At 45.6% G+C, this 59,173-nt stretch overlaps 4 protein-coding genes across 8 annotated transcripts; 1 reads left to right on the top strand and 3 right to left on the bottom strand.

The window, feature by feature from the left end:
• The first annotated feature begins 20,037 nt into the window (after window positions 1-20,037).
• On the top strand, window positions 20,038-26,316 carry LOC123163949 (outer mitochondrial transmembrane helix translocase). Of its 4 annotated transcripts, none has more exons than XM_044581355.1 (6): window positions 20,038-20,467; window positions 20,585-20,885; window positions 21,002-21,160; window positions 23,443-23,738; window positions 23,941-24,078; window positions 25,233-26,316. In XM_044581355.1, exons 1-6 carry the CDS (start codon window positions 20,270-20,272, stop codon window positions 25,245-25,247), a joined length of 1,107 nt encoding a protein of 368 aa, XP_044437290.1. In that variant the 5' UTR covers window positions 20,038-20,269; the 3' UTR covers window positions 25,248-26,316. The 4 variants fall into 4 exon arrangements, with proteins under 4 accessions (XP_044437290.1, XP_044437291.1, XP_044437289.1 ...); XM_044581356.1 differs by lacking the exon at window positions 25,233-26,316 and adding an exon at window positions 24,447-24,545; XM_044581354.1 differs by lacking the exon at window positions 25,233-26,316 and adding an exon at window positions 24,199-24,529.
• Window positions 24,904-25,934, bottom strand: LOC123163950 (uncharacterized). 2 transcript variants are annotated; one of them, XR_006482106.1, is made up of 2 exons: window positions 25,352-25,635; window positions 24,904-25,226 (listed from the first exon to the last, which is right to left on the bottom strand). XR_006482106.1 is itself a non-coding variant. In XM_044581358.1 (2 exons), the coding sequence occupies exons 1-2, from the start codon at window positions 25,932-25,934 to the stop codon at window positions 25,208-25,210; spliced, it is 594 nt and encodes a 197-aa protein (XP_044437293.1). In that variant the 3' UTR covers window positions 24,904-25,207. The 2 variants fall into 2 exon arrangements, 1 of the variants encoding a protein (XP_044437293.1); XM_044581358.1 differs by having other exon boundaries at window positions 25,360-25,934.
• A 4,917-nt stretch (window positions 26,317-31,233) lies between the features above and the next one.
• Window positions 31,234-33,376, bottom strand: LOC123167839 (ras-related protein RABA3). The gene has a single exon (XM_044585698.1). The coding sequence runs from the start codon at window positions 32,147-32,149 to the stop codon at window positions 31,475-31,477; it is 675 nt and encodes a 224-aa protein (XP_044441633.1). The 5' UTR covers window positions 32,150-33,376; the 3' UTR covers window positions 31,234-31,474.
• A 69-nt stretch (window positions 33,377-33,445) lies between these two features.
• On the bottom strand, window positions 33,446-34,267 carry LOC123167840 (uncharacterized). The gene has a single exon (XM_044585699.1). The coding sequence runs from the start codon at window positions 34,165-34,167 to the stop codon at window positions 33,643-33,645; it is 525 nt and encodes a 174-aa protein (XP_044441634.1). The 5' UTR covers window positions 34,168-34,267; the 3' UTR covers window positions 33,446-33,642.
• Window positions 34,268-59,173: the final 24,906 nt, after the last annotated feature.

Consider the following 59,173-nt stretch of genomic DNA (forward strand, 5'->3'; position numbering starts at 1 on the left):
CATCCCTAGAAAATATCTACCCGCCTCGAGGGTTTTTCTGTTTCATAACACACGGTTGTTATCTCCGGACCGTGTGCGATGTTTCTTGTTCTCAATCCCGCCTGCATCCCTAGAAAATATCTGCCCGCCTCGAGGTTTTTTCTGTTTCATAACACACGGTTGTTATCTCCGGACCGTGTGCGATGCACTATCATCAAAATTTTCAATAGCCCGGCATTTCACTCCCGCGTTTGACTCCCGCGTAGTAAAATTTTCAGTACCCGCGTCACTTCCTCAAACACCCCGCGCCCCCCTTCCACACACACACACACACACACACACACCAAAACCTCCTCGGGCGTGCGCGCGCGCCCACACACACCCTCCCTCGCTCGAAACCCTAGCAAGGTCCCCGCCGCCGTTGCCGCCGCCGCAAGGCCTCCGTTGTCAACATCTGCCGGTTTGCCCATGCAGCTTACCCACCGATCTCCATACCCAGGCCGCCCTGAGTTTCTTAGATGACGCCTGCCAAACGCCCCCTTTCCCATAGATCCCCATCCCCATCCCCCACTCCAGAGCGTCGCAGCCTAAGCCCGGCTACGCTTCCCGTGGAACTCGAGGAGCGACTGGCCAAAAAGAGGTGTATAACGGTCTCTTCGCCCGACGTTGCCGAGGAAGCTGACGACCATTACTGGCGGCAGGCACTCAAGCAGCGGGCTAGAGTATGCGGGCATGTCTCGGCCGCCGGCTATGACATCGAGGTCATCGACAGCGATGTTGGGGAACGTAGTAATTTCAAAAAAATTCTACGCACACGCAAGATCATGGTGATGCATAGCAACGAGAGGGGAGAGTGTTGTCCACGTACCCTCGTAGACTGAAAGCGGAAGCGTTAACACAACGCGGTTGATGTAGTCGTACGTCTTCACGATCCGACCGATCAAGTACCGAACGCACGGCACCTCCGAGTTTAGCACACGTTCAGCTCGATGACGTCCCTCGAACTCCGATCCAGCCGAGTGTTGAGGGAGAGTTTCGTCAGCACGACGGCGTGGTGACGATGATGATGTTCTACCGACGCAGGGCTTCGCCTAAGCTCCGCTACGATATTATCGAGGTGTAATATGGTGGAGGGGGGCACCGCACACGGCTAAAAGATAGTTGATCAATTGTGTGTCTAGAGGTGCCCCCCTGCCCCCCTATATAAAGGTGCAAGGAGGAGGCCGCCGGCCTAGGAGGTAGAGGCGCGCCAGGAGGAGTCCTACTCCTACTGGGAGTAGGACTCGCCCCCCCCTTCCATGTTGGACTAGGAGTGGAAGGGGGAAGAGGTGGAGGGGAGGAAGGAAGGGGGGGCGCCGCCCCCCTCTCCTTGTCCTATTCGGACTGGGGGGGAAGGGGGGCGCGGCCCTGCCCTAGCCTCCTCTCCTCTCTTCCACCTAGGCCCAATAAGGCCCATTAAGTTACCGGGGGGTTCCGGTAACCTCCCGGTACTCCGGAAAAATCCCGATTTCACCCGGAACACTTCCGATGTCCAAACATAGGCTTCCAATCTATCAATCTTTATGTCTCGACCATTTCGAGACTCCTCGCCATGTCCGTGATCACATCCGGGACTCCGAACAACCTTCGGTACATCAAAACATATAAACTCATAATATAACTGTCATCGTAACTTTAAGTGTGCGGACCCTACGGGTTCGAGAACTATGTAGACATGACCGAGACACCTCTCCGGTCAATAACCAATAGCGGAACCTGGATGCTCATATTGGTTCCCACATATTCTACGAAGATCTTTATCGGTCAGACCGCATAACAACATACGTTGTTCCCTTTGTCATCGGTATGTTACTTGCCCGAGATTCGATCGTCGGTATCTCGATACCTAGTTCAATCTCGTTACCAGCAAGTCTCTTTACTCGTTCCGTAATATATCATCCCGCAACTAACTCATTAGTTACAATGCTTGCAAGGCTTATAGTGATGTGCATTACCGAGTGGGCCCAGAGATACCTCTCCGACAATCGGAGTGACAAATCCTAATGTCGAAATACGCCAACCCAACAATTACCTTTGGAGACACCTGTAGAGCACCTTTATAATCACCCAGTTACGTTGTGACGTTTGGTAGCACACAAAGTGTTCCTCCGGTAAACGGGAGTTGCATAGTCTCATAGTCATAGGAACATGCATAAGTCATGAAGAAAGCAATAGCAACATACTAAAAGATCGAGTGCTAAGCTAACGGAATGGGTCAAGTCAATCACGTCATTCTCCTAATGAAGTGATCTCGTTAATCAAATGACAACTCATGTCTATGGCTAGGAAACATAACCATCTTTGATTAACGAGCTAGTCAAGTAGAGGCATACTAGTGACACTCTGTTTGTCTATGTATTCACACATGTATTATGTTTCCGGTTAATACAATTCTAGCATGAATAATAAACATTTATCATGATATAAGGAAATAAATAATACTTTATTATTGCCTCTAGGGCATATTTCCTTCAGTCTCCCACTTGCACTAGAGTCAATAATCTAGATTACACAGTAATGATTCTTACACCCATGGAGTCTTGGTGCTGATCATGTTTTGCTCGTGGAAGAGGCTTAGTCAACGGATCTGCAACATTCATATCCGTATGTATCTTACAAATTTCTATGTCTCCCACCTGGACTAAATCCCGGATGGAATTGAAGCGTCTTTTGATGTGCTTGGTTCTCTTGTGAAATCTGGATTCCTTTGCTAAGGCAATTGCACCAGTATTGTCACAAAAGATTTTCATTGGTCCCGATGCACTAGGTATGACACCTAGATCGGATATGAACTCCTTCATCCAGACTCCTTCATTTGCTGCTTCCGAAGCAGCTATGTACTCCGCTTCACACGTAGATCCCGCCACGACACTTTGCTTAGAACTGCACCAACTGACAGCTCCACCGTTCAATGTAAATACGTATCCAGTTTGCGATTTAGAATCGTCCGGATCAGTGTCAAAGCTTGCATCAACATAACCATTTACGATGAGCTCTTTGTCACCTCCATAAACGAGAAACATATCCTTAGTCCTTTTCAGGTATTTCAGGATGTTCTTGACCGCTGTCCAGTGATCAACTCCTGGATTACTTTGGTACCTCCCTGCTAAACTTATAGCAAGGCACACATCAGGTCTGGTACACAGCATTGCATACATGATAGAGCCTATGGCTGAAGCATAGGGAACATCTTTCATCTTCTCTCTATCTTCTGCAGTGGTCGGGCATTGAGTCTTACTCAATCTCACACCTTGTAGTACAGGCAAGAACCCTTTCTTTGCTTGATCCATTTTGAACTTCTTCAAAACTTTGTCAAGGTATGTGCTTTGTGAAAGTCCAATTAAGCATCTTGATCTATCTTTATAGATCTTGATGCCTAATATATATGCAGCTTCACCGAGGTCTTTCATTGAAAAACTCTTATTCAAGTATCCCTTTATGCTATCCAGAAATTCTATATCATTTCCAATTAGCAATATGTCATCCACATATAATATCAGAAATGCTACTGAGCTCCCACTCACTTTCTTGTAAATACAGGCTTCTCCAAAAGTCTGTATAAAACCAAATGCTTTGATCACACTATCAAAGCGTTTATTCCAACTCCGAGAGGCTTGCACCAGTCCATAAATGGATCGCTGGAGCTTGCACACTTTGTTAGCTCCCTTTGGATCGACAAAACCTTCCGGTTGCATCATATACAACTCTTCTTCCAGAAATCCATTCAGGAATGCAGTTTTGACATCCATTTGCCAAATTTCATAATCATTAAATGCGGCAATTGCTAACATGATTCGGACAGACTTAAGCATCGCTACGGGTGAGAAGGTCTCATCATAGTCAATCCCTTGAACTTGTCGAAAACCTTTTGCAACAAGTCGAGCTTTATAGATAGTAACATTACCTTCAGCGTCAGTCTTCTTCTTAAAGATCCATTTATTTTCAATGGCTTGCCGATCATCGGGCAAGTCAACCAAAGTCCATACTTTGTTCTCATACATGGATCCCATCTCGGATTTCATGGCCTCAAGCCATTTTGCGGAATCTGGGCTCACCATCGCTTCTTCATAGTTCGTAGGTTCGTCATGGTCTAGTAACATAACCTCCAGAACAGGATTACCGTACCACTCTGGTGCGGATCTTAATCTGGTTGACCTACGAGGTTCAGTAATAACTTGATCTGAAGTTTCATGATCATTATCATTAACTTCCCCACTAATTGGCGTAGGTGTCGCAGAAACTGGTTTCTGTGATGATCTACTTTCCAATAAGGGAGCAGGTACAGTTACCTCATCAAGTTCTACTTTCCTCCCACTCACTTCTTTCGAGAGAAACTCCTTCTCTAGAAAGGATCCATTCTTAGCAACGAATGTCTTGCCTTCGGATCTGTGATAGAAGGTGTACCCAACAGTCTCCTTTGGGTATCCTATGAAGACACATTTCTCCGATTTAGGTTCGAGCTTATCAGGTTGAAGTTTCTTCACATAAGCATCGCAACCCCAAACTTTAAGATACGACAACTTTGGTTTCTTGCCAAACCATAGTTCATAAGGTGTCGTTTCAACGGATTTTGATGGTGCCCTATTTAGAGTGAATGCAGCCGTTTCTAAAGCATAACCCCAAAACGACAGCGGTAAATCAGTAAGAGACATCATAGATCGCACCATATCTAGTAAAGTACGATTACGACGTTCGGACACACCATTACGATGTGGTGTTCCGGGTGGCGTGAGTTGCGAAACTATTCCGCATTGTTTCAAATGAAGACCAAACTCGTAACTCAAATATTCTCCTCCACGATCAGATCGTAGAAATTTTATTTTCTTGTTACGATGATTTTCAACTTCACTCTGAAATTCTTTGAACTTTTCAAATGTTTCAGACTTATGTTTCATTAAGTAGATATACCCATATCTGCTCAAATCATCTGTGAAGGTGAGAAAATAACGATATCCGCCGCGAACCTCAATATTCATCGGACCACATACATCTGTATGTATGATTTCCAATAAATCTGTTGCTCTCTCCATAGTTCCGGAGAACGGTGTTTTAGTCATCTTGCCCATGAGGCACGGTTCGCAAGTACCAAGTGATTCATAATCAAGTGATTCCAAAAGTCCATCAGTATGGAGTTTCTTCATGCGCTTTACACCGATATGACCTAAACGGCAGTGCCACAAATAAGTTGCACTGTCATTATCAACTCTGCATCTTTTGGCTTCAACATTATGAATATGTGTGTCACTACTATCGAGATTCAACAAAAATAGACCACTCTTCAAGGGTGCATGACCATAAAAGATATTATTCATATAAATAGAACAACCATTATTCTATGATTTAAATGAATAACCGTCTGCGTCAAACAAGATCCAGATATAATGTTCATGCTTAACGCTGGCACCAAATAACAATTATTTAGGTCTAATACTAATCCCGAAGGTAGATGTAGAGGTAGCGTGCCGACCGCGATCACATCGACTTTGGAACCATTTCCCACGCGCATCGTCACCTCGTCCTTAGCCAATCTTCGCTTAATCCGTAGCCCCTGTTTCGAGTTGCAAATATTAGCAACAGAACCAGTATCAAATACCCAGGTGCTACTGCGAGCATTTAGTAAGGTACACATCAATAACATGTATATCACATATACCTTTGTTAACCTTGCCGTCCTTCTTATCCGCCAAATACTTGGGGCAGTTCCGCTTCCAATGACCAGTCTGCTTGCAGTAGAAGCACTTAGTTTCAGGCTTAGGTCCAGACTTGGGTTTCTTCTCCTGAACAGCAACTTGCTTGCTGTTCTTCTTGAAGTTCCCCTTCTTCTTCCCTTTGCCCTTTTTCTTGAAACTAGTGGTCTTACTGACCATCAACACTTGATGCTCCTTTTTGATTTCTACCTCCGCTGCCTTTAGCATTGCGAAGAGCTCGGGAATTGTCTTATTCATCCCTTGCATGTTATAGTTCATCACGAAGCTCTTGTAGCTTGGTGGCAGTGATTGAAGAATTCTGTCAATGACGCTATCATCCGAAAGATTAACTCCCAGTTGAATCAAGTGATTATTATACCCAGACATTTTGAGTATATGCTCACTGACATAACTATTCTCTTCCATCTTGCAGCTATAGAACTTATTGGAGACTCCATATCTCTCAATCCGGGCATTTGCTTGAAATATTAACTTCAACTCCTGGAACATCTCATATGCTCCATGACGTTCAAAACGTCGTTGAAGACCCGGTTCTAAGCCGTAAAGCATGGCACACTGAACTATCGAGTAGTCATCAGCTTTGCTCTGCCAGACGTTCATAACTTCTGGTGTTTGCTCTTGCAGGAGGCCTGGCACCTAGCGGTGCTTCCAGGACGTAATTCTTCTGTGCAGCAATGAGGATAATCCTCAAGTTACGGACCCAGTCCGTGTAATTGCTACCATCATCTTTCAACTTTGCTTTCTCAAGGAACGCATTAAAATTCAACGGAACAACAGCACGGGCCATTTATCTACAATTAACATAGACAAGCAAGATACTATCAGGTACTAAGTTCATGATAAATTCAAGTTCAATTAATCATATTACTTAAGAACTCCCACTTAGATAGACATCCCTCTAATCATCTAAGTGATTACGTGATCCAAATCAACTAAACCATGTCCGATCATCACGTGAGATGGAGTAGTTTCAATGGTGAACATCACTATGTTGATCATATCTACTATATGATTCACGCTCGACCTTTCGGTCTCCGTGTTCCGAGGCCATATCTGCATATGCTAGGCTCGTCAAGTTTAACCTGAGTATTCCGCGTGTGCAACTGTTTTGCACCCGTTGTATTTGAATGTAGAGCCTATCACACCCGATCATCATGTGGTGTCTCAGCACGAAGAACTTTCGCAACGGTGCATACTCAGGGAGAACACTTTTATCTTGAAATTTTAGTGAGAGATCATCTTATAATGCTACCGTCAATCAAAGCAAGATAAGATGCATAAAAGATAAACATCACATGCAATCAATATCAGTGATATGATATGGCCATCATCATCTTGTGCTTGTGATCTTCATCTCCGAAGCACCGTCATGATCACCATCGTCACCGGCTCGACACCTTGATCTCCATCGTAGCATCGTTGTCGTCTCGCCAACTATTGCTTTTACGACTATCGCTACCGATTAGTGATAAAGTAAAACAATTACATGGCGATTGCATTGCATACAATAAAGCGGCAACCATATGCCTCCTGCCAGTTGCCGATAAATTGGTTACAAAACATGATCATCTCATACAATAAAATATAGCATCATGTCTTGACCATATCACATCACAACATGCCCTGCAAAAACAAGTTAGACGTCCTCTACTTTGTTGTTGCAAGTTTTACGTGGCTGCTACGGGCTTAGCAAGAACCGTACTTACCTACGCATCAAAACCACAACGATAGTTTGTCAAGTTAGTGTTGTTTTAACCTTCGCAAGGACCGGGCGTAGCCACACTCGGTTCAACTAAAGTGAGAGAGACAGACACCCGCCAGTCACCTTTAAGCAACGAGTGCTCGCAACGGTGAAACCAGTCTCGCGTAACCGTATGCGTAATGTCGGTCCGGGCTGCTTCATCTCACAATACCGCTGAACCAAAGTATGACATGCTGGTAAGCAGTATGACTTATATCGCCCACAACTCACTTGTGTTCTACTCGTGCATAACATCATACGCATAAAACCAGGCTCGGATGCCACTGTTGGGGAACGTAGTAATTTCAAAAAAATTCTACGCACACGCAAGATCATGGTGATGCATAGCAACGAGAGGGGAGAGTGTTGTCCATGTACCCTCGTAGACCGAAAGCGGAAGCGTTAACACAACGCGGTTGATGAAGTCGTACGTCTTCACGATCCGACCGATCAAGTACCGAACGCACGGCACCTCCGAGTTCAGCACACGTTCAGCTCGATGACGTCCCTCGAACTCCGATCCAGCCGAGTGTTAAGGGAGAGTTTCGTTAGCACGACGGCGTGGTGACGATGATGATATTCTACCGACGCAGGGCTTCGCCTAAGCTCCGCTACGATATTATCGAGGTGTAATATGGTGGAGGGGGGCACCGCACACGGCTAAAAGATCGTTGATCAATTGTGTGTCTAGAGGTGCCCCCCTGCCCCCGTATATAAAGGTGCAAGGGGAAGGCCACCAGCCTAGGAGGTAGAGGCGCGCCAGGAGGAGTCCTACTCCTACCGGGAGTAGGACTCCCCCCTTTCCATGTTGGACTAGGAGTGGAAGGGGGAAGAGGTGGAGGGGAGGAAGGAAGGGGGGGCGCGCCCCCCTCTCCTTGTCCTATTCGGACTGGGGGGAAGGGGGGCGCGACCCTGCCCTAGCCTCCTCTCCTCTCTTCCACCTAGGCCCAATAAGGCCCATTAAGTTACCGGGGGGTTCCGGTAACCTCCCGGTACTCCGGAAAAATCCCGATTTCACCCGGAACACTTCCGATGTCCAAACATAGGCTTCCAATCTATCAATCTTTATGTCTCGACCATTTCGAGACTCCTCGTCATGTCCGTGATCACATCCGGGACTTCGAACAACCTTCGGTACATCAAAACATATAAACTCATAATATAACTGTCATCGTAACTTTAAGCGTGCGGACCCTACGGGTTCGAGAACTATGTAGACATGACCGAGACACCTCTCTGGTCAATAACCAATAGCGGAACCTGGATGCTCATATTGGTTCCCACATATTCTACGAAGATCTTTATCGGTCAGACCGCATAACAACATACGTTGTTCCCTTTGTCATCGGTATGTTACTTGCCCGAGATTCGATCGTCGGTATCTCGATACCTAGTTCAATCTCGTTACCGGCAAGTCTCTTTACTCATTCCGTCATACATCATCCCGCAACTAACTCATTAGTTACAATGCTTGCAAGGCTTATAGTGATGTGCATTACCGAGTGGGCCCAGAGATACCTCTCCGACAATCGGAGTGACAAATCCTAATCTCGAAATACGCCAACCCAACAAGTACCTTTGGAGACACCTGTAGAGCACCTTTATAATCACCCAGTTACGTTGTGACGTTTGGTAGCACACAAAGTGTTCCTCCGGTAAACGGGAGTTGCATAGTCTCATAGTCATAGGAACATGTATAAGTCATGAAGAAAGCAATAACAACGTACTAAACGATCGAGTGCTAAGCTAACGGAATGGGTCAAGTCAATCACGTCATTCTCCTAATGAAGTGATCCCGTTAATCAAATGACAACTCATGTCTATGGGTAGGAAACATAACCATCTTTGATTAACGAGCTAGTCAAGTAGAGGCATACTAGTGACACTCTGTTTGTCTATGTATTCACACATGTATTATGTTTCCGGTTAATACAATTCTAGCATGAATAATAAACATTTATCATGATATAAGGAAATAAATAATACTTTATTATTGCCTCTAGGGCATATTTCCTTCAAGCGACGGCCTGAGGCGGGCGGTGTCACAGGTTAAGTGGTCCACCCCCAACCCCTCGGGTTCAACCATCGTCGGTCTCATCCATGACCCCGCTGATCTCCTCTGTCTCGCTGTCAACAATTCGCCATTCTACATCGCCATCGAGCCCCTTTTGTTGTTCTTGAAGGACACGTTCTGCGATGCTGGCTTGGGATCCACAGCTTCCAAGTCAGACCTCATCAACGGCGACCACGAGGAGGGCACCCTCTCCGGCTCTTCCAAGGGGAAAGAGCCCATCTGCTCTTCCAAGGGGAAAGCACCCGTCTGCGACATCAGGGAGGGCACCCTACAGCAATGCTCTTCCAAGGGGAAGGAGCCCATTTGCGACAACATGGAGCGCATCCAGGGTCTGTGCTCTTCCCACGGGAACGAGCCCATCTGTGACAAGTGAGGAAACCCATGATTTGTTTTGCCGTGCCTCTTCACAGGGGGAAACCCATGATTTGTTTTGTCGAGTCCCTTTTCTAGTGTAGTGAGAATATGTCCAGTTTTAATTGCTATATCTGGTTGTTTGCAGTATGCCTTGTTTATTTCAGTTGTTCACAATGTGATGCTCTATATGTGCAATTATTTACTGTGCAGTACATTTCATCAATCCAGTTTTAAACATACCGATAGGAATGCATATATTTGCTTGCTGTTAAGCCTGTTATAGATAGCATATGCCTCTTTTAAAGTTTTTTGATTGTTCGGTTGTTTGTAGTTAGCATATGTTCTGTTTCAAATGCTATCTTTGGTTGTTCATAGTATGCCTTGTTTATTCCAGTTATTCACAACGTGATGTTCTATATGTGCAAGTATGAACTGTGCAGTTCAATTTCATCAGTACCAGTTTCAACAATACCACTATGAATGACTACATTTGGTTGCTGCATCTTGTAGTTAACAAGCCTTTCCATTTTTATTTAACCATAACCAGTGTACTTAGACCGGCACAATACCAGTTTGAATGACTATGTTTGCTTGTTGTTAAATGTTAGGCCTGTTGCAGTTAGCACACCTTTCCACTTGTTTTTCATTACTAGCGTGCTTAAACCTGCACACTGAAGCTATCTTTTGGAGATTATTTTGTCTGCCATGTATAATTTTGGTTGATGTTTAGCCTGTTGTGCTTAAGATGCTTCTCGATGTACCTACACAGGACAATTTTGGGAACGACTGCAGTTTTCCATTAAGGTTAGTTTCATCCCATGGCTTATATCTGCTCACTGTTCAGGATAACTATAGCTGGTACCATATAGGTCGGCAGCTGATAAGGGACTAATCGGTGAATCGGACTTTTATCTGAATATATCTGCAACCCATTTTTCGTTAGGTTAACTAGGGTCATATGTAATATATCTGAGGCTACATAGCAACATGCACTGTACTTAATGTCTAAATATGCAATCCTAGGCTACATAGCAACAAGGAAGAGTGTTACATTAATATTCTAATGATGTCTAGATATATGTAGAAGAGCAGCAGCAGCAACAGCAACAACACAGCCATGTTTGGATACTCAACTTAGCTAGAGGTTAGAGTTAGTTTCTAGCTCATTACTAACCTTGAACTAACTCCATCCAAAGAGTTGTTTGGATGGCAGGGTTAGATTGACAATAAATGCACTAGGAGAACTAGCTCCAATTAGCACCTCTTGGGTTGGATGTTTTTTGGGGTGGGTTATAGATGCAACTAGCTCAAACTAGCCCTCATGTTTAGATATACTTTAGGGCTATTTGAGCCCGAACTAGCTCAAACTAACTGTAACCCATGGATACAGCAGCAGTTAATCAGCCGATAATTTGTAAGAATGAACTAAACTCCTTCCGGCCCATAATATAAGATGTTAATTCATCTAATATGTGAGTATATTGGATGCTATAAGATACTCCCTCCGTTCCTAAATATTTATCTTTTTAGAGATTTCAAATGGACTACCACATACGGATGTATATAGACATATTATAAAAGTGTTGTACTGCATCATTGTGCAATTGCTGTTTAGCTTCTAATATTAACTTGGTGCTTTTAGGTACATATGTCATTGGTAAAGATCCGCGTTTCGACCCTTTCTGCGTATGGGGCAATGAGATATCGATGAACTAGCATCAAGTGAGGAAGCTGATAAAGATTGTTAGTAAAATGGGTCCAGAGATGGCAATTAAACTATTTGTTTACACTTTATCCAAGACAACAGCGAACTGCAGGATGGTAAGTAAGAACTTTGCAGCCTTCTTTTTACTGCCCATAATGAGTTGTGTTAGATGACAATGTCTGAATCTTTTTCCTTTGCAGTGGTTGCCAAAGCAGTTTACTCAAGATTACCTCTCAAACTACATGATTGGTGGGCATGCAAAGGTTAAAGTATTTCTACCAGAACATGATGATTATCTAGATGTTTTCATGAAGACCGTGAAGGATGGGCGGTCGGCCATCACAAGGGGTTGGACTAGAGTCGTGCGTGCCTTTTGCATGGAGGAGGGAACAATATGGGCATTCCGCTTCACCTTGTTCAGCAACCAGAATATATTTCGTCTCTTTCTTTACCGTCTTTAATAGTACAATATACAATTGTGGTTCATCATTCTTTATTTGGTTCTTATGTAATTCTTGAACATATGTACCTATGAATCGAATAATGCATTGGTTGTTTGAACCTGATGGATATGAATAAAGCTGTAGCATACATTCAAATTCAAATTGAAATCCAAATCCGGTACAATTTGGAAAAGCAGCAATTAAATTACAGTGAAATTATGCTCTCCAGGTTGTTACGACACACACAGTTGGTAAAACACAAACGTTTGCGATATACACCATAATCCGAGACGGTTCACAGAGAGGAAACGTGTGCAAGCATGCACACAGTTGCCGTTTGCAAAGCGTGTGCGATGTTAGACAATATCACAAACGGTGCGGGCAAACTAAACGTTTGTGTTAGTTGCCTTATCGTACACGATTCGCAACCATTAACTGTTTCTGATGAAGTATGCATCGTAAACGTTGCACCACAGAATAGCATGTGCGATAGTTGTCGTGTACGACGATGTTACGATGGTCCGACGTTTCGTAATCATGTCCGACACTCGTATGACGATTAGCTAATCTTCTTAACGGTGAACCATTTGTGATGGGCCGCGCATCATACACGTTCTATAATAGTGAACCGTTTGTGATGGGCCGCGCATTGTAAACGTAGCACCATAGAATACCGACTGCGATGGCAATGCGAGCATAAACGAGTAGGAGTACTGTAGGGGCCCTATCCCCGACGGTTTCTGGGTCGTGTGGAAGGACCCCCCTATCGCCCACACTCACTTGGCGACGGTTCCAAATGTCGTCGCGGGAAGGGGTTAAAAACCGTTTGTTTAGGACCGACGCATACCAGTGATATGCACTTATGATTGGACCCTAGCAAGCATCCGCAACTACTAAAGATCATTAAGGTCGTGAAACCCAACCATAGCATTAAGTATCAAGTCCTCTTTATCGCATACGCAAGAACCCACTTACTCGGGTTTAAGCTTCTGTCACTCTCGCAACCCACCATAAGCGAATCATGAACATATTGCAACACCCTACAGCGGGGGCCCCTCCATTTGCGCGACACGAAGGGCACCGTAGGACAGCACCATAAAGAAAATATACAATCATACCAACCAAGATTACGATTAACCCACAGGACAAAACGGATCTACTCAAACATCATAGGATAACCATAGATCATTGGGAGAACCATGTTTAAGTAGAGATTACAGCGGGGAGAAGAGGCGTTACATCGCTGCATAGAGGGGGGGAGAGTTGGTGTTGACGGTAGCAAGATTGTTGATGTAGATCACCGTCATGATCCTTGCCCCGGCGGCACTCCGGCGCCACCGGGAGAGAGGGGAGAGAGCCCCCCTACTCCCTCTTCTTCCTTGGCCTCCTCCCTCGATGGGAGGAGAGTTCCCCCTCTGGTCCATGGCCTCCATGGCGGCGGAGGGGCGGGAGCCCCTCCAAAATTGGATCTCCCTCTCCATTCTCTTCTGTTTCGCGCTCCCCAGATCTGGCCGAAAACCATTTCTTATATTCCGGGAGATCCGTAACTCCGATTGCGCTGAAATTTTAACACGATTTTTTTTCCGGATATAAGCTTCCTTGCACCCGAAGTAGAGAACCAACCGACAAACGAGGTCAGCATAAGACACCTGGGCGCGCCTGGGGCCTGGGGTGCGCCCTGCTGTATCTTCGGGCCTGTGGGCCCCCGTTTACATTGATTCCACCTCCCAAAATTCACAAATATTCCAAAATAATTTTCCGTAATTTTTATTGTATTTGGACTTCGTTTGATATGGATTTTCTACGAAACAAAAAACATGAAACAAACAGGAACTGGCACTGGGCACTGGATCAATATGTTAGTCCAATTAAATCATATAAAATGTTGCCAAAAGTGTATAAAAGTTGCATAATATTGGCATGAAACAATAAAAAATTATAGATACGACGAAGACGTATCAGGCTCGTGAAGTTTAACCCAAGTATTCTGCATGTGTAAAACTGTCTTACACCCATTGTATGTGAACGTAGAGTCTATCACACCCGATCATCACGTGATGTCTCGAAACGACGAACTTTCGCAATGGTGCATACTCGGGGAGAACAATTATATCTTGAAATTTAGTGAAGGGATCATCTTATAATGCTACCGTCGTTCTAAGCAAAATAAGATGCATAAAAGATAAACATCACATGCAATCAAAATATGTGACATGATATGGCCATCATCATCTCGTGCTTTTGATCTCCATCTTCAGAGCATCGTCATGATCTCCATCGTCACCGGCTCGACGCCTTGATCTCCATCGTTGCGTCGTGGTCGTCTCGCCAACTATTGCTTCTACAACTATTGCTAACGCATAGCGATAAAGTAAAGCAATTACATGGCGATTGCATTTCATATAATAAACAGACAACCATAAGGCTCCTGTCGTTTGCCGATAACTTACAAAATATGATCATCTCATACAATAACGTATATCACATCATTGACCATATCACATCACAACATACCCTACAAAAACAAGTTAGACGTCCTCTACTGTGTTGTTGCAAGTTTTACGTGGCTGCTACGGGTTTCTAGCAAGAACCGTTCTTACCTACCCAAAAACCACAACAACGATTGATCAAGTTTGTTGTTTTAACCTTCTTCAAGGACCAGCCGTAGTCAAATTTGATTCAACTAAAGCAGGAGAAACAAACACCCGCCAGCCACCTTTATGCAAAACTAGTTGCATGTCAGTTGGTGGAACCGGTCTCATGTACGTGGACATGTAAAGTTGGTCCGGGCCGCTTCATCCCACAATACCGCCAAATCAAAATAAGACGGTTGTGGTAAGCAGTATGACTATCACCGCCCACAACTCTTTGTGTTCTACTCGTGCATATCATCTACGCATAGACCTGGCTCATGATGCCACTGTTGGGTAACGTTGCATGGAAAAACAAAAAAATATACGCACACGCAAGATCTATCCATGGAGATGCATAGCTACGAGAGGGGGAGAGCATCTTCATACCCTTGAAGATCGCAAAACGGAAGCATTTATCAACGTGGTTGATGTAGTCGTACACCTTCACGATTCGTCCCGATCAAGTACCGAACGTACGGCACCTCCGTGTTCAGCACACGTTTAGCTCGATGACGTCCTCACCTTCTTGATCCAGCAAGACGGGTGAAGTAGTAGATGAGTTCCGGCGGCACGACGGCGTGGTGACGGTGTTGGTGAAGAACAATCTCCGCAGGGCTTCGCCAAGCACAATGGAAACTATGACGGAGGATAAACTAGAGGGGACAGGGTTGCCGGCACACGGCTTGGTGATTCTTGATGTTTCTTGGGTGCTAGCCCTGCCCCTCCATTTATATGTTGAGCCATGGGGTCGAAACTTGGAGTAAAAGCCCCCTCAAAGTCGGGTTTGCCCGAAAGGCAAGAGTCCTTCTCGGACTCCAGGGCTAGACGCTAGGGTTCCCGGCATCTACCCCTAGACGCCAGGGTTCCTGGCGTCTGGCCACTGGCCTCCGCAAAACTTCCTTTTGTACTTTCCAAAACCCTCGTGGGCTTTACCCCTTGGCCCAAATAAAGTGTTCTCATGCCCAAACATTTCGGAAACATCCGAAACCCCTTCCGGTGAATTCCGAAACCTTTCCGGAGATCAAACACTATTATCATATATTAATCTTTACCTCCAGACTAATCCGGAGCTCCTCGTCATGTCCGTGATCTCATCCAGAACACCGAATAACATTCGATCACCAACATACATAACTCATATAATACTTTATCGTCAACAAACGTTAAGCGTGCGGACCCTACGGGTTCAAGAACTATGTAGACATGACAACCAATAGCGGAACCTGGATGCCCATATTGGCTCATGCATATTCTACGAAGATCTTTATCGGTCGAACCTTATGACAACATATGTAATTTCCTTTGTCCATCGGTATGTTACTTGCTCGAGATTCGATCGTCGGAATCTCTATACCTAGTTCAATCTCATTACCGGCAAGTCTCTTTACTCATTCCGTAATACATCATCTCGTAACTAACTTCTTAGTTATTTGTTTGCAAGCTTATGATGTGTATTACTGAGAGGGCCCAAAGATACCTCTCCGATACTCGGGGTGACAAATCCTAATCCCAGTCTATGCCAACTCCACAAACACCTTTGGAGATACCTGTAGAGCATCTTTATGATCACCCAGTTACGTTGTGATGTTTGATAGCACATAAGGTATTCCTCCGGTATCCGGGAGTTGTATAATCTCATAATGGAAGGAATATGTATTTGACATGAAGAAAGCAATAGCAATAAAACTGAACGATCATTATGCTAAGCTAACGGATGGGTCTTGTCCATCACATCATTCTCTTAATGATGTGATCGCGTTATCAAATGACAACTCATGTCCATGGTTAGGAAACCTTAACCATCTCTGATCAACGAGCTAGTCTAGTAGAGGCATACTAGGGACACAGTGTTTGTTTATGTATTCACACATGTATTTAAGTTTCCGATCAATACAATTCTAGCATGAATAATAAACCTTTATCATGAATAAGGAAATATAAAATAACAACTTTAGTATTGCCTTTAGGGCATATTTCCTTCAATTTTATCGTTTGTTTTCGTCCGTAGTCGGACTCTGTCTTCATTTGGATGATGTATGAATGATTGATCTATATTGCTGTATTTTTGGCGAGTGTAAGCCTCTACCTGGTATTCTCATATGTTCAGTAAATGATATGTGCGAAGATATAACCAATCTTGCGACGGACTTACTATGCGATTATGCCCCTAAGTCTTGCCCCGACACGTGCGGGATATAGTCGCATATTGGGTGTTACACCGCCGGAGGGGGAAATCATCACCAGATCCCATATTCATTATCCCGGCATCCACCATGATGAGGAGGGAGTAGTCCACCCTCGGGACTAAGGGTTTGTACTGGTAGCTATGTGTTTGATCTCTCTCTCTCTCTCTCTCTCTCTCTCTCTCGTGTTCTTGATTTGGCACGATCTTGATGTATCGCGAGCTTTGTTAATATAGTTGGATCATATGGTGTTTTCCCTCTTCATCTTGTTGTGATGAATTGAGTTTTACCTTTGAGACTTCATTATTATCAAGTTGAATATTTTTATGGATTTGAGAACACTTGATGTATGTCTTGGCACTCAACTCGCGGATTCCTGAAGTGACATTGGGGTAATCTATGCATAGGGGTTGACGGACGTATCGTCTTTGTTTCTCTGGTAGAAATCTTGGGGCACTCTTTAAAGTTCTTTGTGTTGGATTGAGTATTATGAATCTGAAGTTGTTTGATGCATATCGTATAATCAACTCACGGATACTCGTGGTGACATTAGAGTATCTAGGTGACATTAGAGTTGATTGATGTGTATCATATGGTGTTATTTTAGTACGAACTGCTTGGCTGTTTGTAACACTTATATGAATAACTCGATAGATCGATTGGAAAGGATAACTCTGAGGTGATTTCGTACCATACAAAAAATTCGTTTTATATTCTCCGCTAGATAAGAACTTTGGAGTGATTCTTCATCGCACTTTGAGGGATGGTTATATGATCCAATTATATTAGCATTGTTGGGAGATTGCACTAATGAAAGTATGGACCCTAGGCCTCATTTTCAAGCATTGCAATACCGTTTGTGCTCACTTTTGTTACTTGCTACCTTGCTGTTTTTTATTGTTACTATTACAAAAATCAATATCTACTATCATTTCTACATTTGAATCACCATCTCTTCGCCGAACTACTGCACCTATATAATTTACCATTGTATTTGGTGTGTTGGGGACACAAGAGACTTTTTGTTATTTGGTTGCAGGGTTGTTTGAGAGACCATCTTCATCCTACGCCTCCTACGGATTGATAAACCTTAGGTCATCCACTTAAGGGAAATTTGCTACTGTCCTACAAAGCTCTGCGCTTGGAGGCCCAACACGAGTCTACAAGAACAAGTTGTGTAGTAGACATCAGTGGTGGAGGAGGAGGACGATGGCGATGACTAGATGACATCAAGCACCTGGAGTGTAGGCGTCGACCACTTAGTAGTGTAGATAGCACAGGATAAAAATGTCATTGAACGTCATTTGTAGTCGCTAATTTAGTAATGTGGCGGATTTTGTCCTCTATTATAGTTTTATGTTGTGTAATGTGACGGACTTTGAAATTTATCATGTTGAACACATGCATTTGGTTGAGATTAATTTGCCCCTGCATAAGTGAAAAGATATGAAGGCGGCAATATGGTGACTCTGTGTTTGCTCACGGTCGTCGTGGTCTGCATATCTATATGAAACACACTTCATAACTCATACAATGATCGCCCATATGATGAATCTGCTAGAATTGCCCTAATTGTGGTGTTTATTTTGGTTAAATACACAAATGGGAGCTCGTAACATCCTAGTCGAATACAAAAGAAGAAGAAGAAGAAGAAGAAAAGAACCAAACAATGCAGGCTCCCTTTGGCCGACCCAACCAGCATATTCACGGAGAATCTGTGAGGCGTAGAGCGCAACAGTGACCAGAAGTATCCACATTCCCACCCGGGCCAAACCCTCCCCCAAGTTGAAGGAAGAGCCAGAGGACGCCGTCCCCGCCGGCCCAGTCGGACGCCTCGTCCGGGTCAACGCCACCGCGCCTGTCACGACCCAACCAGAGCCGAAGGCGGAACTCTAGGACACGATCCATGCGGTGATCGAGTTCACTGAGGGAGTCCTGGACTAAGGGGTCCTCGGGCGTCCGGCCTGCTATCCATGGGCCGGACTGTTGGGCTGTGAAGACATGAAGGCCGAAGACTATACCCTTGTCCGGATTGGACTTTCCTTGGCGTGGAAGGCAAGCTAGGCGATCAACTATGAAGGTTCCTTCTTATGTAACCGACTCCATGTAACCCTAGATCTCTCCGGTGTCTATATAAACCGGAGAGTGTAGTCCGGATAAGACAGATTCATTACCATATTCATAGGCTAGGCTTTTAGGGTTTAGCCATTACGATCTCGTGGTAGATCAACTCTTGTAATACTCATATTCGTCAAGATCAATCAAGCAGGAAGTAGGGTATTACCTCCATAGAGAGGGCCCGAACCTGGGTAAACATCGTGTCCCCCGTCTCCTGTTACCATCGATCCTAGACGCACAGTTCGGGACCCCCTACCCGAGATCCGCCGGTTTTGACACCGACATTCACCGCCATCCAGGCTTGCAAAAGGCACATATCATCCATGAATATGGCGCCGCACACACTAAGGAGGAAGAGGAGGAGGCGCTACAGTCGCTCGTGTGTCCAACCCCTATGCCTGGATGGAGGATATCTCCTCGACAAAGGAGGAGGACAACGATTAGGAGAAGGACGAGGGCGACGACTGACGATGTCGGGCACCTAGGAGTGTGGGCGTCGGCCACCTAGTACTGTAGATAGCATGGGTTGAAAATGTCGTTAAATGTCATTTATAGTCACTAATTATAGTGATGCGGCGGATTTTGTTCCCGGTGATAGTTTTGTAGTATGTAATGAAGCGGATTTTGGTTCCTTTTATAGTTTCTCGTAATTTATCATGTTGGAACACGTGTTTGGTTGAGCTTAATCTGCCCCTGCATTATCAAAGAAAATGACAGATTTTTTCTTCAAATAAACAAAAAGATATGGAGCCCGTGATACAACGACTTTGTATTTGCCCACAGCTACCGTAGTCTGCATATCAATATAAAACGTGCTTCATAACTCATATATCGATCATCCATATGACGAATCCGCTAGAGTTGCCCTAATTGTGGTGTTTGTTTTGGCTAAACACTCAAATGAGAGTTTTTTTTTTTGACAAACACTCAAATGAGAGCTAGTGACATCCTAGTCGAACACAAAAGATGAAGAAGAAAAGAACCAATGGATCCAGCCCCCTTTGGGCGACCCAACCAATCTATTCACGGAGAGCCTGAGCGGCGCAGAGCGCAACAGCAACCAGAAGTATCATCCCACCCACGCGGACCAAACCCTCCTCCAAGCTGAGGAAAGGCACGCCAAGCCCAAGCCGAACCGACCCGCCCCCCTAAAATCCCAATCCCTTCTCTCCATCCCCTTCCTCAACGAACGAACGAATCCAATCCCCCTCGCCCACGCATCTCGCCCCGCCCCCCCTTTCCCTTCCGCCGCAAGCAACGACGGGCAGAGAGGGCGGTGACCGCCGGCGGCGATGAGGTCGACGGACTCGTCGCGGTTCGTGCAGGAGCTGGTGCTGTACGCGGCGAGCGCGGCGCTCAGCTGCCTCGTCCTCTTCGCCGGACTCCGCCAGCTCGACCCCAACCGCGAGTCCTCCAAGAAGGCGCTCCAGCACAAGAAGGAGATCGCCAAGCGCCTCGGCAGGCCCCTCATCTCCACCACCCCCTACGAGGTAGTATCACCACCCTCCACCCTACCCTACTCATTCCAATCCAGCCCAATCCAGTCCAATCCAGGGTTCGCAGCCTCGCACGCCCGCGCCCGAATTTAATCCCCGGATTGCTCGCAGGATGTGATTGCCTGCGACGTCATCAACCCCGACGAGATCGACGTCGAGTTCGAGTCCGTCGGCGGCCTCGACGAGGTCAAGCAGGCGCTCTACGAGCTCGTCATCCTGCCCCTGCGCCGCCCCGAGCTCTTCGCCTACGGCAAGCTCCTCAGCCCGCAGAAGGGGGTGCTCCTCTACGGCCCGCCCGGGACCGGCAAGACCATGCTGGCCAAGGCCATCGCCAAGGAGTCGGGCGCCGTCTTCATCAACGTCAGGATATCCAATCTCATGAGCAAGTGGTTCGGCGACGCCCAGAAGCTCGGTAAGCCGCCTCCAAGATTGTACCCTGTTTGCTGGAATTGATCCTTCCTGCTTCTAATCTTTGCTCTGTGTATATATCTGCTGTGAAGATGCTCATTTTGTGTACCTCTGTGCCAGTGTCTGCCGTATTTAGTCTCGCCAACAAGCTCCAGCCGGCCATTATCTTCATCGACGAGGTTGATAGTTTCTTGGGACAGCGACGGAACACAGACCATGAAGCTTTGACTAATATGAAGACAGAGTTCATGTCTCTTTGGGACGGTTTCACCACCGATCGTGAGCACTCTCCCTTGTTGCTTTCATAACATACTATATATTTATAATACAGGTTCATATCTACGAACAACGTTGTAAAGTAGTACGTGGTATCTTGGCCTCTTAGAGTAGCAGTCTGCATGCAGATAACAATTAGACACGTACCACTATCCGAGGACTTTAACGTATTGATCTGTACTGAAAAGTAATGTCATCAAAATTGCACTATAAAAGTATGTATTAACAAACGACAATCATAACGCGCTGACGTGCGCAACCACGTGATCGGCCGTGCGCACGCACACTCAATTATGAGTTGATGACATATAGCTGATGCTTGTTGCATCCAGGGCGTCACACATTTGTCCTGTCGCGCCATAGAGCAGTCCATTAACAAAATGTACTCCTGATAATTTGCGCCTTACAGACATCTGTTATTTTGGATTATTAGGATTTATATACAATTTACTTCAATGTTCCCTTGGTCTCGATAGTCATTTGAGGATTTACATGATTTCATCTCTATCAAATATATTACCCCATTAGAACCGTGCTAGCGAAAGAAACATTTTTTTATAATACAGGCTTATATCTACGAACAACGTTATAAAGTAGTGGTATCGTGGCCTCTTAGAGTAGCAGTCTGCATGCAGATAACGATTAGACACATGCCACTATCCAAGGACTTTACATATTGGTCTGAACTGAAAAGTAATGTCATTAAAATTGCACTAGAAATGTATGTATTGACGAACGACAATTATAACGCGCTGACATTCGCAACCAAGTCCTATGGCGCGACACAGTCTGCCACGCGATCAGCCGTGCACGCACACGCTCTATGATGAGTTGATGTGTATAGCTGATGCGTGTTGCATCCAGGGCGCGTCACACGTTTTCCTGTCGTGCCATAGAGCAGTCCATTAACAAAAGGTACTCCTGATAATTTGCACCCTACAGACATCTGTTACTTTGGATTATTAGGATTTATATAAAATTTACTTCTATATTCCCTTGGACAATAGTCCGTCGAGGATTTACATGATTTCATCTCTATCAAACATTTTTTTGTATATATTCACACTATGTAAATAATTTTCATTGTCATATTTTTAAGATGTATGTAAAAATTTACATGTGTCTTGACTTCAGTCCAATACATGTCAATTTGATGATCTTATATGATTCCATCCCATAAAAGCACAACAAAATCTATTTTTGGTCATTCAAACCGTGCGATTTTTTAGTTTGTGTTACTATAATTTATATGCTAATTTTATTCTTTGTTATGTTGAGCCAAGCCTAGCTAATGTACTAGCAGTAAATACAACAAATTTGATGTCCAAGTTTATTGGAAATTGACTTCATAAAAGTGTCGTTCATGTAATTACGCTAAATAAATACTTGTTCACTGCCTAATTTCATCTTACTTAGTAATCTACTGGATTCGGTTGTTAGTGCCAACGATATTCTCATGATCATATATCCACGGATCTGCTCATATAATTTGTATGACTACTGGATTATTGTTTTATTTGAGTGAAAATGTTTTCAACCATGCCATTTTGTTCAGAGTTCTCTCCCTTGACCTTACTCCTTGGTTTAGAAATATCAAGTTAAAATTAGATAGTAATGGCAAGTTAAAATTACATAGGTATTTCTGTGAGAATTAAATGAGCAGACAAGGTGTCTGTTAGTAGTTTACTTCTTGTTCTACATCTTAGATATACTTGTCCTTGCTAGTCATATGAGGTGAGGTGCTTTTAACAAACTTGGGGCAACTAATGTCCAGCAATTAGACTAACGACCTAACGCAAAACTGACACTCAGAATCTACTTTTGTGTACATGTATTTCTTTCTGTGTTGTTTTTATGTGGTTAGTGTTATTTATGTGAACTTCACGTGTTGATGCATTGCATGCTTGTGTGTGATCTGTGATGCTAACTTTAAGCTGTAGTAGCACGGCAATATTGGTTAGCAAATATCCTTTTATCTCGAAATATCAAATGCGGCGAGGATGTTGCAATCTTAACAGAAGATAGAAGTAATAATAATAATAAGTAGTTGTGGCTATACATGTAAACTTTTGATCTCTAAGGTGTACATGATATAGTTTTTTTTCCTGGAGAATGAAAGGAATTTATTTTGATCAACAAATTTGTTCTGATGCCCAGTTGCTTATCCACATGAGATTTGCTTGTATATGATACATCTGTAAATAATGAATACGTTAACTTGTTACATAGAAACTTCCATAGGTAGTATGGAGCAATATCTCATGACAATTATTATGGCTGTGTAGAGAATGCTCGTGTGATGGTGCTTGCTGCTACAAACAGACCTTCTGAGCTAGATGAGGCCATCCTCAGGCGCTTCACGCAGATATTTGAAATTGGGGTTCCTTCTCGCAGTGAAAGAAGCAAGATACTTGAGGTTATATTGAAGGGAGAAAATATCGAGTCTAACATTGATTATGATTACATTGCCAGTTTGTGTGAGGGCTTTACTGGGTCAGACATCCTAGAACTGTGCAAGCAGGCTGCATTCTATCCTATCAGGGAGATATTGAACAGCGAGAAAGATGGGACAAGAGCAAATGTGAGTATTCAGTACTTTCTCTACAGTGAATTAACTTCCCTTTGTATTTCTACCCTATCAGGGAAGTTCCCTTTTGTTTGGGAAACCTGCATTTATGTTTGGATAGCGAAATAGGACCATAAAGTTATTAACTAGTATTAACGTAAGTTCCTCATTATGTATTGGTTGGTTCTGACCTTTTTGCTTGTAATTGCCGCCTCAGAGTCCAAGACCCTTGAGGCAATCGGACCTGGAGAAAGCTTTGTCAACATCTAGAAAGGGAAAGAAGGCCGCAAGCAGTGCGGCGTCAGGTCTCCAGTCGCCTGAGTGGATCCGGCCGTCGGATCCTGAAGATGACCAGGTACAGAGCGCAATCTTTGAGATATCTAAGCTGATGTCTCGAATAGTTCAGAACAGTCAGTCGGAACCGCAGGAGCCATCTTCACCTTAATCTAAAAACAGAAGGTTTTCCTTTTGCTAGATCTCTGAAAAATCCGCAGTGGAGTAAGCGCTGGCATTACCTACCTAGATTCAGCATATGTATTGGTTCGGTCGGTTAGCGTCGTGGGGCCGCTCTCTGGTTTTTGAAGTTTATTGCAGCTGGCAAAGCCCCGCACTGATGTTTTGAGTTCCATCGTTCTCTGTGTGGAAAATACAGAATTCTATAGTTCTGTGGAACACCTGGTCTGTTCATCTTGTAATTTTCGTTTTGGAACTTAACTATTGTAGGGTAGACAGACTATACATACTGAAGAAATGTGCCCTTCCATCATCATCATTCCATGGTTCAAAAATACCGTTCGTTCGTTTCATATCATCTGAATATTACTTGCACCCCTGTCTCTATTGAGATTCTTCGCTTTTTTGTTCGGGAGAAGCGCCGTGTTTTCGCCTCGGATGAAGCGAGCATCAATACCACAAACGATCAGTGACTCTTGTATTTTCAGCAAGAGCTGCTGAATCTGTCAGCCATGAGCTGCCTGCTTGGTGTCTTCATGGCGCTGGTTTCATGAACGACTAGAGACGCTTGTATTTTCAGCCAAGAATTAATCGCTGAATACTGTTAGGATTAATTAAGGGATTAATCCCTGCTTTATCTAACCGCAGGCAGTTGCTTTGGCAACTGTCGCGTCGGTTCGCTGGACAGGCGTCTCTCTCTACAGACACCTCTCTAGTGGCATATATATGTGTGATCACATCATAATAAAGTAAACGACTGTTCATTTACATCTCTGTGTCTATTCTCTTGTTCTCTAATCAAAACACGTTATCAGCACGCTCCCCGGCGGAGCGATTCCATCTGCGAGACGGCTCCTGGCGGAGCGATTCCGTCAGCGCCACGGCTCCTGGCTGCAGCATCGATCGCCTGCGAGTTCGGCGGCTACAGCCGTTGGTTCGGCGTGGTGGCGCGGCGGTCCTCAGCCCGGCGAAAGCGCTTCCAATCGGCAGCCTCGCGCCGTGCACGGCCACGACGACAAATCTCTCGGTCTCTAACTGTCACTTCGATTCCTACAGGAATACAGGGGATAAACGAGAGAATGAAGAACAGGGTTGCAGGGGCATGCGCCATGTATGTGCATCCATCGAACCTTAAAACTAGAGAGCATGAATCAAGAAAAGGTAAGATGTCTCACTTCATTACCATCTCGCTGGACTGGTGGTGCCGCTCGTTGCCATCTTGCCATCAAGGACATGAACAACGACATCATCAGATTGGTCTGACCTCGGCCCCGCGCTGGACTTGGACACCGGAACCACCGGTTTCGCCTGCCGCGACGGAAACGAGGCGGCTCGGCCTCCGCGCAAGGCAGCAAGCGGCCGCTTAACGCGCGACCGCGGCGATGCCCAGCGTGCACGCCCATGGCGCCACGCCTTCCAAGTGAGGTACGGGGCTCCCAGCGAGGAGCATGCAGCAGCCCTCGGCCCGACGGTGCTCCTCTCGGCGTGCCGTGGCCATCGGCCCTGGCGTTGTGCTTGGCTACACGCCCTCCCACTGCGCAAGTCGCAGACGGCAGCCTCGGTGCTCCGCGACGCGGCGTGGAAGACCGAGGCGATGCCGCGGCCCTCGGCTCGCAACCGCGCAGGCCGGCGATGGCCCTCCGACCCCTCAGGCGCGTGATACGCCGCTCCTCTCGCCGACGGAGCGCCACCACGGCGCACAAGCTCTCCCGGCGACACCTCCGCGCCCTCCAACGCGAGGCGCGACGCTCCCTCCATCCGGTCGGCCGTGTGGCATGGTCGCACGGCTAAGGCGGCGGCCTGACGAGGCCATGGAGATGACCGGAGCAGCCCTTGGGATTTCTCCCGATTGGCAACCGCTCAGAGGAAGAAGATAAGCCTTATCTCTTCGCCTCTTTGCACCAAGTTCTCTGCAGTTGCAGGAATTCGCAGAATAGGCCGAAACAGTGGTCCAGGCAAATTTTGCACAATTCCTTTCTATTTTTTGGAGTTTGTGAATTTGGCCTGCTAAAAGTACTATTTACTAGTACTTGCCTGTCTTAGACCCTGTTAATTACTGTATTTTCTGTTGAATTTTAAAATTCCAGAAATATGTGTATGTTGATACTTGATATGTTCAATGTGTTTACCACATATCAAACTCTCTAGAACATGTTTTCCGCGATTGAGATTAAGTTTTTCTCGCACAACAATATAGATTTGCGATTGAGAATTATTATTTTCTCGCAAAAACAATCTCATTGGGATTGAGATTAATTTTATCTCGCAAATTATTAATTCAGCTCGCTGAATTATCTTGCAACTTGATACAAGATTATCTCATTTTAATTTGAGGTTTATACAATTCAAGTTTTTCATTTGAACATCAAGTTTGCAACATCACCATTATTCACTACATTAGTAGTATTTTTCTGTTGAGTACCGAGATGTATTCCAGATCCTAAATTGATGTAATATATTTCCACGTTTGCCACGTGTCAAGATTAATTACGTCTATTTGCAATTGAGATTTTAAATCTCTTGCAAAGTATATTCAATATCTTTATAGTACTGTTTCCCTGTTGAGTATGCAGTATTCCGGAATATTTCTATGATATATCTGTTTCCATGTTAGACACATGTCGAGAATAATACATCTATTTGCAATTGAGATTTTCAATTTCTTGCAAATACATATGCAAAATTCAAGGTGTCATCCTTAGCAGTTTGAGATTCACACTAATGATTTCGAGCCACCTTCTTGAAATCTATTAATTTTGCAACATTAAGATGTATTTATATTATGCAATCTGTAATATAAATGAATTACCGGTTTTTCACCGGAGATGATATGTTCTGTGTGTTTACCACATTGCCATTCTTCATGAACATGTCACAACGGTTGAGATTGATTTCTCCCACACAACAAACTTGTAAATTTTTGACAATAACATCTCCCTCATTATATTAGGAAAACACAAGGTAATGAGTTGGATTTACTGCCCATGTGCAGACTATCTCTATTACTGTGAGATCTGTATGATCTTCAATGTGTTATGTTCCCACAATTGAGGTTGAGCATTTTCAAGTTATACACTTGAGTTAAATTTTTGCATTCTTATTGCAAAACCATGATGGTTTTTAATTTACTTCTTGTAAATTAATTATCTCTGGCTTGCCCCTATAAGTAATCGATGGCTAACAATTTGAGGCTCTTGCCCTCAATGGCCACAACTTACTTAAGCGGGTCATGGACATCAAGATTAGTCTTGCATCCCATGGGATAGCGCGTGCAATTCAAACCACGCCACCGGGACACAAAGGACCTCAAGGGTAATGTTTTGAAACTCACTTCAAACCCTCAACCTGACACCATCGAGCTGTCACGAGACCCTATGAGCATGAAGAGCATGATGGTTGAATATGCATCAACCGACATGTTTGGAGACTATATACATTTAGTCCCTTAGTCTCCTTAGTGATCTATTTATTTATGTCCATTTATGATGTTCTAATAAGAACATGATTATTGTTGTTATCATATTGTATATCACAATATATTGTATCAGCACTTTGGTACAAATTCATTTGTATGTATTCTATATATCTGACAGGGATTTTCTTGAGAATGTTCATGTCTATATATAGATTTCTACGGGGGTCAATCTGATGAAAGATGATTTGTGCCATGTGGACATATGCACCACAAACTCTATACTCAGGGAGTGAAATGTTTCCACTCATTGAGATAAAGGAGATATTTTAAAATCGCTAGACGCGATGAGGTATTTGTTGGCTCAACTCGAGTCATATTTACTGTCCCTGTGGGTACTCGAGTAACCTCAGGATGCTTTATTGCTTCCGGGTTTAGCTCGTAGCCTACTAAACTATGGAGGTATCCGTCAAAATAGTTTCTACAATGAAACTAATGATGACAACAAAGAGAAATAACTTCTCTTTACCATATGCAACGGATATGGCAAGCACATTCTCTGTGTATCATTTGGATTGTACTACACATATGCCACAACCCGTAGCACATGTTGCGTGCGATATAGTTTTCCAGAGTGTCTTGTACATGACAAACTTGGCATACTCGCTTTGGTCATCGAAACATTGGGTTGAAACTGAAACTATCATCAATTCCAATAGTTTATGATTATTATGATGCTAAATTCTAACAACTTTGGATTTTATGTGCACTACAAGTGACACAGGAAAGCTAATTTTAAGGCTCGCACACCTTAAAGTCTACGCTAAACCACTCAGACTCCTTGAATGCATCAAGTTGAGGTAAGTGGCTCTTCCCATCCATTGACTAGACTATTCAGGTATACCATGGTTCTAAAAGACATATCTACATGATGGTCTTAAGTGTGTGCTTTATTCACACGAAACCATTGGCTCATTATCCTGACATCGATTTCAAGCAAATCGAATGGATAACATTGCAGAATTCTCCTTGAGTGCCTTCTCTATGGCCCTTGGATTGAAGTTTGGCAATTTGTCCTAATGTCTAGACTCAAAATGGTTTGGTAGAATCCTATCCAAAGAGTTAAGCTCATTGCATTATCTTTACTTTGGAATTGCAACTTACCAACTTTACGTTGGAGTCATGCAGTTTTACACGCTCATGACATAACTGCATAATATTATTCCCCTCTATCTTTGATACGTGGAAATCTATCAAGTATTTCCCATCTGCGGTAATTCAGTTGCATACCGATATCACCACCCGACATACATCATTGGCCCCTCAACATATAGTTGGGATCTATGTGAGGAATAACTGTATTTCCGTTAATACCTCAAGCCCCTCACATGGGGAGTTATTCAAGGCCAGTATGTTGATTCAATGAGGAATATTTCCAGGCATTAGGGGGAGAATTCAAGTACCATGAAGAATGCCAGGAAATTAGTGGAATGTTCAACACATTTCTGCCTCAAATCCATGTACTCAAAGATCTGAACCATGCGTTCAGCAGATTTGCAATACATTGCAAATAACCTGCCAGATTCATTTACTGAACATAAGGGTGTCACTCAATATTACAATCCCGCAAAAATATGTCGGAAAGAGTGGAGGTACCAACTAAAACCACTCAACTCCCCGTTCAAAGAAACAGGGGGAGAAGTATGACAATAGTACATCAGGATTCAGCTTCTTGCAAGCAAGGATATCAAGACCAATCAGTAAATGCATGTCAACTTCACGTTGACAGACACCTGATGGGTAGTATACCCAGTGGATGGGAAACCTCCACCAGACCAGGTCATAGTGCACACAATGACCGGGACATCGGAATACCCGACTCAGTCGCATTGGGAAATCGCGAGCAGTCGTCATGGGTAACGATGTTTCCATCAAGTCTATATTGATATATAGATTCTGGAGAATCATATAACCGGAAGTCTACAATTGTCGACATATATTTCTCAACTAGATTGCAAAACCTTTCATGTGATTCAGATCCAAAGACCATGGCCATGGCAAAGTGTGAACACCACTCGGACTGAACTCAAGCAAAGGGTATAATCTAGAAAGAAATGATCTTGCTCAATAATGGGAAGGTATTCATAAGCAATACCTACCAGTTTTCTTCTGGAAACAGAATTGAGAACAACGAGGTGGTGAAACGAAGAGCAAGTATTGTAGCACAAGGGTTCACGCAGATACCCAACTATTTTCCAGAGGTGGAATCTCTTTCCGATAACTTATTTCATTCGCAGTACAAAATCTTCTATCTCTGCAGTTGATAGATGTAGTGATTACATATCCATGTGGATCACTAGATTCAGACATATATGATTGATTCCCGATGGAATCTCAATTCTGAATCGAAATACAAAATGCAACATACATTGTGTAAAATCAGTAAGTCACCATACGACTTATTGTTGTCAGTACATATGGTACAACTGACGTAGTGAGATCCTTATACACAAGGATTACTCTTACAACGATGATTATCCATGCTTGTGTGTCTGCAATGATGACACATGTAATCATCTAATTGACGGAGTTTAAAATGAAGGATTTGGGTAAACCAAAATACCGCTCGTTACTACAAATTGAGCACCTTCATTCATACATTATGGTATACTATGTTGTCTATATCCATAATATTGGAGAAATTCATTGTGGACAAATCTTATCCATCCATAACTCTCATGGTAGTTCATTCTCTAGACGTAGAGAAAGATCTATTTGGACCAAGAGATGATGGAAATGAGATATTGGGACTCAGTGTTCCATAATGCCATTGGATCTACCAAACACAATTGGTTGGTACTCAAGAATATCTTTCGATATCTCCAAGGCATCAAACATCTTGTCCTGGTTTTTCAGTTTCACAGAAATGTGAACACCAATATCATTGGATACATCGATCAGATTCCCACTATGTCAGATCGTAGACAAGTTTAGTGTTCCTACTAGGTGTGGTAGCCCCCTCATGCAGAGTCTTCGAAAGAGACCTCATGGCTAAATCCACCAACCATTATCTCAACGATAATGTTTCTTGTGTTGCCCGGATGCAAACAGGTTACATAATAAGCAATATCACTATATTGCATATCTTGCAAGTCAAATCATGCGACTGATTTGTTCACCATGTCTCTACCAACTTCTATGTTCCAGAAATGTGTTCATGGAATTGGTATATGATGACTTCGGAATATGCAAGAATCAGGAGGAGTATCTTCCTGAATTGTTCCTGTTAAAAGCATCATATTATACTTTTTTTCCTTCATGAGTTTACTTTATAGTTTCTCATAAAGGTTTTTAATGAAGTAATATCAACACAAGACCATATGTCATATTTTCTGTTTTCCCCACCGGGGTTTTTAAGAAAATATATACGATATATTTATTGTCCTCTAAACTCTATGAGTTTTCTCGTATTGAGTTAAAAGAGACAATAACCATTATATGTTGCATCACTTTCTCCTTATTTTTCCCACCGGGTTTGAAGGAACTTTGGCAACATATCAAACACTATACTCCTCACATTTTTCCCACAGGGTTTTTCGAGGAGCTTTTCAAGAAATAAAGCAGTAATTAGGGAGAGTGTTAGGATTAATTAAGGGATTAATCCCTGCTTTATCTAACCGCAGGCAGTTGCTTTGGCAACTGTCGCGTCGGTTCGCTGGACAGGCGTCTCTCTGTACAGACACCTCCCTAGTGGCATCCCCTCAAACTGTATATATATGTGATCACATTATCAATAAAGTAAACGACTGTTCATTTACCTCTCTGTGCCTATTCTCTTGTTCTCTAATCAAAACAAATACATCATATCATCTGGTATCGTATCGTATCACGAGGAGCATGAAGAGCACCTGCTTGGTGTTTTCATGGCGCTGGTCTCCATCATGGAGAGCTCTTGAGACAGAGAAATGCCCTTGAGCACCAGGACGTCGTCGTCGCCATCACCGTTGCCTCTCGCCGCCTCCAGCGGCTTCCTGGACACGGCGGCGTGGATCTCCTCGAGCAGGCCGAGGAAGGCGGCCTCGACGTTGTCGCCGCTCAGCGCGGACGCGTCGTAGAAGAAGAGCCCCTGCTCCTCGGCGAAGGCCTCGGCCTCTTCGGCCCCCACCTCGCGGCGCCCCGGCGCGGCGGCGGTGAGGTCGGCCTTGTTGCCGACGAGCGCGACGACGATGGACTTGTCGGCGTGGGCGCGGAGCTCGGCGACCCACCTGGCGGCGTGGCTGAAGCTGTCCCGGCGCGTGACGTCGTAGACGAGCATGGCGCCCAGCGCGCCCCGGTAGTAGGCGCTGGTGACGGCCCGGTAGCGCTCCTGGCCGGCGGTGTCCCATATCTGGGCCTTGACGCGGCGGCCGGCGATGTCGACGGTGCGCGTCTGGAACTCGATGCCGATGGTGGACTTGGAGTCGAGGCAGAAGTCGCCCCGCGTGAAGCGCCCCAGCAGCTGCGTCTTCCCCACCCCCGAGTCGCCGATCACCACCACCTTGAACACGTAGTCCTCCTCCATGGCTCCGGTCGGCAATCGGTCTGAGCGCAAGCTCCGGTGGCTGGCTGGCTGGCGTGAAGCTGCACCTGTATATGGCGGCCTGTATCAGACACTGGCTAGCTCATGCGTGTATGTCGTCTGACATCCGTGCCTCTGCGTGTATATAAATATGTGGGTGACATATGGGGGAGAGAGAGAGTGGTTGAAACTTGAAAGGAGGGGGTTGCTCACTTGCACCTGCATCGCTGCTCCCACTATAGTGATGATGGAGGTGCTTCTAGTATTTGATTATTTTTTGTCCATTTTTCCTGCTATATTTTATTACTTATCCTGCCAATTCTACACGATCAAAGGGTTGTTCTTGGTTCATTATAGCCGCTAGTGATATCCAACTGCTTACGTACAGGTAGCCGGGTACGTACTGCCTGGCTGACTGCCTGACTCCGGCGCCTTTCTCTTTCGGCACTCATTGTAGAGTACGCAGGACGCGTCCAGTACGTACAGTGCGTAGCTTTAATATTTCTCTTTCTTTCAGTAAGTAAGTATTTCCTCCGCAAAGTTGGTTAGGCAGAAAGTCGATCGTCATGCATGATCATTCATCCATTCATACATTTATATATTCCAAATCCACAAAAGGCCATCCGCGCGTGTCCACTCCATTCCTAACCTATGTGTTCATCATGCCTTACTTACACAGAAGAATCGACGGTGAAAACAAAAACAGTACCATCACATGTCAACATGTGGCCACAGAATATATAGAACCACGGCAGTTGAGGATTAGCGTCGCCGGATGTCACGGCCTCGTGTGTCACGCGGTGCCTAACCTAGTCACTCCTTCACGTTGATTGGTCGGCTGGAGCGACCCATCGATGGAGATGGATGGATTACGTCTTCCATTGCATGGTGTGATTATTCAACTGCATACCCTTCCTCAACTGCTATGCTTTACAACAAGGCAGTAAGCAACAGTGCGTAGCAGGCTGCCTGATCGATCATTGCGTCCAAGCCACAACTCCTTTTTAAAAGCTTTTCAGTTAATTGCTCTCTTCTACGCGACAGCTCAAGTAGGAGTAGTAGTAGTATATTGGTGGCATGTCAGGATTGGCACTATGCATGCATAATGTCTAGATGTGCACCTCTTGGACATTTTTTTTTAAAAGATGTACACCTCTCAATAATGAATTGTTTTATCCTAAAAAAATATGAATTGTTTTAGTTTCGAGCGGTTGAATGGCCATGAACTGGCCTTATCTACAAGATCCACTAGAAACATCTGGGTTCGATGGACTACAATATAATCATGGTGGCGAGCAGTTGGACAGAAGATTTGTGATGCGTACGCGCATGGATAGTGCTCACAGTTAATTATACAATCACAAAAATATAGAATCGTGCTGTAGCAAGCAGTTGGGCATCTGCAGTTGATACCGGCGCTACGTACGTGCATGCATCAGCCAGTAATCCTCAAGTACAAACCGAAAAGCTAGCATGGCACGTACGTGCATCAAGCGCTAGTGGGCCTGGGCGTGGGCGCGCTTGCTGGAGGTCGAGGACGGCGGCGGGGCGAGCAGGTGGTCGCAGAGGGCGGCGAACTCGGCCATGACGTCGGCGACCATGCCGGCCTTGCCCTTGCCGACGAGCAGCCGCACCAGGGCGCCCACCCGCGCGTCGGGCTCCTCCAGGCGCTGCCCGCGGGGAGGCTCCTTCAGGCGCCGGAGCAGGGCGCGCGCGTGGCGGGCGGCCCCGGGCAGCGTGCCCGCGCGGAGCGACGCGTCGGCCAGCGCGGCCGCGTACCCCGTGGCGGCGCGGCTGCTGGTGGTGCTGGTGCTGGCATGCGCCGGGTGCGCCGGAGCGCCGGAGGCCGACGAGGAGCAGCGGGGCGCCCTGGACGGCGCCGCGGTCACGGCTAGGCGCGTGGAGACGGAGGAGTGACGCGGGTGCCTGAGGTGGAGCGCGCGGTGGTGGTGGTGGGGCGGGAGTGAGGCGGCGGTGGCGGGGAGCGCCCCATGGTGGTGCAGGGACACGGCCGCGTCCATGGCGCCCGGTGTGGAACGGAGCGACTGAACGAGTGGCGGTGATGGTTTATGCTTACGCTGGCTGATCTGCACCGCGCGTGCGCGCCTTCTCGGATTAGGTTGGGTTTGGCGTTTGGTTGGGGTTGGGTGGGCGACGTGGACACGCGCGCGCACGGCGGACGGACAGGGAACCGGGCGCACCCGGCGACGTGGTCACGGCCACGCAGCAGCAAGTGGCCGGCGTGGGCCAGAGCGGGAAAAGACGCCGGTGAATTTTTTTATTTTTTGAGAAATCTCTCTAACTTTATTAAACTTCGGTAATCTTCATCGGTGCAATAACTGGGTCATAGGGTAAACTCAACCAAATCATGGGTCCTAAAATCTAAAGTACAAGCATGCCCAGTACTAGGCGCCGGCGGACCCGCGCTAGGTTCGGCCGGTCCGCCCCAACCGTTCGATCTGGTACAGTACAACCGTCCAAAAAACATTATTCGCCCCGATCTAGCCTTTCCTTGACCTGTCTTCTTTCTCCCAACGAATCCCAAAAAAAATCCCCACGCCGCTGCCCCCGCGGCTCCGCCTTCGTGTGCAGCTCGGCGAGGGGAACGACTGCCGGCCGCCGGCCGCTTGCACCTCTATTCCTTGTAGCCCCTCTGCTGCTCGCCGGAGAACCTTCTCGCTAGTTAATTTTCAGTTGCAAGCTCCACCTCAGACGGTTGCAACTCCCCCCGTCGACGCTCCATGGTTGCGGCACCCAATGTGCGCCGCCGCCACTCGTCGTCGATGCTCGCTACGACCGACGACCACCAGTAAACGACATTGAGTGGATGTAGCAAAATACATCGCCGGTAGTAGCAAAAAACACTAACGGTGGCAACAAAAAAGAAATTGGTCGCCGGCGTCACAGCTCCACCATCATGGATGTAGCAAATTACCTCACCGATAGTAGCAAAATCAGACGACGGTTGCAGCAAAAAGAAATTTGGTCGCCGGCATCGCAGCTCCGCCACCATGGATGTAGCAAATTACCTCGCCGATAGTAGCAAAATCAGACGGCGGTTGCAGCAAAAATGTCACCGTCGTCGCGGGGTCGCAGGTCCGCCATGATGAATGTAGCAAAATCGTTTGCTGGTTGCAGCTTTTTGCGCCGCTGCTTCCAGCTTTTTGCTTCGATGGTTCCAACATTGGCAGCGACGACGCGGTTGTAGCTCGCCGACCACCGGTTGTAGCACCGCCGACCGTCGATTGGCCGCTGTGCAGGTAGCTTTTTCATTGGCCACTTCCAGCAAAAACCTAGCCGGTTGCAGCACCGGAGCCTGCCATCTCCATCACCAGCAACGCTGGTTGTAGCTTTTCGCCGGCATGCTTCCAGCAAAAAAGCCAGCCGTCGCAGCACCGGAGCGTGTCTTCTCCATCACCGACGGCTGCTGGTTTGCAGCGCCGCTTGATTGTTGTCTGGTCAACGCCATGGCTGTTCCAGCAGCGTCTTGCCACACCACCCGTCCCATAGCTGCCGACGCTCTCCATTTGCAACACCGCACCACCAGTCCACCACACAGCCCCTCCTGCATCCGTGGGTGAGAGAGGAGCTGCGCGAGCACCAAAGCAGGGCAGCTCGCCAGGGAAGATTGCCGTGGTGTGGCTGACCATGGCTGGCAAGGAGTGGTTGCGGTGAGAGGGGATTAGAATCAGAGAGATTGGGGAAGGAAGAGATTGGGGAACGAGTGGATGTGCTAAACCGAGGAAAGGATAAAAGAATAAGGGGAGGCGGTGGGATGGACCCAGATGCCCACGTGGAGCGATCAAAAGGTACGTGACGCGGCGTGACCGGCCGAACGCTTGGCCGGTCTGCCGTACGCAAACGTTTCCCTATTTATTTAGCGAGAATATAAGCTTCGAAATTATGATTCCGGTGCTCATGGATGAAACTGATGACTGAAACTCCATCATGGGTCCTTTAACTTCCGCGATAATTTACACGCCGAGGATTTTTACTATGTTCGTTGTTTCCTGGGCTCTTCAGCTTATCCTGGGCCTTTTCCACGCAAGTTGTGTGTGTGACAGCTACGACACTGGACTGGACTAATTAGCCAGCTTTATGACTTGCTTGTAAGCATGGCAATTTTATCCATGGTACGGATACCCGCGGACAGTGGCGGAGCCAGGATTGGCCGACGCCCCAGGCGAGAAATTAAGGGCTAAAAACTACCCACAAAAAACTCTCGTTTCAAGGCATACAAATGTCAATATATGTTGCATAACTAACAAGAAACCAAACATGATATTCCATGTCAGCATTTGTTCCATGATGAGTCAACTAATAAAGCAAGGCTCTGTAGCATATATAAATGATACAAAAGATTGATACCAAATCAAAGGATTGGTTGATCTGAGCCTCCCATGACTACATCTTCAATAGCAGAAGAAGCTAAACCTTCAATGATAAATTTTAAAATGCAAATCAGTGCATAATATAGGATGTAAAACTAGTTAATAATAGATGCAAAATCTGAAAACTTACGTCTAGGACGCGGCAAAATGCCTTTGCGTGTGCGATAACCTTGAAATCGCTCGATGATCTTTGATTCTTCAATACTAACAAATACATCTCGCTCAATGTAACATACCATTCTATGATTCATCCAATCATCACCCATTTTGTTCCTCAATCCAGTCTTGATAATACTCATTGCTGAGAATGCCCTTTCCACGGTTGCAGTTGCAACAGGTAAAATCAATGCTAACTCAACAAGACGGTAAACCAAGGGAAAGTTTGTGTGCATATCAGCTAAAACCATATTCATGGCAAGATGACCAAGGTCATTGCAATTCATCAAATGTGGATCTGTTCTTGCTTCCCGAATGAATGAGTCTAATTGGTTTCTAAGGACAAAAGTAACTTCATATGTAGAGAAGTCAGCTGCATACATATTAGCAAGATCTACTAGCTTGTCTTCATTATAATTGGCAAATGAATTCTTGGGATCAAGACAAGCAATGCATCTCAACAATTGAGTAGACCTTTCAGCAAAGCGGTTATTTAACTCCACAATAAGTTGATCATGCAACACATTGAATATTTCATTTTTGAAATGGTGGTTGTAAGTTACCAATTGCCCACCCCAAGTCCTTGAACGCCCATTAGCAGTTCTTGTTGTTGGAAATATGCCCTAGAGGCAATAATAAATGGTTATTATTATATTTCTGTGTTCATGATAATAGTCTATTATTCATGCTATAATTGTATTGTCCGGAAATCGTAATACATGTGTGAATACATAGACCACAACCTGTCCCTAGTAAGCCTCTAGTTGACTAGCTCGTTGATCAACAGATAGTCATGGTTTCCTGACTATGGACATAGGATGTCATTGATAACGGGATCACATCATTAGGAGAATGATGTGATGGACAAGACCCAACTTAAGCATAGCATAAAAGATCGTGTAGTTTCGTTTGCTAGAGCTTTTCCAATGTCAAGTATCTTTTCCTTAGACCATGAGATCGTGCAACTCCCGGATACCGTAGGAGTGATTTGGGTGTGCCAAACGTCACAACGTAACTGGGTGACTATAAAGGTGCATTACGGGTATCTCCGAAAGTGTCTGTTGGGTTGGCACGGATCGAGACTGGGATTTGTCACTCCGTGTAAACGGAGAGGTATCTCTGGGCCCACTCGGTAATGCATCATCATAATGAGCTCAATGTGACTAAGGCGTTAGTCACGGGATCATGCATTGCGGTACGAGTAAGGAGACTTGCCGGTAACGAGATTGAACAAGGTATTGGGATACCGACGATCGAATCTCGGGCAAGTAACATACCGATTGACAAAGGGAATTGCATACGGATTGATTGAATCCTCGACACCGTGGTTCACCCGATGATATCATCGTGGAACATGTGGGAGCCAACATGGGTATCCAGATCCCGCTGTTGGTTATTGACCGGAGAGGCGTCTCGGTCATGTCTGCATGTCTCCCGAACCCGTAGGGTCTACACACTTAAGGTCCGGTGACGCTAGGGTTGTAGAGATATATGTATGCGGAAACCCGAAAGTTGTTTGGAGTCCCGGATGAGATCCCGGACATCACGAGAGGTTCCGGAATGGTCCGGAGGTGAAGAATTATATATAGGAAGTCCAGTTTTGGCCACCGGGAAAGTTTCGGGGGTTATCGGTATTGTACCGGGACCACCGGAAGGGTCCCGGGGGTCCACCGGGTGGGGCCACCTGTCCCGGAGGGCCCCGTGGGCTGAAAGTGGAGGGGAACCAGCCCCTAATGGGCTGGGGCGCCACTTTGGGCCTCCCCCCCATGCGCCTAGGGTTGGGAACCCTAGGGGGGGGGGGAGTTTCCCCTTGCCTTGGGGGGCAAGGCAACCCCTTCCCCCTTGGCCGCCGCCCCCCCCTTGGAGATCCCATCTCCAAGGGCTGCGCACCCCCCCTTGGGGGCCTATATAAAGGGAGGGGGGGAGGGAGGGCAGCACACAACAGCCTTTGGCGCCTCCCTCCTCCCCTGCAACACCTCTCTCTCGCGCGCAGAAGCTCGGCGAAGCCTTGCCGGAGAGCCGCTACATCCACCACCACGCCGTCGTGCTGTTGGATCTCCATCAACCTCTCCTCCCCCCTTGCTGGATCAAGAAAGGAGGAGACGTCGCTGCACCGTACGTGTGTTGAACGCGGAGGTGCCGTCCGTTCGGCACTCGGTCATCGGTGATTTGGATCACGGCGAGTACGACTCCGTCATCCACGTTCATTGGAACGCTTCCGCTCGCGATCTACAAGGGTATGTAGATCCACTCCTTTCCCCTCGTTGCTAGTAGACTCCATAGATGCATCTTGGTGAGCGTAGGAAAATTTTAAATTATGCTACGATTCCCAACAGTGGCATCATGAGCCAGGCCTATGCGTAGTTACTATGCACGAGTAGAACACAAAGAAGTTGTGGGCGTTGATGTTGCCAATTCTTCTTGCCGCTACTAGTCGTTTCTTGTTTCGGCGGCATTGTAGGATGAAGCGGCCCGGACCGACCTTACACGTACGCTTACGTGAGACAGGTTCCACCGACTGACATGCACTAGTTGCATAAGGTGGCTAGCGGGTGTCTGTCTCTCCTACTTTAGTCGGAACGGATTCGATGAAAAGGGTCCTTATGAAGGGTAAATAGATATTGGCAAATCACGTTGTGGTCATACGTAGGTAAGAAATTGTTCTTGCTAGAAACCTACAAACCACGTAAAAACTTGCAACAACAATTAGAGGACGTCTAACTTGTTTTTGCAGCAAGTGATATATGTGATATGATATGGCCAGAAGATGTGATGAATGATATATGTGATGTATGAGATTGATCATATTCTTGTAATAGGAATCACGACTTGCATGTCGATGAGTATGACAACCGGCAGGAGCCATAGGAGTTGTCTTTATTATTTTGCATGACCTGCGTGTCATTGAATAACGCCATGTAATTTACTTTACTTTGTTGCTAAACGGTTAGCCATAGAAGTAGAAGTAATCGTTGGCGTGACAACTTCATGAAGACACAATGATGGAGATCATGATGATGGAGATCATGGTGTCATGCCGGTGACGAAGATGATCATGGTGCCCCGAAGATGGAGATCAAAGGAGCATGATGATATTGGCCATATCATGTCACTGTTTGATTGCATGTGATGTTTATCATGTTTTTGCATCTTATTTGCTTAGTACGACGGTAGCAAGTAGGATGATCCCTTATAATAATTTCAAGAAAGTGTTCACCCTAACTGTGCACCGTTGCGAAGGTTCGTCGTTTCGAAGCACCACGTGACGATCGGGTGTGATAGATTCTTACGTTCGCATACAACGGGTGTTGACGAGCCTAGCATGTACAGACATGGCCTCGGAACACACGCAATACACTTAGGTTGACTTGACGAGCCTAGCATGTACAGACATGGCCTCGGAACACGGAGGACCGAAAGGTCGAGCATGAGTCGTATAGAAGATACGATCAACATGGAGATGTTCACCGATCTTGACTAGTCCGTCTCACGTGATGATCGGACACGGCCTAGTTGAGTTCGGATCATGTTTCACTTAGATAACTAGAGGGATGTCTATCTGAGTGGGAGTTCATTAGATCATTTGATTATATGAACTTAATTATCATGAACTTAGTCTAAAAAATCTTTACACTATGTATTGTAGATCAAATGGCCCACGTTGTCCTCAATTTCAACGCGTTCCTAGAGAAAACCAAGCTGAAAGATGATGGCAGCAACTATACGGACTGGGTCCGGAACCTGAGGCTCATCCTCATAGTTGCCAAGAAAGATTATGTCTTAGAAGCACCGCTAGGTGAAGCACCAATCCCTGAGAACCAAGACGTTATGAACGCTTGGCAGCAGCGTGCTGATGATTACTCCCTCGTTCAGTGCGGCATGCTTTACAGCTTAGAACCGGGTCTCCAAAAGCGTTTTGAGAAACATGGAGCATACGAGATGTTCGAGGAGCTGAAACTGGTTTTTCAAGCTCATGCCCGGGTCGAGAGATATGATGTCTCCGACAAGTTCTTCAGCTGTAAAATGGAGGAGAACAGTTCTGTTAGTGAGCACATACTCAGAATGTCTGGGTTGCACAACCGCTTGTCTCAGCTGGGAGTTAATCTCCCAGATGACGCGGTCATTAACAGAATCCTCCAGTCGCTTCCACCAAGCTACAAGAGCTTTGTGATGAACTACAATATGCAGGGGATGGAAAAGACCATTCCCGAGGTATATTCAATGCTAAAATCAGCGGAAGGGGAGATCAAAAAGGAACATCAAGTGTTGATGGTGAATAAAACCACTAAGTTCAAGAAGGGCAAGGGTAAGAAGAACTTCAAGAAGGACGGCAAGGGAATTGCCGCGCCCGGTAAGCCGGTTACCGGGAAGAAGTCAAAGAATGGACCCAAGCCCGAGACTGAGTGCTTTTATTGCAAGGGAAGTGGTCACTGGAAGCGGAACTGCCCCAAATATTTAGCGGACAAGAAGAAGGCCGGCAACACCCAAGGTATATGTGATATACAAGTAATTGATGTGTACCTTACCAGTACTCGTAGTAGCTCCTGGGTATTTGATACCGGTGCGGTTGCTCATATTTGTAACTCAAATCAGGAACTACGGAATAAACGGAGACTGGCAAAAGACGAGGTGACGATGCGCGTCGGGAATGGTTCCAAGGTCGATGTGATCGCCGTCGGCACGCTACCTCTGCATCTACCCACGGGATTAGTTATAAACCTCAATAATTGTTATTTAGTGCCAGCTTTGAGCATGAACATTGTATCTGGATCTCGTTTAATTCGAGATGGCTACTCATTTAAATCCGAGAATAATGGTTGTTCTATTTATTTGAGAGATATGTTTTATGGTCATGCCCCGCTGGTCAATGGTTTATTCTTGATGAATCTCGAACGTGATGCTACACATGTTCATAGTGTGAATACCAAAAGATGTAAAGTTGATAACGATAGTCCCACATACTTGTGGCACTGCCGCCTTGGTCACATTGGTGTCAAGCGCATGAAGAAGCTCCATGCAGATGGACTTTTGGAGTCTCTTGATTACGAATCATTTGACACGTGCGAACCATGCCTCATGGGTAAGATGACCAAGACTCCGTTCTCCGGAACAATGGAGCGAGCAACCAACTTATTGGAAATCATACATACCGATGTGTGCGGTCCAATGAGTGTTGAGGCTCGCGGAGGATATCGTTATGTTCTCACTCTCACTGATGATTTAAGTAGATATGGGTATGTCTACCTAATGAAACACAAGTCTGAAACCTTTGAAAAGTTCAAGGAATTTCAGAGTGAAGTCGAGAATCAACGTGACAGGAAAATAAAATTTTTACGATCAGATCGTGGTGGAGAATATTTAAGTCACGAATTTGGTACACACTTAAGGAAATGTGGAATAGTTTCACAACTCACGCCGCCTGGAACACCTCAGAGAAATGGTGTGTCCGAACGTCGTAATCGCACTCTATTGGATATGGTGCGATCTATGATGTCTCTTACCGATTTACCGCTCTCATTTTGGGGTTATGCTTTAGAGACTGCCGCATTCACTTTAAATAGGGCACCGTCTAAATCCGTTGAGACGACACCGTATGAATTATGGTTTGGGAAGAAACCTAAGCTGTCGTTTCTAAAAGTTTGGGGATGCGATGCTTATGTCAAGAAACTTCAACCTGAAAAGCTCGAACCCAAATCGAAAAAATGCGTCTTCATAGGATACCCTAAGGAAACTATTGGGTATACCTTCTACCTCAGATCCGAAGGCAAGATCTTCGTTGCCAAGAACGGGTCCTTTCTAGAGAAGGAGTTTCTCTCGAAAGAATTGAGTGGGAGGAAAGTGGAACTTGATGAGGTGATAGTCACCCCTTCCGAACCGGAAAGTAGCGCAGCGCGGGAAAATGTTCCTGTGGTGCCTACACCGACTGGGGAGGAAGTTAATGATGATCATGAAGCTTCAGATCAAGTTACTGAACTTCGTAGGTCCACAAGGACACGTTCCGCACCAGAGTGGTACGGCAACCCTGTCCTGGAAATCATGTTGTTAGACAACGGTGAACCTTCGAACTATGAAGAAGCGATGGCGGGCCCGGATTCCGACAAATGGCTAGAAGCCATGAAATCCGAGATAGAATCCATGTATGAAAACAAAGTATGGACTTTGACTGACTTGCCCGATGAGCGGCGAGCCATAGAAAACAAATGGATCTTTAAGAAGAAGATGGACGCAGATGGTAATGTGACCATCTACAAAGCTCGACTTGTCGCTAAGGGTTATCGACAAATTCAAGGGGTTGACTACGATGAGACTTTCTCACCCGTAGCGAAGCTGAAGTCCGTCCGAATCATGTTAGCAATTGCCGCATACTATGATTATGAGATATGGCAGATGGACGTCAAAACGGCATTCCTTAACGGCTTCCTTAAGGAAGAGTTGTATATGATGCAGCCGGAAGGTTTTGTCGATCCTAAGAATGCTAACAAAGTATGCAAGCTCCAGCGCTCAATCTATGGGCTGGTGCAAGCATCTCGGAGTTGGAACATTCGCTTTGATGAGATGATCAAAGCGTTTGGGTTTACACAGACTTATGGAGAAGCCTGTGTTTACAAGAAAGTGAGTGGGAGCTCTGTAGCATTTCTCATATTATATGTGGATGACATATTATTGATGGGAAATGATATAGAATTCTTGGAAAGTATAAAGGCCTATTTGAATAAATGTTTTTCAATGAAGGACCTTGGAGAAGCTGCTTATATATTAGGCATCAAGATCTATAGAGATAGATCAAGACGCCTCATTGGTCTTTCACAGAGTACATACCTTGACAAAATATTGAAGAAGTTCAGTATGGATCAGTCCAAGAAGGGGTTCTTGCCTGTATTGCAAGGTGTGCAATTGAGCACGACTCAATGCCCGACCACGGCAGAAGATATAGAAGAGATGAGTGTCATCCCCTATGCCTCAGCCATAGGGTCTATTATGTATGCCATGCTGTGTACCAGACCTGATGTAAACCTTGCCGTAAGTTTGGTAGGAAGGTACCAAAGTAATCCCGGCAAGGAACACTGGACAGCGGTCAAGAATATCCTGAAGTACCTGAAGAGGACTAAGGATATGTTTCTCGTCTATGGAGGTGACGAAGAGCTCGTCGTAAAGGGTTACGTCGACGCTAGCTTCGACACAGATCCGGATGACTCGAAGTCACAAACCGGATACGTGTATATTTTGAATAGAGGAGCAGTAAGCTGGTGCAGTTGCAAGCAAAGCGTCGTGGCGGGATCTACATGTGAAGCGGAATACATGGCAGCCTCGGAGGCAGCACAGGAAGCAGTCTGGATGAAGGAGTTCATTACGGACCTAGGGGTGATTCCCAATGCGTCGGGCCCAATGACTCTCTTCTGTGACAACACTGGAGCTATTGCCCTTGCGAAGGAGCCCAGGTTTCACAGGAAGACCAGGCATATCAAGCGTCGCTTCAACTCCATTCGTGAAAGTGTTCAAAATGGAGACATAGATATTTGTAAAGTACACACGGACCTGAATGTAGCAGATCCGTTGACTAAACCTCTCCCTAGGGCAAAACATGATCAACACCAGGACGCAATGGGTGTTCGATTCATCACAATGTAACTAGATTATTGACTCTAGTGCAAGTGGGAGACTGTTGGAAATATGCCCTAGAGGCAATAATAAATGGTTATTATTATATTTCTGTGTTCATGATAATAGTCTTTTATTCATGCTATAATTGTATTGTCCGGAAATCGTAATACATGTGTGAATACATAGACCACAACCTGTCCCTGGTAAGCCTCTAGTTGACTAGCTCGTTGATCAACAGATAGTCATGGTTTCCTGACTATGGACATAGGATGTCATTGATAACGGGATCACATCATTAGGAGAATGATGTGATGGACAAGACCCAACTTAAGCATAGCATAAAAGATCGTGTAGTTTCGTTTGCTAGAGCTTTTCCAATGTCAAGTATCTTTTCCTTAGACCATGAGATCGTGCAACTCCCGGATACCGTAGGAGTGCTTTGGGTGTGCCAAACGTCACAACGTAACTGGGTGACTATAAAGGTGCATTGCGGGTATCTCCGAAAGTGTCTGTTGGGTTGGCACGGATCGAGACTGGGATTTGTCACTCCGTGTAAACGGAGAGGTATCTCTGGGCCCACTCGGTAATGCATCATCATAATGAGCTCAATGTGACTAAGGCGTTAGTCACGGGATCATGCATTGCGGTACGAGTAAAGAGACTTGCCGGTAACGAGATTGAACAAGGTATTGGGATACCGACGATCGAATCTCGGGCAAGTAACATACCGATTGACAAAGGGAATTGCATACGGATTGATTGAATCCTCGACACCGTGGTTCACCCGATGATATCATCGTGGAACATGTGGGAGCCAACATGGGTATCCAGATCCCTCTGTTGGTTATTGACCGGAGAGGCGTCTCGGTCATGTCTGCATGTCTCCCGAACCCGTAGGGTCTACACACTTAAGGTCCGGTGACGCTAGGGTTGTAGAGATATATGTATGCGGAAACCCGAAAGTTGTTCGGAGTCCCGGATGAGATCCCGGACGTCACGAGAGGTTCCGGAGTGGTCCGGAGGTGAAGAATTATATATAGGAAGTCCAGTTTTGGCCACCGGGAAAGTTTCGGGGGTTATCGGTATTGTACCGGGACCACCGGAAGGGTCCCGGGGGTCCACCGGGTGGGGCCACCTGTCCCGGAGGGCCCCGTGGGCTGAAAGTGGAGGGGAACCAGCCCCTAATGGGCTGGGGCGCCACTTTGGGCCTCCCCCCCATGCGCCTAGGGTTGGGAACCCTAGGGGGGGGGAGTTTCCCCTTGCCTTGGGGGGCAAGGCAACCCCTTCCCCCTTGGCCGCCGCCCCCCCTTGGAGATCCCATCTCCAAGGGCTGCGCACCCCCCTTGGGGGCCTATATAAAGGGGGGGGAGGGAGGGCAGCACACTACAGCCTTTGGCGCCTCCCTCCTCCCCTGCAACACCTCTCTCTCGCGCGCAGAAGCTCGGCGAAGCCTTGCCGGAGAGCCGCTACATCCACCACCACGCCGTCGTGCTGTTGGATCTCCATCAACCTCTCCTCCCCCCTTGCTGGATCAAGAAAGGAGGAGACGTCGCTGCACCGTACGTGTGTTGAACGCGGAGGTGCCGTCCGTTCGGCACTCGGTCATCGGTGATTTGGATCACGGCGAGTACGACTCCGTCATCCACGTTCATTGGAACGCTTCCGCTCGCGATCTACAAGGGTATGTAGATCCACTCCTTTCCCCTCGTTGCTAGTAGACTCCATAGATGCATCTTGGTGAGCGTAGGAAAATTTTAAATTATGCTACGATTACCAACACTTGTATCTTCCATATTGGGCACTACAATGTTGTATTTGACACAAAAGTCTGTTACCTCTTTAAAGAGCTCATCCCAACCATTCAGCCTTATCTCTTGAATATCCTCCAATGTAGTTTTAATCAACCCCACAGCACGTACAATATTCTGATTTTTCAATTGCAAGCATTGTGACAGATTGTTAGTCTTGCCCAATAATCTAATCATAAGATGCAATATGAGAACAAATTCAAAGGACTCCATTTGCTTTATCAACCCAGTAGCTGTGGTTCTTTGGGCAACATTATCGGCATCATTGTGTAAATTTTCTAATACCTTCAGAACTGGTTTCCACATCTCAACAAGACATCACAAGGTTTTATGATGTGACCCCCACCGTGTATCACCGGGTCTAGCAAGGTTAGTTAATTGGTTTTTTCCTCTTCCCTCAAGAAGTTCCCCAGCCTCTATTTGGCGCACTATTTCATCATGTTGCTCTTGGGCTAACTGATCATGTCTTTTACAAGAAGCATTAACAATGTTAACAACCATGCTTGTGTATTCAAAAAAATCCCTTACTGATGAACAACACTTGGCAACAGCAACAACCACTAATTGTAACTGATGGGCAAAACAATGTATATAATGAGCATAAGGGTTTTCTGCCAAGATCAATCTTTGCAATCCACGGAATTCCCCTCTCATGTTTGATGCCCCATCATAACCCCACCCTCTCAAATTAGACATAGACAAGCCAAGAGTAGCAAACATACCATCCAAAGATATCTTTAGTGAAGTTGCTCTCGTGTCAGGAACATGCTCAACTGCCATGAATCTCTCAATCACCTCCCCACGTTTGCCGAGATACCTACATAAGACATAGGAGCATGATTAATATATAAAAACTTTTAAGGAAATACACCCACAAAAACTTTTAAGAAAATAGAAGCAAAGGTACTCACCTCAAACACATAGCCATTTGCTCCTTCATAGATGCATCTCTGGACTCATCAACAAGTAATGCAAATTTACTATCTCCAATCTCCTCAAGAATGACTTTGGTGGTCTCTTGTGAACAAGCCTTGCATAAATCCAATTGTATCTCATGTGAAGTCAGTTTATGGTTATCTCCTGCATCCCCAAACAATTTTTCCACCTTTGGGTCTTTCTTTATGAACAAGTCCAACAACTCTCTAAAGTTACCCTTATTCATTGAGCTAGTAGACTCATCATGACCACGAAAGGCAAGAGCTTGTAGTAGCAAAAATTTGACAATACCCATTATAATCAAGAGACGAGCTTTGTATTCTTCTTCTTTCTTATTAGAACCCCTATCAAACACATGTGGCAAATTTTGTCTTTGATTTTTGAAATCCTCATAATGTTGCCTAGATTTATTATGAGCACTATCATGCTTGCCAACATGCTGATTGAAAACTTTAGGCCCATCCTTCCAAGATTTAAATCCATTTTTCGTGAATGCTTCAATGCCATAGTTTTCAGCTCTTGGTTGCTTAAACAGGAAACAATAAAAGCAAAAGGCTGCGTTTTTTTCAGTGCTATATTCCAACCAGCCGCAATGATCATTGAACCAATAACCATGAAAGCTTCTACCATTTAACCGTTCATATGTATGATTAGTTGGTTGGCATGGACCCATACTAATGTACTCCCTTCTAGCAAGATCTCTAATGTCTGCATCCAAATCCTCAATTGGTATTCTCTTACCGGGGTCTGCTTCAATATCACCGGGCTTGAGTTGAGCTATAATACGAGGGGTATTATCAGTTGTTTGAATTGAAGGACCCGTTTCTGCGGTTCCAGTGGTTCGAGCTTCAAAAAATGAATTCAATGTCCTGTTTCTTTTAGTCATCTTGCCTTCCTGTAACATTATTATATGAAAACAAAATTACTAAATGTCAAAAATTGTTTTCCCATCTAAGTATCTAACAAATAGTGGCATCAAGCAACAAGGGTGTCATCTAGAAATTGACAAAAACCATCATCAAACAGAACTACAGAAGCATCTACAAACAGAAATTGGGGTTTGGAAGAACTACCTTTGCTCTTACTGCTGTCTGCAATGTGTTGCGGCCGCTGAGCAAGGGCCACCTCGCTGGCAGTTCGCCGGGGTCGCCGCCTCGCCGGACAGGGCAGCAGCCCACGACGGCCGGCAGGGGTAGCGGCTTGATAGGTGCTGACTGCCCCTGGAGACAGAAGGCCAAAAGGGGACTGGACCGGGGGGGAGGGAGGGGCAGCACGACGACTGGCAGGGGTAGTGGCGGCAGGCGGCGCCGGCGGGAAGGGACGCGGTCACGCGGCGGCGACGCCTAGGGTTCGTGCAGTTGGGGGAAGGGCGGCGGACGAATTCCCCTGCTTCGGTTCTGTTCGTGCTAACTCAGTCGGGTGAAAGGCTCTGGCCTGGGCAGCTGGGCCGTTGGCCTGGGCTTTGAAGTTTCTGCGCCCCAGGCCAATTTTTTTGTATATATGGGCCTAGAAAATTTCCCACACCCCAGGCAGTGGCCTGGGATGCCTGGGGCCCAGCTCCGCCCATGCCCGCGGATACCGTACCCGCATGGGCAGGGTATGGGCAAAATTTTATACCCATGGGTAGTATCCATACCCTACCCATTAAGTCATGGGTAGGGCAAGGGTATAGCCTTTTACCCATGGATATACCCATACCCTACCCGTTTATATTGACATGTGGACCTTACCCGTGATTCACAAATGTACCTATGTTAAAGTTGTGTCGTGAGCCTGTGAATGTATGTTAAAGTTGTCACCAATTGTTAATTTGAATTGAGATAATTGGCATGTACTCATCTATTTGTTATTGAGTTGAGATCAATGTTTTTTTTGTCAAATGTATTATATGAATGTAAAATAACGAATAACTTGTGTACTATTTGATCTACCCGTTGGGTACCCAATGGGTATGGATACCCATCGGGTATGGGTACGGGTAAAGTTTCATACCCATGGGTACGGGTATGGATAGAATTGTGTACCCATTGACGACATGGGTATGGATATGGTATTGCTCTACCCGCCCCATACCTTACCCATTGCCATCCTTACTTGCTTGTTGTGTCCGGCTGCGCGGGTAGAGGAGAAGAGATAGCCCATGGAGAAACCACAGGTCCCGACGGACCGCCCCTTGATTCTCCGTGGTGGTGTACAGCGATTCCGGCCTGCCCGGGGCCAGGAAACAGGAAGAATTTGTTGTGGTGAGCTCCACCATGGCAGCCATGCCGGTTTTTTTTGCGAGGCCAGCCGTGCCGTCTTTGCTTCCGGTATGGCAGAAGATCAAGGTAGATGTTTACGATTAATGCTACAGTTAGAGGCTTAGAGCAAGATTAATGTTATAGCCAGTTTTTTTTCATGGTGAAAGAGAGTTTTATTCCGTAATGATAGGGTTAGAATCTCGAGACAACAAGTCCTCACAACACAGAGGGCTCGAGTTCAACCATACCGTAGTACAAGCTTCGGTACGGCTATAAAATGCCAATTGATGTGCTACCCTATTTTGTTCCCTACTAATCTTCAGAGGAACAAACTTTCTAACAGCCATATTTTCTCTAATCTCAGCAGCTAAGTGCCCAGAAGCTGACCTGGACAAGGTGTCGCCGACAATAATAGCTAAAGCATTAACAGAATCAGATTGTACCACCACCGGAAAATTAGAATGTTGAATGGCGAGTGCCATCCCTTGCATAATCGCATGTATTTCCGCTTCCAGGGCATCATTGCAATGAAGAATGTATCTATATGCCGCGAAAATCAACGAGCCATCTTTCCTTCGTAAGACCATTCCGGCCGCTGCCCGACCATCCATGCTTCAAAAAGAGCCATCAACAGAAAGTGTCACCCATCCCGACTGCGGTGGTGGCCACAACTTCGGGATCAGGTCATTTTTTCTTGATAAACCTGACTGTCATCACACATCGCCATCTTTCCTTTTATAATTTCCTCCCTACTATATTTGCTGACAAGATTTAGAGATTTGTAGTAACTGTCCAAAAATTGCACAATCACCTTCACCGGGGTCTCCTTTTTACCATGCACTATGTCATTGCGAAACTGCCAAATTCGCCAGATAGTCATGATTACTCGGTCAAGGATATGATCTGGACAATTAGATAGCACTTGCAATAGCCAATCCTTTCCCGTATCCACAAGACTTGAGTCATCTGGCAAGGGCCAGATCAGATGTAGAGCCTCCCACACATGCCGAGCATGCACACATGTGATAAGAGCATGAAAATTGCTTTCCCTCTCAATACCGCATACCGGGCAAGTACTGGACGCCGGAATATGTCGCTGGTTCTTAGCCAAATTAGTGGCCAATGACCCCGACACTGTCCTCCACGCCATAATCCGCATTTTAAGGGGAACCTGTGAATTCCAAATATTGCTCCAGATTGTACGCACACCATCCAGACTTGTGCTACTTGCGCCACTAGCATGCAAAACATCATGTGCTTCAGTTGCCAAACGATAGGCCGATTTGACCGTAAACATGCCATGTGATTCAGGAAACCACCCAATGAAATCGCTTATGTTCCTAGGCGAAGTCCGAATTTTGAGAATTTCGACAACGTCCATTGGCCAGAAATGTTCCTCAAGGCGATCAATGATCCATGCACCACTTTCATTCAAAAAATCAGAAACATGGTTAAAACGACAGTTCCTCTTAGGAGTAATGGGACGAAAATCAAATCGTCGAGGGATCCAGGGGTCCCTCCATGTCCTGATCGAAGCCCCATTGCCAACTCGCCAAATTATACCTTTTTTGACAAGTTCCAACCCATACACTATGCCCTTCCAAACAGCCGAAGAGTGTCCTATAAACACAGTATCAACAATGCCGCCATTCGGATAATATTTCGCCTTTAACAAACGTGCACATAAACTTTATGAGTCTTTTCCGCTTACCTGTCTCGGTTTGCGATGAGCTAACTAAGATGGTGAGACAGTACTGGTGGGGTGTTGAGAATGGTAAAATGAGGATGGCGTGGTTGAGTTGGGATAAACTGAGCCTACCAAAGAATAAAGGAGGCATGGGATTCATAGACATGCGTGTTGGGGAACGCAGTATTTCAAAAAATTTCCTACGATCACGCAAGATCTATCTAGGAGATGCATAGCAATGAGATGGGAGAGTGTGTCCACGTACCCTCGTAGACCGAAAGCGAAAGCGTTTAGTAACGCGGTTGATGTAGTCGAACGTCTTCGCGATCCAACCGATCCAAGTACCGAACGTACAACACCTCCGTGTCCAGCACACGTTCAGCACGATGACGTCCCTCGAGCTCTTGATCCAGTTGAGGATGAGAGAGAGTTCCGTCAGCACGACGGCGTGGCGACAGTGATGATGATGTTACCGGCGCAGGGTTTCGCCTAAGCACTACGACGATATGAGCGAGGTGTGTAACTGTGGAGGGGGGCACCGCACACGGCTAAGACAAATCTTGGAGTGCCTTTGGGGTGCCCCCTGCCCACGTATATAAAGGAGAGAGGGAGAGAGGCCGGCCCTCCTAGGGGCGCGCCAAGTGTAGGGAGTCCTACTAGGACTCCCAAGTCCGAATAGGATTCCCTTTCCTTTTCGGAGTGGGAAAGAAGGAAAGGAGAGTGAGAGGGAGAAGGAAGGGGTGGGGGGGGGCGCCCCCACCCCTTGTCCAATTCGGTTTGGGCAGGGGGAGGCGCGCGCCACCTCATGGCCCTTCTTCCCTCTCTCCACTAAAGCCCAATAAGGCCCATTAACTCCCCCTAGCGAATTCTCGTAACTCTCCCGTACTCCGAAAAACACCCGAATCACTCGGAACCATTCCGATGTCCGAATATAGCCTTCCAATATATGAATATTTATCTCTCGACCATTTCGAGACTCCTCGTCATGTCCGTGATCTCATCTAGGACATCGAACAAACTTCGTTCATCAAATCACATAACTCATAATAGAAATCGTCATTGAACGTTAAGCGTGCGGACCCTACGGGTTCGAGAACTATGTAGACATGACCGATACACATCTCCGGTCAATAACCAATAGCGGAACCTGGATGCTCATATTGGTTCCTACATATTCTACGAAGATCTTTGTCGGTCAAACCGCATAAAAACATACGCCATTCCCTTTGTCATCGGTATGTTATTTGCCCGAGATTCGATCGTCGGTATCATCATACCTAGTTCAATCTCGTTACCAGCAAGTCTCTTTACTCGTTCCGTAATACATCATCCCGCAACTAACTCATTAGTCACATTGCTTGCAAGGCTTATAGTGATGTGCATTATCGAGAGGGCCCAGAGATACCTCTCCGATACTCGGAGTGACAAATACTAATCTCGATCTATGCCAACCCAAAAAACACCTTTGGAGACACCCGTAGAGCATCTTTATAATCACCCAGTTATGTTGTGACGTTTGATAGCACACAAGGTGTTCCTCCGGTATTCGGGAGTTGCATAATCTCCTAGTCAAAGGAATATGTATAAGTCGTGAAGAAAGCAATAGCAATAAAACTGAACAATCAACATGCTAAGCTAACGGATGGGTCTTGTGAAGGAAATATGCCCTAGAGGCAATAATAAAGTTATTATTTATTTCCTTATATCATGATAAATGTTTATTATTCATGCTAGAATTGTATTAACCGGAAACATAATACTTGTGTGAATACATAGACAAACAGAGTGTCACTAGTATGCCTCTACTTGACTAGCTCGTTGATCAAAAATGGTTATGTTTCCTAGCCATAGACATGAGTTGTCATTTGATTAACGGGATCACATCATTAGGAGAATGATGTGATTGACCTGACCCATTCCGTTAGCTTAGCACTTGATCGTTTAGTATTCTGCTATTGCTTTCTTCATGACTTATACAAGTTCCTATGACTATGACATTATGCAACTCCCGTTTACCGGAGGAACACTTTGTGTGCTACCAAACATCACAATGTAACTGGGTGATTATAAAGGTGCTCTACAGGTGTCTCCGAAGGTACTTGTTGGGTTGGCGTATTTCGAGATTAGGATTTGTCACTCCGATTGTCGGAGAGGTATCTCTGGGCCCACTCGGTAATGCACATCACTATAAGCCTTGCAACTAATGAGTTAGTTGCGGGATGATGTATTACAGAACGAGTAAAGAAACTTGCCGGTAACGAGATTGAACTAGGTATTGAGATACCGACGATCAAATCTCGGGCAAGTAACATACCGATGACAAAGGGAACAACGTATGTTGTTATGCGGTTTTGACCGATAAAGATCTTCGTAGAATATGTGGGAGCCAATATGAGCATCTAGGTTCCGCTATTGCTTATTGACAGGAGACGTGTCTCGGTCATGTCTACATAGTTCTCGAACCCGTAGGGTCCGCACGCTTAAGGTTCGATGACGGTTATATTATGAGTTTATGTGTTTTGATGTACCGAAGGTAGCTCAGAGTCCCGGATGTGATCACGGACATGACGAGGAGTCTTGAAATGGTCGAGACGTAAAGATCGATATATTGGACGACTATGTTCGGACACCGGAATGGTTTCGGGGAGTTTCGGGCATATACCGGAATGTCCATCTACGAGGGTACGTGGACACACTCTCCCCTCTCGTTGCTATGCATCACCATGATCTTGCGTGTGCGTAGGAATTTTTTTGAAATCACTACGTTCCCCAACAGTGGTATCAGATCCAGGTTTTATGCATTGATGTTATTTGCACGAGTAGAACACAAGTGAGTTGTGGGCGATATAAGTCATACTGCTTAGCAGCATGTGATACTTTGGTTCGGCGGTATTGTTAGATGAAGCGGCCCGGACCGACATTACGCGTACGCTTACGCGAGACTGGTTCTACCGACGTGCTTTGCACACAGGTGGCTGGCGGGTGTCAGTTTCTCCAACTTTAGTTGAACCGAGTGTGGCTACGCCCGGTCCTTGAGAAGGTTAAAACATCACTAACTTGACGAACTATCGTTGTGGTTTTGATGCGTAGGTAAGAACGGTTCTTGCTCAGCCCGTAGCAGCCACGTAAAACTTGCAACAACAAAGTAGAGGACGTCTAACTTGTTTTTGCAGGGCATGTTGTGATGTGATATGGTCAAGGCATGATGCTATATCTTATTGTATGAGATGATCATGTTTTGTAACCGAGTTATCGGCAACTGGCAGGAGCCATATGGTTGTCGCTTTATTGTATGCAATGCAATCGCCCTGTAATTGCTTTACTTTATCACTAAGCGGTAGCGATAGTCGTAGAAGCAATAGTTGGCGAGACGACAACGATGCTACGATGGAGATCAAGGTGTCGCGCCGGTGACGATGGTGATCATGACGGTGCTTCGGAGATGGAGATCACAAGCACAAAATGATGATGGCCATATCATATCACTTATATTGATTGCATGTGATGTTTATCTTTTATGCATCTTATTTTGCTTTGATTGACGGTAGCATTATAAGATGATCTCTCACTAAATTTCAAGATAAAAGTGTTCTCCCTGAGTATGCACCGTTGCCAAAGTTCGTCGTGCCGAGACACCACATGATGATCGGGTGTGATAAGCTCTACGTCCATCTACAATGGGTGCAAGCCAGTTTTGCACACGCAGAATACTCGGGTTAAACTTGACGAGCCTAGCATATGCAGATATGGCCTCGGAACACTGAGACCGAAAGTTCGAGCGTGAATCATATAGTAGATATGATCAACATAGTGATGTTCACCATTGAAAACTACTCCATCTCACGTGACGATCGGACATGGTTTAGGTGATTTGGATCACGTGATCACTTAGATGATTAGAGAGAAGTCTATCTAAGTGGGAGTTCTTAAGTAATATGATTAATTGAACTTAAATTTATCATGAACTTATTACCTGATAGTATTTTGCTTGTCTATGTTGATTGTAGATAGATGGCCCGTGCTGTTGTTCCATTGAATTTTAATGCGTTCCTTGAGAAAGCAAAGTTGAAAGATGATGGTAGCAATTACACGGACTGGATCCGTAACTTGAGGATTATCCTCATTGCTGCACAGAAGAATTACGTCCTGGAAGCACCGCTAGGTGCCAAACCTGCTGCAGGAGCAACACCAGATGTTATGAACGTCTGGCAGAGCAAAGCTGATGACTACTCTTTAGTTCAGTGTGCCATGCTTTATGGCTTAGAACCGGGACTTCAATGATGTTTTGAACGTCATGGAGCATATGAGATGTTCCAGGAGTTGAAGTTAATATTTCAAGCAAATGCCCGGATTGAGAGATATGAAGTCTCCAATATGTTCTACAGCTGCAAGATGGAGGAGAATAGTTCTGTCAGTGAGCATATACCCAGAATGTCTGGGTATAACAATCACTTGATTCAACTGGGAGTTAATCTTCCGGATGATAGCGTCATTGACAAAATTCTTCAATCACTGCCACCAAGCTACAAGAGCTTCGTGATGAACTATAACATGCAAGGGATGGATAAGACGATTCCCAAGCTTTTCGCAATGCTAAAGGCTGCGGAGGTAGAAATCAAGAAGGAACATCAAGTGTTGATGGTCAATAAGACCACCAGTTTCAAGAAAAAGGGCAAAGGGAAGAAGAAGGGGAACTTCAAGAAGAACAGCAAACAAGTTGCTGCTCAAGAGAAGAAACCCAAGTCTGGACCTAAGCCTGAGACAGAGTGCTTCTACTGCAAGCAGACTGGTCACTGGAAGCGAAACTGCCCCAAGTATTTGGCGGATAAGAAGGATGGCAAGGTGAACAAAGGTATATGTGATATACATGTTATTGATGTGTACCTTACCAGAGCTTGCAGTAGCACCTGGGTATTTGATACTGGTTCTGTTGCTAATATTTGCAACTCGAAACAGGGACTACGGATTAAGCGAAGACTGGCTAAGGACGAGGTGATGATGCGCGTGGGAAATGGTTCCAGTCGATGTGATCGCCGTCGGCACGCTACCTCTACATCTACCTTCGGGATTAGTTTTAGACCTAAATAATTGTTATTTGGTGCCAGCGTTGAGCATGAACATTATATCTGAATCTTGTTTAATGCGAGACGGTTATTCATTTAAATCTGAGAATAATGGTTGTTCTATTTATATGAGTAATATCTTTTATGGTCATGCACCCTTGAAGAGTGGTCTATTTTTGTTGAATCTCGACAGTAGTGATACACATATTCATAATGTTGAAGCCAAAAGATGCAGAGTTGATAATGATAGTGCAACTTATTTGTGGAACTGCCGTTTGGGTCATATTGGTGTAAAGCACATGAAGAAACTCCATACTGATGGACTTTTGGAATCACTTGATTATGAATCACTTGGTACTTGCGAACCGTGCCTCATGGGCAAGATGACTAAAATGCCGTTCTCCGGAACTATGGAGCGAGCAACTGATTTGTTGGAGATCATACATACTGATGTATGTGGTCCAATGAATGTTGAGGCTCGCGGCGGGTATCGTTATTTTCTCACCTTCACAGATGCTTTAAGCAGATATGGGTATATCTACTTAATGAAACATAAGTCTGAAACATTTGAAAAGTTCAAAGAATTTCAGAGTGAAGTTGAAAATCATCGTAACAAGAAAATAAAGTTTCTACGATCTGACCGTGGAGGAGAATATTTGAGTTACGAGTTTGGTCTACATTTGAAACAATGCGGAATAGTTTCGCAACTCACACCACCCGGAACACCACAGTGTAATGGTGTGTCCGAACGTCGTAATCGTACTTTACTAGATATGGTGCGATCTATGATGTCTCTTACTGATTTACCGCTATCGTTTTGGGGTTATGCTTTAGAGACGGCTGCATTCACGTTAAATAGGGCACCATCGAAATCTGTTGAGAGGACGCCTTATGAACTATGGTTTGGCAAGAAACCAAAGTTGTCGTTTCTTAAAGTTTGGGGCTGCGATGCTTATGTGAAAAAGCTTCAACCTGATAAGCTCGAACCCAAATCGGAGAAATGTGTCTTCATAGGATACCCAAAGGAAACTGTTGGGTACACCTTCTATCACAACAAGACATTCGTTGCCAAGAATGGATCCTTTCTAGAGAAGGAGTTTCTCTCGAAAGAAGTGAGTGGGAGGAAAGTAGAACTTGATGAGGTAACAGTACCTGCTCCCTTATTGGAAAGTAGTTCATCATAGAAACCGGTTCCTATGACGTCTACACCAATTAGTGAGGAAGTTAATGATGATGATCATGAAACTTCAGATCAAGTTGTTACTGAACCTCGCAGGTCAACCAGAGTAAGATCCGCACCAGAGTGGTACGGTAATCCTGTTCTGGAGGTTATGTTACTAGACCATGACGAACCTACGAACTATGAAGAAGCGATGGTGAGCCCAGATTCCGCAAAATGGCTTGAGGCCATGAAATCTGAGATGGGATCCATGTATGAGAACAAAGTGTGGACTTTGGTTGACTTGCCCAATGATCGGCAAGCCATCGAGAATAAATGGATCTTCAAGAAGAAGACTGACGCTGACGGCAATGTTACTGTCTATAAAGCTCGACTTGTTGCAAAAGGTTTTCGACAAGTTCAAGGGATTGACTACGATGAGACCTTCTCACCCGTAGCGATGCTTAAGTCTGTCCGAATCATGTTAGCAATTGCCGCATTTTATGATTATGAAATTTGGCAAATGGATGTCAAAACTGCATTCCTGAATGGATTTCTAGAAGAAGAGTTGTATATGATGCAACCGGAAGGTTTTGTCGATCCAAAGGGAGCTAACAAAGTGTGCAAGCTCCAGCAATCCATTTATGGACTGGTGCAAGCATCTCGGAGTTGGAATAAACGTTTTGATAGTGTGATCAAAGCATATGGTTTTATACAGACTTTTGGAGAAGCCTGTATTTACAAGAAAGTGAGTGGGAGCTCTGTAGCATTTCTGATATTATATGTGGATGACATATTGTTGATTGGAAATGATATAGAATTTCTGGATAGCATAAAGGGATATTTGAATAAGAGTTTTTCAATGAAGGACCTCGGTGAAGCTGCTTATTGTGACGCCCGGATAATTAAGCTACAGTGAACCTCTGTTAATGATGCCACATCACCTCGGTTACTGTCGTCAATCTCCCGATGATTCAATCCCGTTCGAATTCAAAATTCAAACTCAAGTCAACGGCAAAAGTTTTCGAATATTAAAACTAAAATGTCCGGAGTGAACCAAATATTGCATAGGTAATTATGGTGGAGAAACCACACCTTTAAATTGTTTAAATACTATCAGATGAATAAAACAGCAGCATAAATAATTATTTAAATACCTTTTGTAATTAATAAAATGTCAAACTAAATTATTTGAGGACTAGACTTTTTGTGACAATGGCCTAAATTGAATTACTAAATTAGATGCCAAGTATATATTCTAAAAAATAATAAAACAATAGGAAACAAAGACAAAAACAGAAAAGAAAACTAACAAAAAAAAGAAAAACTAAAACTAACAACAAAAAATAAAAAGGGAACCTCCCCCCCAACGGCCCACTGGCCCAGCTAGCCGGCCAGCCCACATGGCCCATCCGGCCTCACCCCACTCCCCTTAACCCCCCTGTCCAGAAACCCTAACCACTATCCCTCACCCTCCCTCGTTCCCTCCCCGCGCCGTCACCCACGACACACACTCACACACACACACACGCAGACGCATAGAGGAGGGGCGCCCCCTCTTCGATTTCCTCCTCCCCGCGCCCCCGCGCCCGAGGACCGCCATCCCTCCTGAACCCCTCCTCGCCGACCCCATCTCCCTCGACCCTCCTCTGCTCGATCCAGCCTGGATCGAGGGGGAAGCAACTCCGACGTCGCTGCCACCCGACGCCGGCGCCTCGCCCCCGCCACTCGACGCACTCGCCAGAGCTGCCCCGTCGGTCTGCCTCTTCTACGTCGACGCCGTCGTCCCCGTCCCCCACCACGAGCACCGCGGCCACTATCCCTACGGCCCCAGTGAGCCTCGCCCCTCTCCCCTTTGCCTCCCTGCTCGCCCCGCACCGGCAACGTCGCCCCGCGCCCTCCGCGCGCAGGCGAGCCGATGGCCGCGCGCACCCCGCGCCTGACCCTGGCCGTCCCCTCTCCTCGCACGCCCCCTGCCCATTCGG

The sequence above is a fragment of the Triticum aestivum genome, chromosome 7D, assembly GCF_018294505.1.
Source record: "Triticum aestivum cultivar Chinese Spring chromosome 7D, IWGSC CS RefSeq v2.1, whole genome shotgun sequence".
Taxonomy (NCBI): Eukaryota; Viridiplantae; Streptophyta; class Magnoliopsida; order Poales; family Poaceae; genus Triticum; species Triticum aestivum.

Coding starts and splice junctions, on each gene's coding strand:
- LOC123167839 (XM_044585698.1), bottom strand. CDS start 32,149: ATGGAGGAGGACTACGTGTTCAAGGTGGTGGTGATCGGCGACTCGGGG.
- LOC123163949 (XM_044581356.1), top strand. CDS start 20,270: ATGAGGTCGACGGACTCGTCGCGGTTCGTGCAGGAGCTGGTGCTGTAC. Junction 20,468..20,584: donor TCTCCACCACCCCCTACGAG/GTAGTATCACCA, acceptor GATTGCTCGCAG/GATGTGATTGCCTGCGACGT. Junction 23,739..23,940: donor AAGATGGGACAAGAGCAAAT/GTGAGTATTCAG, acceptor TTGCCGCCTCAG/AGTCCAAGACCCTTGAGGCA.
- LOC123163950 (XM_044581358.1), bottom strand. CDS start 25,934: ATGGAGGGAGCGTCGCGCCTCGCGTTGGAGGGCGCGGAGGTGTCGCCG.
- LOC123167840 (XM_044585699.1), bottom strand. CDS start 34,167: ATGGACGCGGCCGTGTCCCTGCACCACCATGGGGCGCTCCCCGCCACC.